The sequence below is a fragment of the Carassius carassius genome, chromosome 17, assembly GCF_963082965.1.
Source record: "Carassius carassius chromosome 17, fCarCar2.1, whole genome shotgun sequence".
Taxonomy (NCBI): Eukaryota; Metazoa; Chordata; class Actinopteri; order Cypriniformes; family Cyprinidae; genus Carassius; species Carassius carassius.
The window spans coordinates 11,946,480-12,018,568 of NC_081771.1; the positions used below are offsets into that span (position 1 = coordinate 11,946,480).

At 38.0% G+C, this 72,089-nt stretch overlaps 1 protein-coding gene across 1 annotated transcript; it reads left to right on the top strand.

The window, feature by feature from the left end:
- The first annotated feature begins 7,737 nt into the window (after positions 1 to 7,737).
- brinp3a.2 (bone morphogenetic protein/retinoic acid inducible neural-specific 3a, tandem duplicate 2) lies at positions 7,738 to 59,815 on the top strand. Its single transcript, XM_059570912.1, has 8 exons — positions 7,738 to 8,337; positions 22,773 to 23,075; positions 39,109 to 39,299; positions 41,945 to 42,135; positions 52,254 to 52,359; positions 54,103 to 54,339; positions 55,296 to 55,518; positions 57,270 to 59,815. Exons 2-8 carry the CDS (start codon positions 22,876 to 22,878, stop codon positions 58,384 to 58,386), a joined length of 2,265 nt encoding a protein of 754 aa, XP_059426895.1. The 5' UTR covers positions 7,738 to 8,337; positions 22,773 to 22,875; the 3' UTR covers positions 58,387 to 59,815.
- The last annotated feature ends 12,274 nt before the right edge of the window (positions 59,816 to 72,089 follow it).

A 72,089-nucleotide genomic window follows, 5' to 3' on the forward strand; every position in this document is an offset into this window, starting at 1 on the left:
TTGTTGATTATGAAAACATGTCTGGAATCTAAGTTTCTGCATTACAGTTCCCAAACAAAAATATATTTATGTTAAAAATGACGTTAAAAATCGTCTTTGTTTAAATTGATATATGATTGTGGGGCCCTACGATTTCCACGATGCAGAAAACGCGGACGGAATCGTGGTATCCAGTCATAAAAATGGAATTTACAGTTTAACGCGGAATGTCACAGAATTTGTCCAATTTTGAATGAATTAATCAAAAGTAGATCATTGCACTTACATCAAATCACGATATGGAATAGTACCTTTAAATAATAAGCTGTAAAAGTCTATTTAAATATGAATCCTGCATGTTCTGCATGTCTGTGTTAATGAATGGCACAGAAGCGCGACTTCGTTTATTACACACACTGTAGTGCACGTGACGCTCGCAGTGATTTCAGCGTCTGTCTTCTCACTAAATGAGGACGTGAACACATGAAAAACATCTCCAGAACTGCTCTGAGAGTCACTTCATGAGCTTTTGACCATTTGATTTGAGTAAAACTAGCGTCATATCACATACACAGACTGTAAAGCTATTCACAGTAACCCACCAAAATAAAAATCCGGTTTAAAGACAAGTATTTGCCAGAAATGTATTACTATTGTTCAGCAGAATGTACATAGCCTACTACTACTACTACTAAAATGACAAACATTATTCTTTTAAGGAATAATCACATAACATTTCTTCCATGTTTTATTTTTAATAGTAATTCCCGTTTACCAAAAAAAAAAGGTTAGCTTAATTTTCAATAATTAAAAGAAAAATTAAATGAATATTTTATGTCTTCATTTGCTAACCAGAAAAATGTAAATAGCCTACACAACAGAATTTCTGAGGGGGAAAAAAATTAATAAGGCTATTTTAAGAAAAAAAAAGAATAAATTAAGTTGTTTTATGCATTTAAATAATTAGACATGCTAAACCACAGAATTAGGTAACAATAAAACATATGGTGAAGAAAAAATAAAACATTACATAGGTCCCTAAACATGTAATTTTTGTTAAACTTTTAATACATTGTTGTGAAAATGTATAAGTGTTATGATTTTAATTAATTAGACATGCTGCTTGATTAATACAATTAAATCTAATAATTAAAAAGGAGTTGAGAAAAATTAAAACAGAAAAAAATGTATTCCAGAAAAATTTAAAACGGAAAAAACTGAATTTGGGAAAAAATAAAATGGATTTCATAGGGCCCTATGATTGACATGTTCAAGTGATTGGTGATTTTCTTCTGACGTGAGATGTTAGTGTAACATTAGATCAGAGCCAGCATGACTCATGTCTCATGAACTTATCACATTAACTCTTTAAAGCGTCTATTACATCATTTATTATTCAGTTTGCATATAAGAGCCACAAAGAGTTTGTGTGCAGTAAGACTCTAAAAAAGAAACATTCTGTGATATGTGGCCTTTTTACACTCAAATGATAATAACTGAAGTTGTGGCCTAGTGGTTAGAGAGTTTGACTCCTAAGGGTTGTGGGTTTGAGTCTCAGGCCGGCAATACCACGACTGAGGTGCCCTTCGAACCCCCAACTGCACCCCAGCACTGCAGCATAAATGGCTGCCCACTACTCTGGGTGTGTGTTCACTGCTGTGTGTGTGCAGTTTGGATGGGTTAAATGCAGAGCATGAATTCTGAGTATGGGTCACCATACTAGGCTGAATGTCATGTCACTTTAATCAAGTAAATAAAATACAGTGTACATGCCATGTTATATTTTATATACTGTTTGAGTATGGTACCAATTTTATTGTTTCCACCAAACATTTTACATACTCTTGAAGATTACTTTAGGTCTTGTCTCAGACCCAATCTCTCTGGTCTTGACTCGGACTCAACCCTCTCTGGACTCGGAATCAACCCTGTTTGGGCTCGATCTCAACTCGGACTCAACCCTCTCTGGACTCGATCTGGACTCGAACTCAAATGAGCTCGTCTCGACTATAACACTGAAAAAGAGTACTGTACTATAATCAGACAGTATGAAAATGCAAAAAAGAGATTCGTAAGAATTAGCCACCAATTCATCAAAATGTAAAATAGTTACAAATTGTCATGAAATTGAGTTGCAAATGACTTATGTGTAAATTCCAAAAGGAAAAGCTGCATCAGGACTACTAGCTCAAATGATGACAGGACATTAACCCATATAAAAACACAGTTTTACCATAAAAAAAAAAAAAAAAAATAACAGGATTTTTTTTTTAACCCAGGTTTTAGAATGACCTATCCTGGGCTTAACAATTTTAAAGGAGTAATTCGACTAAAAATGAAATTCTTCTGAAAATGTATTCAGCCTCAAGCCATCCAAGATGTAAAAGAGTTTGGTGCTTCATCAAAATTCAGCATTACTGTACATCACTTTCTCATCAATGGTTTCTTTCCAGTCAATGGGTGCCATCAAAAAAAAAAAAAAAAAAAACATCACAACAATCCACATGTAATCAAAACAATTCCAGTCCATCGGTTAATGTATTATGAAGAGAGAAAACATAATAATAATAATAATTCATCAAGACGTTTAAACTTTAAAAAAAGTTGAAAAAGCCCACCAGAGAAAAAGCCCTAAAGTCCCTAACCAGTCAAGAACATCTTGAACATTCAGATAATAACAATTAATAAATGTATTTAATCTTTTCAGCATGCTGCATTTCCTGATCTATTATTGCTGCTGCAAATACATACTTGACTAGTCCTGGCAGGTTTGCCTGTCAATGGCACATCTCAACGTTCCTTAGAGACATGCATACTTTTGAATTTGAAGATGCAGCCAAGCTATTTTCTAAGAATTTCACTTAAATTTCAGCAGCTGACAATGCTGACCAGGTCTTCACACAGGTAGGGCATTGTTAAGAAAGTTCAAGCAGTGATAAGGTTAATAAATAGCTCAACAGCACTGAAATGCCATGTCAATTTGCAATGTCTGCCACATCTTCAACTTGGAAGGTGAGCTGCCTTCATATTGCTTGAAAGTACAGGCAATGTCTGAAACTGGCTGTAAATTGAATTTTAATGGCACCATATAATATGCTGAGCCATGCACCTTTTTGCCAGCTCTCTTCTCAACATTGTCACAAAGCAGTCATTCTTATGACCCTGAATTATAACCGTCATCGCAGTCTTCAAAGATTTATCCAAACAACCTCTGAAGCACACAGCAGTCGATTTCCATTTGCAATATGTGGATTAAGTTTTAATTTAGCAAATAATTTTGTGTTTATTGTTTCCTGAGTAAAACCAATGCATTTTCGGGAGCCATTAGTTGGGGTGTGTTTTGACTGTATAAATCTAGAATAACATTTGTTTGTTCAGTTGTCAGGCTACCACTCAGACTATTGATTGTGTGTGTGTTTGAGAGAAGGCAGTGAACTGTGTGATGTTTTTTTTTCTCTCTCTCTCTAACTCAAAGACTATTCGCCTCCAGATTAGGAGTGCTGTACCCTGCCAGGTTTCAAAATTGAACAGAAAAATCCTTCTAACCAAGGTATTGTGCATCACTAGCCTATCAGATCATATTCTCAGCCTGTATATGCATCACACTTTTTTGTGCCCCTGAAGTATTTCCATGCTAGCCTTTTTTTCTTTTTCTTCACCTTTACCATTATATCTCCTGCATGTATTTTAGCAACTACATATAGGACAATTACAATCCTGTAATGTTAAACAAAGTTGGGGGAAGTCGTGGCCTAATGGTTAGAGATTCGGACTCGTAATCCAAAGGTTTGGGCCGGCAGGGATTGTAGGTGGGGGGAGTGAATGCACAGCGCTCTCTTCACTCTCAATACCATGACTGAGGTGCCCTTGAGCAAGGCACCGAACCCCCAACTGCAACCCAGTCACCACAGCATAAATGGAACACAATCATGAGGTACAGAAAAAGACAGTTTACCTTTTTCAAATACATTGAAATTAGTTGTGCTTTGCTGAAATCTTTCTCAGTTTATTTATTTTTTTTCTTCACATCTTAGTAAATTATTGAACAAACATCCATGGGGACATTTTACAGTAATAGGCAGGGGTCTAAAAGCACTAAGTCACTGTACAAGGAGATGAGTTTTATGAAGTTAAAGAATGAAAGAAAAAATCCTTTACAACTAATGTGTCTGCAGATTTTTCTCAGCAAGGGCAACTCAATGCCAAAATCAATAGGAGCATCTCCTTTAAGGTAATAATAAAAACAGTGTGGGTACATAAAAGTAGGGAGACGTATAATGCTAAAAAAATAAGTAATGAATACCAAAACCTTCTGAAATGATAGGAACCGATAAGATTGTGCTGTAATTCACCCTATGATATCATAATGACCAGAATGTGCTTTTCATTTCAATACACTACTCAGCAGAGCAGATGAGTCTATCATAAAAAAAATACCATGTGTTAATCAGTGGGAGTTATTGTGTGTTTCTCATCAGCTCAGAGGGTATGGAATAATTCCGCCTGTTTAAATGTAAAGTAGATAACAGCTCTGGATGGTGGTTTTCTGAAAAGCGATAAACCAGGATGAACAGACCTGGGGTGAAACAGCACTTAGTCCAACAGAGCTAAATTCATTTTGCTAGCTCACGAAATGGAGTTATCTGAATCAACTGTCCTCTATATTCACTACAGGATATTGAGGAAGGCCAAGGTCAAATTACATCAAAATCTGAGAGCATTAGACTCCAATGCCAGAGAAAGTTTTCCAACTCAGTCAGAGATAATCTCAATCTTCAACTGCGCTCAGCAGGGACTAAAAAGCTTAAGAACTGATAGGATCCTTAGACCACGTGAAAATGGTGCTGTAGGCAAGAAAACTGATGATTTGATCTACAATAGAAATCCAACGGGTTCAATCAGAGCTTTGAATAATTTGCTTTTATGATGCAATGCCACGGCTGTCTGTATTGTTTAGGGTTTATAAACACTGTAAATTAAACATCTACTGAACATCTGCTGTTTATCTAAGGAAGTTACTCCCACCTTATTGTGAGCTTGATTTAGTCATATTAAATAATAATTTTGACTTGAATAAAATCAGTTCATTCTGTTCACCACAAAATGTTTTTTTTTTTAGGTTAACTGACAAAACATTTTACACTGCATAAAATGACATGACTTATGCAATACTACCTTACCATGCTCTTAAAGGAATAATTTATCCAAAAATGAAAATTTGCTGAATACTCACCCGCAGGCCATGCAGGATTTAGAAGACAAAAAACATTACAATAATCTATAAGTAAACCACATGACTGTGGTCCATCAATTAACATCTTATGAAACAAAAAGCTATCTAAAGAAGTCCATCATTAATGTATGTTTAAACTTCAAATGAAATTGTTTCTGGCAAAAATATGAGTCCTTTATCCATAATATTGCTTTCGCCAGTGAAAAATGTGCCTCGTCTGAATCAGAACAGAAACAGCACAGATCAAGCAAGTGAAAACAGTTAAAAACAGTTCTAAACAAATATGTTGGTGGATTGTGATGTGAGAGGACAACAAGTTAGGGACTTTTTCCATTTTTAAAATGCCTTAATGATAGATATGTTACTCATAAACACAAAGCTTTAAACTTCACGAGACATTAACTGATGGATTACTTGTGATGTTTTTAGTAGCTGTTTGGACTCTTATTCTGATGGCACCCATTCACAGCAGAGAATCCAGTGATGCAATTCAAATTTGATGAAAAAACAACATAATTTACACATGGGTGGGCAAAGGTGAGTCAATTTTAAGTCAATTTTCATGGGCAAGATAGTTCATCCAAAAATAAAAATTATCATCATTTATTCACCCTCATGTTATTCCAAACATGTGTGCATTTCTTTCTTCAGAAAAAAAAAACACACACAAAAGTTGATTTTTAATACACCAACATACCCAACCAAGTTTTAAAATGCCAACAAACATAAGTGCATGTCCACTAGTTTGACTGAGACTCAGCCAAGAAGAAATATTTCAGCCACTTTTGACACGACTTTCATTAATTTGCACATTAGTTGGTACTATAGTTCAAACATTCTTGAGAAGCTATTTGCACTTGATTATGTTTGAAAATGTAAGAACACCCCTAAGAGTTTGGCCTTCGAATGATGGTTTGGCAGACATACTACAGGCCATCTGTTACATGCCTTCCCAAGAGCTAATCCTTGAAGTCTGAACATATCTTTATGTACTGTAGATGCATAATCAATGATTGGGACAGCAGCAATATTACTTCTGATTAATTATATAGGCTAATTACCTATTATCAAATGCACCTATACACAATAAAATTAATGATTATGGCAAAAGTTACAGTGTACAGTCAGATGGCTCTGTTGCAGTTCAGCACTATGGACAGTTCCAGTGTAGCATTGCGTTCAGAGAATGTCCATTCTGGACATTGCCCATGTATCTAATCCATCACATCAGTTCCCCGATAACACACACAGGACTGATGCGTGTTCCAGCAGATTGCCAGAAGACAAACAATTCCACTTTGCCAACCTCTGTAATGGATTTGTGCTGAATTTGTCCATGGTCGGAGAGCCATTTTGATTGTAGTCAGAATTGGGTTTAACCAATACTTTAACACCAATGAAAAATAAGTTATTCCTGGTCTGAAATCCTATCGGCTACACATCAAAGCATGGCTATAGTGAACTCCTGCTGCTTAAATGTCTCTTGTCTTTTTCTGATTTATACTGATAGTAAAATCTGGACATTGATGCAACGGACTGAAATCAGAGGTATGATTTTTATTAGCTGCCATTGCTGTCTGAATCACTCATACTGCATAGATGTACAGAGGCTTAGTGCCAGGGATTGAGACTTCAGCACCCACACATGCTGCTTGCATTTCGAGAATAACCTCAAATGAATCAGGTGATAAATTTAAATGCAACACTGTAAAAATGTTGAAAAAATAATGCAATGTAAATGTTACCGCAAAAAAACAGTTAACTGGTTGAATGCTACCTTACCATATATGGTAAATAATGATATTATGTTATAAAGACAATATATTTGATTTAATATAGATTAACCTAAAATATATGATGTAATTCCAGAAATCCCAATGCAACACATCAGAGATATTATTTAAACTTTTTATTGTTTTGTATAAATACATCGACTACAGTATGTACACTAGAATGTTTCATAATGCTGTGTTATAAAAGTACATTTTACAATAACAAACACATTTAATAGCTTATTTTAATGTTATATGATTTAGTGGCTAATAGCAATGAAATAGACAGTTACCAAAATATCATCCCATAATGCTTGTGACATTGTCACTTTATTTTTTTATGGCAGTGGCAACCACAGGTGGCCGTTTTTAACTGTTAAATTAAAAACAAAATTTTACAGTACACTCAAGTTTCTGTTTGCAGAACAACTCTTATAATAATAATTCCATACTATTATTAATTCGGAAAAGGTGAAACGGTAGAAACACACCAACACTGCTTGCACAAATAGATAAAATTGGGTTCTGACCTGCTGAAAATTAGAACTAGCGTACAGTATTCTAAAAGTATTCGGGGAAAAGGAGGAAATAATTTTATTTAAGCCCTTTACACGGATCTCTAGATTTGGTAACATAGCCTGCTTATCATTCTTCCCTCGTATCGGGTTTTATGCATATCCTCCGAAAAGCCATTACAGAGGGCTACTTGTGTTTTAAACATGTGACTTGGGTGAGAGAGGGCGCGTGCCCGCGTCTGCCAGCGTCTATCCATTGAAATTAGGCTCTGTCTCTCTCACACACATACACACGGACAGCGATGCAGAGTAGGAGGGTCAAGCAGAGTTGTGTGATGAGACTGACTTTATAGAGGAATATCTACAGGCACTTTCAATAGAGACCGAAAAGCCTCGGTGTCGCAGTCCGTTGGCGGATGTTAAACTGAGCCACGCGCTTTAACTGGTATCTGCGGTCTGTTTCTAACTGTTTGTACTGCTAGTGGATTTATCTATTCGACATTGTTTGGCTAAATGCGGTTATTTCTTCTTCAAGGAGCAATTCAGAGCACTACACGGATAACCTTACCTTCTCATTATAATGGGAGCGCTTTGTTTCCGAAGTTGGACTATAATGAAGTAGCACCAATTTAAATATGTAGGTGCTGCCTGCGCGACCTTTCGTCCATTTTGTCTTTACGCCAAACAGTTTTCTTTAACGTTACTTCCGTAGGTTTTAAGCTTGTGCCCGTTAAATACTCTTGTGAAGAAGAGGAAGAAGAAGAAGAAGAAAAAAAAAACTGATTCAGCTAAGATTGGGACCTTATCGGATGAAGTTTCAACATAGTTCTACGTTTAGGTAAGTTGTATTTTTTCAGTCGTGTTCATTTTGACATGTTTTAAGTTGTTGTCAGTTGACTGTGCACTGCAAACATCGCCGTTGCCTCTTGCTGCAGCGGGACACCTTTGAACAAATGCTACCTGATCCTCACATCGTTCTCATGAATGATGAGCACACAGCAGCCCATCAAGACTACACAGCTTCTTACACGAGTTACAACTGTGATCCCTTAAGACCATTCATGTATTTATGCCATGTGGTGTTTGATACAGAGACTCTCTCTCTCTCTCTCTCTCTCTCTCTCTCTCTCTCTCTCTCTCTCTCTCTCTCTCTCTCTCTCTCTCCCAGATACACACACAAATCAAGTTGCCATACTGCTAAAAACATTATCTAAGCGTGTTTTTCTAAGCATCTTATATATATATATATATATATATATATATATATATATATATATATATATATATATATATATATATATATGCATTTGACCTGTGATGAAGGTTACATGTTATAAGGGTTATGCTAACTTCACAATTAATCTTGTTCACTTGAATGAGTCTTTATGTGATTTTGTAACTACCAGTGATGCATAAAATATCCATGCACCATTTTTTTTTCCAAACAGTTAACAATTGCAGTGTGGGATTCTAATGCCAATGTGTGAAAGCCAGCCAAGCATAATATATGCTACACAGCTGTATGCTTACAGAAAATCTATAAAATGAGGCATCAGAGTTTGCTGCCCAGTGAATCAGCTGCTAATATATTTTGCTATAATTGGTGTCACTATATCAGCTGTACAATCTGTTAGTAAAACAGCTTACAGCTTACTTGGAATTGCTTTAAAACTAAATGACATTAAATTATAGGAAAATATAGTATAGTAAGATTCAGCTCCTTACACAACACCAGTGAGAGAGCAAAATACTAAAGAAATACTGTAAATGTCTTTGGCCAATGGAGAGAGCGCAGAAAAAGCCAATGATTTTAGCAGAATAGTGTTACATGACTCTTCATTATCCACAACAGACGTGCTGTGAATCACATTTCTGATACAGCATGCTTAGCAATCATTCAGTGCCCTGCTCTTAAATTGATAGTTTTCATCCTTTACTCACTGTTATTAATTCTAATGACTTTCTTATGTGGAACATAGAATATGTGTATATATATATATATATATATATATATATATATATATATATATATATATATATATATATATATATAAATATAATAAAAATACAAAATACAGGTTTGGAACGTCATTAGTGTAAGTAAATGATGGCATAACATATTTTTTTTGCTGAACTTAAAGATATTTATGCATACCAAAAATAAGCATATGTATGTAAGATTATAAAATTATTTTGATTATTATTGTTACTTAACTGTCTAATTGCAGTGCCAAAGGGAATTGCATTCTTTTCAGTCTTTTTGTATTTATTTGAGTCAGGTAGTAGACCTGGTAACAACCGTACCTTTGGAAACTAGGTTTCTTATTGTCTTGTATCTGTAACTTACTGCAGAGTTTATTCTCTGTATGTGAGTGCTATTACCTCTGCACAGTGGATGTCTTTGCAAAAGAGTCACTGGAACCACAACACTGATAATCTATATGCTGCATTCACATTTCCTTGTGTAAAGGGTCTAAGTAAGTGTGTGTGTGTGCCTTTGTATCCAAGCTGTCTCTCATCATTGCTATCTGTTGGCACAGTTATTTATTTATTTATTTTTTGCCATTTTCCAAAAACACCATTTAGAGCTTTTGGCGGCCACATAAAAGACAAAAAGACCTTTTAGCGCAAGCACACACAGACAATTACACAAATACATGCAAACATCAACATCCAGTAGTGTTCTAGCTCAATGGCTCATTCATCCTATACTGATGTGCGATATTGTCATGGATGAGAGCTCGAGAGAGCCAGTGAAATACCTTTCCTAGTCTTGTGAATTTGCCTCAGTGGGGCCATTTTTCTTCAAATGGCTGTCTGCAGGTGAAGTGGCTCCCTAACAAGTCCTCAAATTAATGAATGACTCATGCGTGAAGGCCCTTCTGCAGCAATTCCAGCACATCAGAAATTTCACAGCGACGACTGATTGGTTGAACATGCAGCAAGCAGACAGGCCCGAGCAGGAGTGAAGCTTTATGATGGTAAGCCGTAGCCCATTATTTTATGATAATGAGCTGGATCACCGAATCCATCCTGATGCCTAGATTTCTGAAAGACAAACGTGTGAAAAGACAGGCGCAAGAACATTGGCTCCTTGATTAGAGCTTGAAAACAAAGAGACCCTCGGGAGTACACAGTTGAAAAGAAGGTAAAGATGTGACATGACACCTTTCAACTAGGCAAACAAAAACCTTGATATGTGTAAGGAATGACAAGTATGCCTGAAATGCACAATATGAAGATATGCATGAAAGCGATTGTGCTAAAATGTGTCATTGGGGTGTCATTGTGAATTCCTTGACATGCAGAATTTGTTTGATTTTTACAAAACTATGTGCCTTTTAAACCTCAATGTCACATTGTGTCCTAACCAAAAGTGACACAATAAAGAAACAAGAAGACTCCTCCATGGAAATCTATGTTTTTGTTCTAAGCAGAGACAGGACATTTCGTTGATCGGTTTCTATTTCTGCATCATCCATAGTGAGATTTCTTTGGCCCAAAATCCTCAGGGCGATTCAGTTATTCAATGTGGACAGATAATCATGTAGTTTTACAGTTAGGACTTTGGTTTATCATAACTCAGAAGATGGTAATACAACTTCATACTATATCTGAAGCAACATTCAGATCATTTCAATCCTACAGATTCCCATAAATGTTTTAGTTAAGTTATGGCTTTAAGTTTAAATGTAAAGTATTTGGAAGGAATTTGTTAGATATATTTACAAAATGTCAGGGCCAAACCATAATGGCCTTTGTTTGAAGAGGAGACTCTATGTCTGGCTGAATTTAGAAAAGAAGACCATGGGTTGTTTTCTGAGATTAATTGCTGCTTTTCCCATCCCTGTATTGCGCTGAGCCTTTCACTGATATGTGGCCAAATAAAAATGTAAAAGTGAGAACTTTACGATCAAAAAGGCAATAAGTAAAGCAGCAATTAAATCAGCATCTTGTACATTACCACTGGCTCTGTACGCTATTACCGTGACTTTTATTTCTAACCTGTAATCAATTCTTTGTTGGGTTTTATCCGTACCAACAGAAATTTTAATGGAATTCAGCTCACTATTTATTAGTCATGGTTAACTGATTTACTATAAAACTTTACTCTGTGCATACATGTCCTGACCTGAATATCACTTAACTGGATGACTCATCAAATATATAAGCTATAGCCTTTAAATCATGGATCAACCAAACAAATGATTATATCCATGATCAAAAGAATGGCTACCTTGTTGTTCATGCTTCTTCAGAGATCAAAGGCTTTATTAATATAGATTTGTAATACAATTAGTCTTTTTATATAAAAAGAGCAATTATTGCACCCTAGAGACATGAACTGAGCATTTTCAGAACCTCATATTAAAATGTGTGCCATGTCCATGGAGACATTATGCTCTTAGAAACATGTGATATTAAATGTGACTTCCAGAGTGTTGGGGAACAAACAACTAGGGCTGTAGCTATCGAATATTTTAGTAATCGAGTATTCTACCAAAAATCCCATCGATTAACCAAGTAATCGGATAAAATGTGTTTTTGATTAATTAAAGTGCAATATTAATTATGCAAGAGAAAATAAGACTCCCGGGTCTCTTAAAATGAACTACTAAGTTTCCTTTTTTAGAATTTTCTTTATTTTTTTAAATGCATAGAATGTAATGCATACATCAAAAATAAACATTTAATTATTACCCATTGTTTCTCTGTCTGTACTTGTACTGTGAACAATGACAATAAAGTTGACAGATGAATTAAGTGCATTAAAGTGCCATTCAGTTGGGGTTTTAAATAAAGCATTTTCTGAGATGCACATTAAATATAAAACACATAAAACATTAATTTATTTTATCTTTTAATTATTGAAAATAAAGCAAACTTAACTTTTTGGTAAACAAAGGGGATTTACTATTAAAAATAAAACATGGAAGAAATGTGTGATTAAACCATAAAAAAAGAAGGTTTGATTTTTTTTTTAGTAGTAGGCTATGTACATTCTGCTGAACAATAGTAATACATCTCTGGCAAATACTTGTCTTTAAACAGGACTTTTATTTTGATGGGTTGACGTACCTTTACAGTTCTGTGTATGTGATGTGATGCTAGTTTTACTCAAATGGTCAAATGCTCATGAAGTGACTGTCAGAGCAGTTCTGGAGATGTTGTTCATGTGTTCACGTCCTTATTTAGTGAGACAGCAGACGCTGAAATCACCGGAGCGTCACGCGCGCTTCAGTGTGTGTGATAAAGGAAGACGCGCTTCTGCTCCATTCATAACACAAGACACGCAGAACATGCAGGATTCATATTTAAATAGACCGTTTCGGCTTAATATTTACAGATATTAGTCCATATCATGATTTGATGCAAGTGCAATGACCTATTTTTGATTAATTAATTCAAAAATTGGCAAATTCAGTGCCATTCCGCGTTAAAATTTAAATTCCGTTTTTTTGACTGGATGTCGCGATTCCCTCCGCATTTTCTGCATCACGGAAATCATAGGGCCTTAGTTGTTGTTACAGATCACTCGGGAGGCTGAGGAGTAACAGACAGAATGGTTTATTGAACAGACACAAGCAGAGGAGCAGGTAGTGTAGGGTGGAGTGAGGGATGGATGGATCTGTGTAGGCTGGGTGAAGACGTCAGAGGAGGAAGGTGAACCACACACACGCACACTGGGGATCTGGATTTTCGGAGAATCGCTGGAGAGAGGTAAGTAGAAGAAGGGTTAGTCCTTAGAGTTAGCATACAGGTAAGACCTTGTCGCGAACGAGACCGGACATCGATTGAGTGCGTGTGTGTGGTTTTTATGGTGCTGAGGTGATTGGGTGGTGATGAGGATCAGGTGGATGTGCTTAGTATTCCGGTGAGGGCGTGCGTAGTGATTGCGTGGAGGTGGAACCTGGCGTGTTTGTAACAGTACCCCCCTCCCCACGGCCCGCTCCTGAGGGCCGAAGACCCCGACGATGTGGTGGACATCCTCTTCCCCTGGGAGCTGGTCGGTCAGGATGATTGGAGTGGAAGGTGTCGAGTAAGTTAGGATCCAGGATGTCATTGCGTGGGACCCAGGAACGTTCCTCTTGACCGTATCCTTCCCAGTCCACTAGATATTCCAGTTGTCCACCACGCCGCCGGGAGTCCAGGATGTCACTCACTGCATAGGCTGCGCCGTTGTCTAGGAGGAGTGGAGGGGGGGCTTCCGTTTCGCCAGGTTCTGTGGAGGGAGAGACAGAAGGATTGTGAGGTTTAAGGAGAGACACATGGAATGTGGGGTGAATCCGGTATTCAGGGGGTAACTGGGGTTTTACGTGACCGGATTGATCTGCTGGATGATGGTGAATGGGCCAATGAATCTGGGACTTAGCTTGCGGCAGGGCAGACGCAGGCGGATGTCCCGGGTGGACAACCAGACCTTCTGACCGGGTTGGTACGTTGGGGCCTCTGATCGGCGAAGGTCGGCTGTCGTTCTACGTCTGCGTAAAGCCCACTGGAGTTGGTGGTGTGCCGCGTCCCAGACCCTCTCGCTCTCCCGGAACCAGTAGTCGATGGCAGGGACATCCGAGGGTTCACCTGACCAGGGGAAGAGAGGTGGTTGGTAGAACTGGTTCCAGGAGTTCTGGTGGCCGTGACAGAAGGTATGGAGGAAGCCTCCAATCTCCTGAACCTTCCTCTCTGTCTGCCCGTTTGACTGGGGATGGTACCCGGAGGACAGGCTAATGGCCACACCTAGGAGTGAGTGGAAAGCCTTCCATACCAGGGAGATGAACTGGGGGCCTCGGTCCGAGTACCTGAAGACATGATTAAATAACAGTTCAGCCGTTTCCATGGCCGTGGGCAGACCCTTCAAAGGAAAAAGACGACAGGATTTAGAAAATCTATCCACTATGACAAGAATGCAGGTATTGTTATCTGAAGGAGGAAGATCGGTTATGAAGTCCACCCCTAGGTGTGACCACGGGCGATTGGGAACGGGCAGAGGATGGAGCTTGTCTGATGGAAGATGGCGAGGGCTTTTGGATATGGCGCAGCTTGTACATCCATTCACGTACCTCCTGACATCCGAGGCCATGTTGGGCCACCAGACGCGTTTCTTCAGCAACGAGAGGGTTTCATTGACCCCCGGGTGACCAGTGCCAAGTGATGTGTGAGCGGAGTGTATGAGTGGAGTCCGCCGTGTCCTGGGAATATACTGAAGTTTTTCTCCACAAAGAAGAAACTCGAAGCAGCAGGGGAGGTCGATGGACGAATATAACCCTGAGCCAGCGCCTCCTTGATGTATTCCTCCATGGCCTTCTGCTCAGGAATGGATAGGGGGTATATCCTTCCTTTAGGCACTGGTTCACCCGGCAGCAGATCGATTGCACAGTCCCACGGCCGGTGTGAAGGCAGCTTGGAGGCCCGTTTGGGGCAGAAGACGTCACTGAAGGGGGCGTAGCAGTGAGGGATGGTGATGGATTGGTTTTCCACTGGGCTCTCTATTGATGTGGAACAGACTGGAAGAGGTTCAGGGGAAGGTGTGGCTGGAACTGGACAACCTGAGATGCAGCTCTTGAAACAGGCGTCGCCCCACTTCAGGACTTCGCCCGTCTTCCAGGAGATTACAGGGTTGTGCTGCTCTAACCACGGGCGCCCTAGAATCCCACGGCCGGTGTGGAGGCAGCTTGGAGGCCCGTTTGGGGCAGAAGACGTCACTGAAGGGGGCGTACCAGTGAGGGATGGTGATGGATTGGTTTTCCACTGGGCTCTCTATTGATGTGGAACAGACTGGAAGAGGTTCAGGGGAAGATGTGGCTGGAACTGGACAACCTGAGATGCAGCTCTTGAAACAGGCCTCGACCCACTTCAGGACTTCGCCCGTCTTCCAGGAGATTACAGGGTTGTGCTGCTCTAACCACGGGCGCCCTAGAATCACGTTAGCGGTGGATTCCTCCAGAACCAGCAGATGGATTTCCTCGTGATGGAGTGTTCCGGTTTGGAGGGGTATGGGACCCACACTATGACGCACACATCTCCTGCTTAACGGCTTGCCGGTGAGAGTGTGGACTTGGTAGGTTGATGGCGTTGCCGTGATAGTGAGCTTGAGCTGACGGCAGAGGGCGCCGGAGATGAAGTTGCCGGCTGACCCAGAATCGAGGAGGGCGGAAACTGGAAGAGATATGTCAGCGGCAGTAAGTGTCACAACAGTGGTGAGTGGTTTCATTTGGTATCTTGAAGGGAGAATGGCACTCACCATGGGACGAGGAGGACGGACGGGGCATACAGTGATGGCATGCCCCGGGGCTGCACAGTAGAGGCACAGATTCTGGGCCAGCCGTCTTTGTCGTTCAGCCATAGAGAGACGATAGGAGTCTAGTAGCATGGGTTCACTGGCTGGTTCTGGGGAGCTGACGGCCTCTGGTAGGCATGCGTAGTGATTGCGTGGAGGTGGAACCTGGCGTGTTTGTAACAGTTGTGGTATGATAGCTCTATCTTGCAATGGACACACGCCACAACGTTCTCTTTACGTTTGCCTGTGCCCTCAAAACAAAACGCTGCTGACTCCGTGCAGTATGCGATTTCGGACGCAGCGCTTGTGTCTCCTTCCACTTTGTGGGGGATGTAAACGCGTTGTGTCACATTTAAAACTAATTGCGAAAGAACCTGACATGAGATTTAAAATAAATTAAAAGAAGCTTCGAGGCAGAGGAATTTGCCTCGATAATTTTTTTTAATCGAGTTACTTGAGTTACTCGAGGAATCGTTTCAGCCCAACAACATTACATTTATTCTTTTATTTGCATTCTTTGTGTTCTTTATCTCTTTGATTGTTTTTTTCCACAAGACTTTGCATCCTCCATTGTCATTTTGAGTAATGCTCTGACTAATGTGCAAAGACATGCGTATTTATAAGATTGCCATTTATGGATCTGGATGATGCAACAAAGATAACATATGAAATAAACACTTGCTGTAGTATATTATTATTATTTTTTTTTTTTTGCATATGGACACACAAGGTCGTCAGTTGTATCTGCAGTATGCTAAAATGTACCTGAACATTGAATTGATATTAGTTTGTCTGATGCTCAGTGGTTCATCTAGAATCTGACAATTATTTTAGTTTCATGGCTTGTCTGTTCCTAGAGGTCCATTTCTCAAAGTGACAGCAAGATTAGAAGGAATATTTGATTTGCATTTAACACTTAACACAATGGCTGTCATTCCTTTTCCTCCTTTTGGTTCCATGCACTGATATAAGCTAGTATTTCATATTTATTTTATTGCCCATCTGCTGGGATATTCTCTTTGATACATTACACACTGCAAATCTCTTTGTACACATCCTTATGTTCTCAAACGAAACACGGATAAATAATTATGACTTCAAGACACATTATTTCGCTAAGAAACCTTATTACCCTCAGGCACACAATGAAAGACACTGTTGATTGTCATGGGTAAGAGAATAGCATTGCTAATTAAGAGTAAAATCTCATTAGTCAGCGGAGAGAGGAGGATGTAAGGTTCATCGGTTCCTGCTAAGACTTTGAAGGTGGTTTCATGGATGACTTGTAGTCAAGCCTGAAAGAACCAGAATTACAAATAGTGGGATCCTACTGAAGAAATTGTAATCCAACTGTAATCAACTCTCACCTAAGATACACACTTTTCTTTCAAACAGTCAGACAACCCTCCATCCACCCTGCGGACACAAATTTAGAGCAGGAAATATCTCAGAGAACGTATCTTCTTCATTTGCATGCTTCCAGCAGAGACAGCCAAAACTCATTGCAATTTCACAGGTTGTAAATGAAAGAACTGAACAGATGCCCTGAGTCCAAAGTGCACCCTTGAGTCTATCCTCTGAACATGGTTGACTCAAATGCCATTGAGAACTCAAGTTTGAGAGATCCCAGGTCTCATCATCTCAACATTTTAAAAGTACTTTGATAACACTTCACTTTGAGCTTGGTTTTACTTTAGTTATTGCTCTTAGTTGTAATTTAAGGTTACATGCCCAGAGTTGTACAGTAGGTGTAACATTAATGGAATATATTTCTTATTAAAGGAATATTCAGGGTTCAGTAATACAACCCGAATTCCGGAAAAGTTGGGACGTTTTTTAAATTTTAATAAAATGAGAAACTAAAGGAATTTCAAATCACATGAGCCAATATTTTATTCACAATAGAACATGGATAACGTAGCAAATGTTTAAACTGAGAAATTTTACACTTTTATCCACTTAATTAGCTCATTTAAAATTTAATGCCTGCTACAGGTCTCAAAAAAGTTGGCACGGGGGCAACAAATGGCTAAAAAAGCAAGCAGTTTTGAAAAGATTCAGCTGGGAGAACATCTAGTGATTAATTAAGTTAATTGATATCAGGTCTGTAACATGATTAGCTATAAAAGCTTTGTCTTAGAGAAGCAGAGTCTCTCAGAAGTAAAGATGGGCAGAGGCTCTCCAATCTGTGAAAGACTGCGTAAAAAAATTGTGGAAAACTTTAAAAACAATGTTCCTCAACGTCAAATTGCAAAGGCTTTGCAAATCTCATCATCTACAGTGCATAACATCATCAAAAGATTCAGAGAAACTGGAGAAATCTCTGTGCGTAAGGGACAAGGCCGGAGACCTTTATTGGATGCCCGTGGTCTTCGGGCTCTCAGACGACACTGCACCACTCATCGGCATGATTGTGTCAATGACATTACTAAATGGGCCCAGGAATACTTTCAGAAACCACTGTCGGTAAACACAATCCGCCGTGCCATCAGCAGATGCCAACTAAAGCTCTATCATACAAAAAGGAAGCCATATGTGAACATGGTCCAGAAGCGCCGTCGTGTCCTGTGGGCCAAGGCTCATTTAAAATGGACTATTTCAAAGTGGAATAGTGTTTTATGGTCAGACGAGTCCAAATTTGACATTCTTGTTGGAAATCACGGACGCCGTGTCCTCCGGGCTAAAGAGGAGGGAGACCTTCCAGCATGTTATCAGGGTTCAGTTCAAAAGCCAGCATCTCTGATGGTATGGGGGTGCATAAGTGCATACGGTATGGGCAGCTTGCATGTTTTGGAAGGCTCTGTGAATGCTGAAAGGTATATAAAGTTTTTAGAGCAACATATGCTTCCCTCCAAACAACGTCTATTTCAGGGAAGGCCTTGTTTATTTCAGCAGGACAATGCAAAACCACATACTGCAGCTATAACAACAGCATGGCTTCGTCGTAGAAGAGTCCGGGTGCTAACCTGGCATGCCTGCAGTCCAGATCTTTCACCTATAGAGAACATTTGGCGCATCATTAAACGAAAAATACGTCAAAGATGACCACGAACTCTTCAGCAGCTGGAAATCTATATAAGGCAAGAATGGGACCAAATTCCAACAGCAAAACTCCAGCAACTCATAGCCTCAATGCCCAGACGTCTTCAATCTGTTTTGAAAAGAAAAGGAGATGCTACACCATGGTAAACATGCCCCGTCCCAACTATTTTGAGACCTGTAGCAGAAATCAGAATTGAAATGAGCTTATTTTGTGCATAAAATTGTAAACTTTCTCAGTTTAAACATTGGCTATGTTATCTATGTTCTATTGTGAATAAAATATTGGCTCATGTGATTTGAAAGTCTTTTAGTTTTCATTTTATTAAAATTTAAAAAACGTCCCAACTTTTCCGGAATTCGGGTTGTAGCTTCAGAAGCTTAGTTAGTCAACAGCATGTGTGGCGTAATGTTGAAAAAAAAAAAAAAAAGTTAAAAGGTCACTTCCATTGTATGTGAATGCATTTAACACAAGTAAGTAAATACAGATTTCTATTTATTTTATATTCAGTTAAATGCACCTGCAGAATTTCATAAGTACCTCATCGTTATATAGATTTTCCAACAAATCGTGAAAGATGTTTGTTCAGTTAGTTTTTTGAACTCCTGTAGTCATTTCATTTTAAAGAATCCCATTTCAGCGTCCTTGCAGAGAAGTTCATCTCCACCGTAGACAACAAAGGAAAGAATATAGCCTTTTCAATACCTGAAAAGAATAATTTCTCTATTTCTTGCTAAATGGATATTATTTGTATTATCAGTTTGGTTTTAGTCAGTTATTTATTTATAATCTGTCCACAATCACATTATGAGCATAATTTTAAATGATCGAGTCGCAATGCTGCTTAATGACTATAACTCAATGTGCTTGAGAAAAATGGTATACAGTACAGTTTAAAACTGATTGGCTTTTTGTCATTCAGACAGCTATTTGTCTAGTCTGCTTCTCTCTTATTACCAGGCATGGCTGTAGTTTTAAAATGATTCGTCCCTCTAGGTGAATACACAGGACCTTGTCATAGTCACCATTTACATGACAAATTACAATACGAGTGTTTGTATTGCTATTACAGACCCTGCAGTTTATGATACAAATACTCTTGCAATATCTAGTTTAAATGAAAAATTGCATGTCATGTAGCAAGACTAAGATGATCGTGCAAAACTGTATACATAATTTTCTCCCCATAAAGAGCTTTAAACACCTCTTTATGAGTTCTACGCTGGTATAACACAAATTTTAATCCAACATAACTCTGAATAATTATTTTCTCCTTGTTTCCCAGAAAACTAGCTAATGTTTGGATCTTCTCTCTCACCAGACCTTTGCTTAATTTGGCTCATGCAGATATGTATTTCATTTCTTAATTATCCTCATTTATGTGTTTACACTTTCTCCCCCATCAATTATTTCTCTGTTCATCCCACACAACTTTTATACACCAATTATATATTAGTTCTCCACATATCACACTTCTCAAGTCAGTTGTGTTGGTGAAAGCACTTTTCCCAGTACGTATTGTTTCAGAGACTTTTTCTAGAAAGTCGTGGTTTAATCAACATGAGGTTGTGTAGGAACCAACAGAATTGTCACTTGTATGTCATTTCAGACCAGCCTGAGAATATTTCAAGCCCGTTTGGTGTTCAATTATATTTAAGTGGCACCATTGGTGCTTTTCATGTGTCCGCCGTTGATGATAAAAAATACATTTGTCTCTCAGGCTAGATGTTTTATTTGTGGTCTAAAAGTACACATCGGCTCCTCTTTCAGGGTGGGTCGGTTCAACAGCATTTGATGAAGTGTATTGTTTTTGTAACCACAGATATCGCCTGATGATGCCCCTGTAAACAGGGAATGACACATACCTGATATTATTCCTGCAGATAATAACCAAAATCCTGTTACTGCACTGGTTGGGGGAGATAATGTGATTACAGCAGCAGATTGCTTTGAAATGAACTGTGCTCTCAATGAATACATGTTTACACATTTGGCGTATGGAGATAGGATGCAGGTACAGTTCTGAGCTGTTGACTCAGGGTTGCAGGTTTTATCTCAAAGGACTGGAGAGTTACAGAGATCACAACCCTGCTCTCATTGGCATTCTACTCTTGAATAAAGTACTTAACTACAAGTTGCTGACTAAAATGAGAGTATTTTGCTTTTTTTTTTATAAAGAGCTAAGCTGAAATAACTTAACAGTAAGTTCAGAAGAGAACACAAGCCAGAAGCACCATCTATCTCAAAGCTTCTCTCTGCCCTTGTGACTTACATTACACGTCTTTTAATCGTCTCTCTTTTTTTTCACATTGCCACCTGCCAAGCAGAGCTACCATCCCCCCCAAAAAAGAGGAGGAAAAAAGAACTGGAACACATATAACAATGCTTTGCTCTTGGGAGAAATGTAAACAGTGATTTTACACAAAGGCAAAGCGCTTGTTACTCAAGGCAGAAAAATAGCAAGTCAAAAGAATTGCTGATGGAAATGTTGAGATTGCGGCATTTGAAAAGGCCTTTTTTGTGGTGCACTGTGGCGCTGAAGTGCAGCGCATTGTAGGATCCCTACTGAGTGGTTACTGTGTTCCACCGAGACTTCATCAATATGCATGGAGAAGCACGGATGTCTGCGTTGAAGAATTAGATGTCATGCAGCAAAAGCCGTGCTTTTAAATCTGCTGTAATCACAGCAGAAAGCATTGTAGCCCAGATCAGGGCTGTATTCACACCATTATGAATGTGCTTATCTGCATGGTACATACATTATAGATCTGTGTGAGACGAGGGTGTAGATACATCATCCAAGAAAGGCCTCTCATAGGAATAAATGCCAACTGGACAACTTATGATTGTGATTTGAAACATTAAGCTTAAAGATATTTAATGAACTGATATGGTGACCAACAGCTATGTAATTTTTATCCCACTGCAATAAATGTACTGAAGTGTAGGCATTGTAGTGCTTCTGTTTTGATATGCACGTCTTTGTAATTAGAGGTTGTACTAAGCAATGATGCACAAGTCCGTGTGGTGTATTTATTTTGCAAGGTCTGTATTTTAATCTGTATTTGCATCTCCTTTCACACTGTTCCACAAAAGTATGATGATTTTTGAAAGTCGCCCACACATATGGTCACATGGCAAACATGACATGACAGACTGTCATCATAATACAGTAATGAGACTCTATTCCAACATCTGGTTTGGTCACGGCCATGAAGAATGATTGACAGCACTTGGTAGAAATATGGAAATAATGACAGGGTTAGAACAAGGGGCGGGACTGCGGGAGACGCTGAGAACTAACTACCGAAAGAGATGTCTAAAATGTTCTCATGACATCTGTTTACCATGGGACTGAATTACAGTGCTTGAATTTAAACCGTATGTGGCACGATTACCTTTTTATACAGTTTGCACTTGAAGCAAAAAAAAAAAAAAAAACTTGTTAAAAGAGTTAGAAATAATTTGGATTAATATAAGCAGTTGTAGGGAGAACTTCTCCATTTCATGTACCTGCAGTTGCAGTTGCACAGCGGATGCTAAAATTGGAAGCATGTGCACAGGAGGTTCTTATTATTTCACTTACATTCTTTTATTGTTAATTTGGTGATACTTTGTTCCTCTGAAGTACTAAAACACTCATTACCATGCAGAGAACATTTTTATGTGAATACATTACACTTCTCACTTACAGACAATTAGTAGATTATTCCCACAAAGAATCATCGTACTTTTCTCCCCTCTCTATGTTGACAAGATCTCTCCGGAGTCCTAAATAGTTTTCATGGCCTCAAGGAAACAGAATTTCCTGTTAATTGCCTGTCTTTGTGTCTGCGTGTGTGTGCACTTTTCATTTAAAGGAACAGTTGTTTTGGTGAATGTGTTTGAGTGGAGTTGAAGGTGACCGAGTGTTTACTAATGCATCTTTGTTCTGAATCTGTGTGCTGTGGGTGTTTAGGTGAATGTTTGTGGTGCCGAAGCCATGCTGATCTTCAGTTCCGGGTGGTGGAGTGTGGTCTTGCACCAGAGCCTGTGCTGCTGAAGCTTTGTGCTGCTCCCCCATGGCTCTATGGGAGCTGCTGTTGCTGACTTTCAGCCTCCGCTGCTGGCTGACAAGCTCTGCCAGTTTAGCCGAAGAAGGCCCTGCAGGCCCCCTGGACTGGCTTCTTTCTGACAAGGGCCCATTTCACCACTCACAAGAGTACACTGAATTCGTGGAGAGGAACCGTCAGGGATTTTCCACGAGATACAAGATCTACAGGTTAGTTGTAATTGAACTGAGGCTTGCATTCTTTTCATGCAAGGCAGGCTTGCCATGGTTTTTAATGGTACCAGTGACTGACAGAAATGTATCTTTTGAAATCAACACAGAATTATCTATATCAAGTAATTAGACATAACCATGTCTAAATACATACAAATATGTATATTATAACCAGGAGTGTGACAAATTTTGCTATGTAATATAACTGAAGTTATATTGTGTAACTGAAGTTCAGTGTACTGTTTGTTGCTATTTAACTGATCAGTCAACATATTAAATATTTCTTTGTATCAACTGAGTTTATGAGTAATAGATTAATAGATGAACAGGCTTGCAGTAATAATTAGTGAATACATACTGTTCAAAAGTTTGGGGTCATTAAGATTTGAGAAAGAAAGAAAGAAAGAAAGAAAGAAAGAAAGAAAGATTTAATTAATCAAAAGTGACAGTTAAGATATTTTCATTGCAAAATAAATGCTTCTCTTTTAAATATTAACTAAGCAGCACAAATATTTTCAACATTGAAAAAAAAAAAATAATAATAATAAAAAACCTGAGCACCAAATCAGCATGTTAGAATGATTCCTGAAGGATCATTGAAGTAAAGTAAAGGCTGCTGAAAATTAAAATTGCAAAAAATAGCATTTTAAAATGTATTAAAATAGGAAACAGTTATTAATTGTAATCATATTTAAAAATATATACATTTTAACTGTATTTTTGACTGAATGCAGCTGAATGCAGAATGCAACAACTTTTTAAAACTCTTACCTGTTCCAAACTTTTGAAAAGTAGTATTTTCTAAAGGCCATTTTCTTTTTTTTTTCTTTTTCTTTTTTGAATTGCAGTTAGTAGAATTTAGCCTGTTAGAAGGTAAGCAGAATTTCCAGCTCTTATTTTTTTGGTGATTTCTCATACATCATTTCCATCATTGCAGGGACAGTTATCGAATGTTCATGTGTTCTCAGAGGCCACAGTTAACATCTTCTAATTTGTAGGAGCTGCCTCATGGCTGCCCTGATTGGCCCTTCATCAAAACATTGGACATTTTTTTTAAAATCTGTTGGCTAAACCTGGTGAAACAGTGGCTCAGCACTCCCTCTGCGAGATTAATAGTCTTATCATGTGGCCAACTGATTAGTGGGCTCTTAATTCTTATTACTCGGCATTATCACCTGTTCCCTTGAGATGGCAACTGTCGGCAGCAAGGCTGTGTTAGGGGAAGATTACAACCACTCCATGATTAAATAAGTGTGTTATATCAAAATACTAATTGAAAATGTGCAGATTTCTCAGGGATGCCTGAGTTTAGGTAAAACATTTAAATAAAGCAGTTTCTCATTAAATAGACAGACTGATTAAGCTTCAGTCATTTATTATTATATTATATTATATTATATTATATTATATTATATTATATTATATTATATTATATTATATTATATTATATTATATTATATTATATTATTGTTACAACTTACATGGGGACATAGGTTAAATGTAGTTATTTGTTATCTTGTGATGTTGAGATTAGTTTGTTCATTTGTTAAAATAGATTGCTTTGTTGATAATTACTCTTGTTGTGTTTTATGTACCAAGATTTTTATGAGAGCTTCAATGTTCATTTAATCTTGTCGTGTGATTTAGAAGAAAAAGCATTTTCTCTATATTTCTTACAGAATATATTAGATTAACATTATGGAGTGATTTAAAACTCTATAAAGAAAAGGAAAAGTGTGCATCGAATCTTAATAATGCTTAATCGCAATATGATTTATATATAAAAAAGGCAAAGGTTACAACATTTTCAGTACAACAGACACATACAAACTTCATATTGTTAGTAATATTTTAATATGAACATTTGATACATAATTTGTATAACAGTTGGGTAAAATATGAAATACCAGGCTTGTGTTATTGCATCCTTATACATTGCTTGTTGTATTGCTCAATTGTAAGCTGATTTGGTTAAAAACATCTAAATAAATGTGAAAATACTAAGACATTATAGGGAGAAATAGAGTGACAACTGATATACATATGTATTTTATAAACTTTCCCGGAATAATCCACCAAATTGCATATATTTTTTCTTTCTCTCTCTCTCTCTCTCTCTCTCGCTCTCTCTCGCTCTCTCTCTCTCTCTGTTTGGGCTTCTTAATATATATATATTAGGGCTGGACGATTAATCGAAAAATAATCAAAACCGAAATTCATAACCTCTTACCGACGTAATTTTCCCATGTCGGTTATTTCTGTTTTTTAATCCTGTTAACTAAGGCTGTAGTACTCGAGTCCAGTCTTGGACTCGAGTCCGGACTCGAGACATTTTTCTGTCGTCTCGGACTTGTCTCGGACCCGTTGCGTTTGCACTCGGACTTGTCTCGGACTTGGCCATTGGACTCGCTAAGTGCTCTAGTTGGTCTCGACCGAGTCCAGCAAAAAAAATTAATAAAAAATTTCTCCTTCAAAACAAAACCAGATTTGCATGATGTCGCGACTGAAAACGTGTGGAAAACGCTAGGCACGCTGCTCTCCTTTTTTCCAAAGCACTCTGTAGCCTGCGATTGCGCTCCAGTGGCGTCTGCTGTTGCTAGGCAACCATGACCCGCTCTCCATGAAGACGCAGAAGTTTCAGCAAAAAATAAATGGATTTCCAGCACTTAAAATCCCTTGCAGTAGCTTTGCTAATAGATTCGTTTAAAAAATGGCTATCCTTGTACAGCTATGATCATCTGTTTCTCCATTTTGGCTTAGCTTTCAGTATTGTTCTGGGAAAGGATGTGCATGACCAGCGGCGCACTTGCTGCGACCTGAAAAGTTTAGATGTTTCTAATTAAATTTTCTAACGTTACCTGTTAGATTGTGTTTTATTTACGTCTACACCTAGATAGCCTTAAACGTACCCTTTACAATAATGAAATACTAATTAATGTTGTACAGTACTATAGAGGTTGCATGACTACTGATTTCTACTAGTTTATTTTTTTAATAAAAAAATGCTTGAGTTACTCGACTATTCGTGTTTCATGCTATTGTAAATGAAAACATTAAAAAAAATTTTTATCAATAAACGCTTATTAATGTATAGCCTTATGCAACAATTACATATGTAAATTTTAAAAACGTTATAATTATGACATTACATATTTAAATTTTCATGTAACAGCCAGTATTTGTATCTGTAACAATCACAACATTTTTCGTATCTGCATTCGGATACAACGTCGTACAGTTACTTGATAAGACCCATTATGACTTATCTTTTTTTTCGTAGTTATCACTGAACAAGTATGTCATGTTAAACTAAAATAATTATTAATTTCTAAAATAATATTTATCATGCAAGCAGAGAGATGTCATGACAAACGTTTAGTGATCATCTGAACACGACTGAATCCATTCAATGCGCACATTTTCATTACGCAGAACACTTTAAGCAAGTCTTAAAGGGTTAGTTCACCCAGATAGCAAAATTATGTAATTAATAACTTACCCTCATGTTGTTTCAAACCCGTAAGACCTCCGTTTATCTTTGGAACACAGTCCCTCCATTGACGCTGTGTGTACGGTATACTGTCCATGTCCAGAAAGATAAGAAAAACATCATCAAAGTAGTCCATGTGACATCAGAGGGTCAGTTAGAATTTTTTGAAGCATCGAAAATACATTTTGGTCCAAAAATAGCAAAAAACGACGACTTTATTCAGCATTGTCTTCTCTTCTGTGTCTGTTGTGTGAGAGAGTTCAAAACAAAGCAGTCTGGCTATCCGGTTCGCGAACGAATCATTGAGTTCACCAAATCAAACTTTTAATCGTTTTAAACGGTTCGCATCTCTAATACGCATTAATCCACAAATGACTTAAGCTGTTAACTTTTTTAATGTGGCTGACACTCCCTCTGAGTTAAAACAAACCAATATCCCGGAGTAATGCATGCACTCAGTACACTGACTGAACTGCTGTGAAGAGAGAACTGAAAATGAACACCGAGCCGAGCCAGATAAGAAGAATCGAGGAGCTGATGATACTGCGCATGTGTGATTCAGCGTGAAGCAGACTGACACACAGAGCGCATGAACCGAACTGATTCTTTTGGTGATTGATTCGGAACTGATTTTGTGCTAGTGTTATGAGCGCGGGTAAACCGAAGGCTTGAATCAAGGGCAATCATGCAAATGACGCCATTACGTCGAGCGCAAAAGAACCGGTGAACCGTTTTCTTCAACCGGTTTATTGAATCGAACTGTCCGAAAGAACTACTGGTGATCCGAAAACCGATGCAACCAGTTCTTGACTCGTGAATGAGTCAGTCTTTTGTTCGTTATCTGCGTGAGTGGTGAGCGTCTTCACTAAACTTTGTCAGTTGTATTTGTTTTATGGTTTGGACATTCAAGCGATTAGAAGAATCAGTCGAGCTACAGAGAAGGACAGCAGCTTGTGAGTGTTTTGCCTTGTTTTCTCATCAGACTAGTGTGTGATCGTCATTGCTAGGAAAGTTTTTGGTTTAAATTGTGTGTGTGTTACCCTGGTTAATACGTGCTGAAAGTGGCGCTTGGTTTTGCGTTTGCCTATCGCGGGACTGCCTGGTTTCGATCTACTAAATAGTGAGGCGTGGCCAGCTGACTTCAATCGCAGGTAATTAGGCTAATACAAAAGCGTTAGGTTTCACCGCGGCAGCGGTCGCGGCAGCCCTCGTGTGACTCCTCCTCGTGTGAAGACAGACGAGTGTAAAAACAATCGACTCTACCTGCGCGACTCCACCGAGCAAGGACACCGACAGGGCACTTGAGTATTGCTTTTTTTCCCCTCTTTCTTCACTTTTTGTATACCTTGTTCTCAAATATCTTACACTAGTCACTATGTGCTTTCAGATCTCTACTATCACTACTAATACTCGGAGAGCACGCTATGTACGTCGCAGGAAGGCCTGTCTGACAAACCTACGGCCTGTCCCTCTGACCTCTACTACTACGCTCTCTATTCCAGTTGGTCTCTGGAACTGCCAGTCTGCAGTTAACAAAGCAGACTTCATTTCTTCTCTTGCTACTCATTCCGGTCTCAACCTCATGGCACTGATAGAGACTTGGATCAAACCTGAAGATACTGCCACCCCTGCAGCCCTCTCCACTAATCTCACTTGTTCCCACACTCCTCGTACCACTGGGAGGGGTGGAGGGACAGTTCTCCTTATATCAAAAGAATGGAAATTTAATCTTCAGCCATCACCTACAGGTACTGGTTCATTTGAATCACATGCCATTACTGTAACCCACCCTGTTAAAATCCACTTTGTGGTCATTTATCGTCCCCCAGGTCCATTGGGAAACTTCTTGGAAGAGTTGGATGTGCTGCTATCAAACTTTCCTGAAGATGGTACTCCTCTGGTACTGCTTGGTGACTTCAACATCCACCTAGATAAACCCCAGGCTGCTGATTTCAAAACTCTGCTCACCTCATTTGATCTCAAGCTAGTGTCTACTACAGCGACTCACAAATCAGGCAACCAACTGGACCTCATCTACACGCGCTGTTGCTCTGTGGACAACTCTTCAGTTGCTCCACTGCACACCTCAGACCACTTCCTCATTACTGCTAACCTAGCACTTATTCCTGAAGTGCCTCACACTCCAACGCAGGTCACCTTTCGACGGAACCTACGCTCACTCTCTCCGTCTCGCCTATCTTCTGTGGTTTCATCCTCGCTTCCTGCACTCTCTCAGTTCTCTGCTCTGGACACGAACAGCGCTACGGACACTCTTTGCTCCACTTTAACATCTTGCTTGGACAACTTTTGCCCACTGTTGTCTAGACCAGCACGCACTGCCCCTTCTGCCCCCTGGCTGTCTGAGGTTCTCCGTGAACATCGCTCTAAACTCAGGGCTGCAGAGAGGAAATGACAGAAATCAAGAAACTCTACAGACCTCAGTGTGTATCAGTCTCTCCTCTCTTCCTTCTCTGCAAATGTCTTCACGGCTAAAACATCCTACTACCACAACAAAATTAACAGCTGTTGTGACGCTCGGACACTCTTCAAGACTTTCTCTTCTCTTCTTAATCCGCCGCCACCACCTCCTCCATCGACTCTTACAGCGGACGACTTTGCAGTTTTCTTCACCAATAAGACAAGATCCATCAGTGACCAATTCTCCACACCGCAGACTGAGGACAACTTCACAATGACCGACGCACACTCTTTCTCCTCCTTCTCCCCACTCTCAGAGATGGACTTCTCCAAACTTCTCCTGTCCAATCATCCTACTACTTGTCCACTTGATCCGATCCCCACTCACCTCTTTCAAGCGATCTCTTCTTCAGTCATATCTTCGCTTACTCACGTTATCAACTCCTCTCTTCACTCTGGAACATTTCCCTCAGCATTCAAGCAGGCTCGGGTAAGCCCACTGCTCAAGAAACCATCTCTGAATCCAGCGCTTCTTGAAAACTACAGACCGGTATCCCTTCTTCCATTCATTGCAAAGACACTTGAGCGAGCTGTGTTCAACCAGTTTTCTATGTTCCTTGTACAGAACAACCTCCTGGACAGCAACCAATCTGGCTTCAAAAGTGGCCACTCAACTGAGACTGCTCTGCTCTCGGTTACTGAAGCCCTGCGACTAGCAAGAGCAGCTTCAAAATCCTTGGTACTCATCTTACTGAACCTTTCTGCTGCTTTTGACACTGTTAATCACCAGATTCTCCTGTCCACCCTCAGAAAGATGGGCATCTCTGGAACGGCCCTCCTGTGGGTTAAGTCCTACCTCTCTGACAGATCCTTCAGTGTGTCTTGGAGGGGTGATGTTTCAAAGTCACACCACCTTGCTACTGGGGTTCCTCAAGGCTCAGTACTTGGACCACTTCTCTTCTCAATCTGCATGAAATCATTAGGAGCTGTCATTCAGAAGCATGGCTTTTCTTATCACTGCTATGCTGATGACACCCAACTCTACCTCTCATTCCAACCAGATGACCCGACGGTAGCTGCTCGCATTTTGGCCTGTCTGAGTGACATCTCTAGCTGGATGAATGACCATCACCTTCAGCTTAACCTTACGAAGACAGAACTCCTGGTGATTCCAGCTAACCCATTGCTTCATCACAACTTCTCTATACAGCTGGGCTCATCAACCATTACTCCTTCGAGGACAGTTAGAAACCTAGGAGTTGTGATGGATCATCAGTTAAGCTTCACAGACAACATTGCTACAACTACCCGGTCCTGCAGGTTTGCCTTATACAACATTAGGAAGATTAGACCCTTCCTGTCAGAGCAAGCAACCCAACTTCTTGTCCAAGCTCTTGTTCTCTCCAGACTGGACTATTGTAATGCTCTCCTGGCGGGCCTTCCTGCATGTACTGTCAAGCCTCTGCAATTGATCCAGAATGCAGCAGCGAGGGTTGTCTTCAATGAGCCAAAAAAAAGCTCACGTTACTCCTCTCCTCATCAGGTTACACTGGCTACCAGTAGTTGCTCGCATCAAATTCAAGGTACTGATGCTAGCCTACAAGATGACCACTGGCAAGGCACCAACTTACCTAAACTCATTGGTTAAATCTTATGTGCCCTCCAGAAGTTTGCGCTCTGCAAGTGATCGACGCCTTGTGGTACCATCCCAAAGAAGTTCAAAATCACTCTCACGGACCTTTTCCTGGACTGTGCCCAGCTGGTGGAATGACCTCCCAATCTCAATTCGTACAGCTGAGTCTTTACTCATTTTCAAGAAACAGCTAAAGACTCATCTTTTTCGCCTGCACTTAACCAACTAACACTAGCACTTTTCCTTATCTTGTCTTTTAATTTATAATAAAAAAAAAAAAAAAAAAAAAAACCTACCTATGCGTTCTATACTAGACTGACTGAGACTTGTCATGGCACTTGTATACTGTTGTTGTTCTCTTGTTGACCTGACTGCTTCTATTGTTCTCTTTTGTAAGTCGCTTTGGATAAATATGATATAATATGCTTATATCAAGCTACCATGTTAGCGCAGCTGCATTGTGGCACGAATACTCATATAAACAGTAGCTATGAAGATCGCGCGCACAGAGGAACACAGAAACTAGTTGTCAGCGCTGTCCTGTGATTTATCACTAAAGTAGCTTAGAATCTCAAAACTTATTATAGCATGTTTGTGTGCAGCGCACATGAAGCACAAGCGCGTGCATAGATAGCAGTGGTCGGCGGTCGCGCTGCGGGTTCCTGGTTTGTGTCCATTCTAGGACTGTTCTGTGTATTTTAACTGTAGAAAAGGTTGTCCCGAGTCGAAACTACGATACAGAAAACTACATCAGTATATCATCATAAACACAGCAGTTTTTGTCTTACGTGAACGTAAACAGATGAGAAAGAAAACACACATATACAGTATATTTGCTTAAAGAGACAACAGCCTAATAAACGTGCTGCCTGTCATTAATGTTAATCAAAGAACAAAAGAAAATCATTCACTGATCTTGACTGAATATATTTAATAACTTTACTTGATTAATCTTTATTTTATTTATAAAAAGAATACTATGCAGTGTTTTTAAATTACAGTTTCTGTACCTGAAATTTAGTTTAGTTGTATTTATGTATGATATTGCTAATTGACTTGTTTGTTCCTTTCTTATTACTGACCTATCTTATTACTTGTCTTTAACACTTTAATATTTGAAATTTATATTAATCTAGTTGTTTTTGCTATGGTATTTTTTTATCACAGGTAAAATTCCTCTTGCAGTGTTTTGTAGGCTGCTTATTTTTGCTCATGTTATTCAGCTGCAACAGAATGTTTTGTAAAAATGTTAGACATCTAAATGTTTGACTTAATTGTTTTTATATTGGATTTTTTGTCTTATTGGAATCGATACTAGGAATCAATAAGAATCGGAATCGATAAAATTCAAACAATACCAATATAGTAAGAAATGTTACGAACATAGATAAAATAACTGCTGATAGTCAATCATATTTACAGTACAAACCTTGTCAGTGAACTATGAGGGCAAAAAAAAAAAAAAAAACCGAAACAAAATAATCGTTCATTAATCGTAATCGAGGTAAAATGTTCAATTAATCGAGGTTTTTTAGGCCATAATCGTCCAGGCCTAATATATATATATATATATATATATTAGTGGTGGGTCGTTATCGGCGTTAACGTGCTGAGTTAACGAGAGACTCTTATCGGGCGATAAAAAAAATATCGCAGTTAATCTATTCTCAAAGTTGGGTTGGGAGCTGGGTATACAAGGCGAGCTATGATGACTTTCACCTTGATATTTTAGCACGGATGTATACCTAGCCGAATCTGTAGGGGGCGAGAACGAGTCTTCGAACCTGTGTGTATGCCTACTGTGAAATTACCACATCAAACGTGACGTGCTAACATGGACGCAGCTGAAGCAGCCGGGTTTTTTTTAAAGAAGCTTCCCAATGGAAACCTCAACAAGACTCACACCTGTTTCACACATAATCCATATCCAGTACGTATGCAGTCCGTGTGTGTTTTGTATGTGGTGCAGAAGTGTTTGCAGTCCGCTACTCGGTACGTGAACGATCGCTGCAAAAAAAAAAACGAAACGCATACGCATACGCACTTAAATTTGTGATGCATTTTGGAAACAGGAGATGAGCCCCTGGTCTAATGCACCACATGTCTTGAGAAACCCGTTCTCAAAGACTTAACGTTACTTTTAGTCATTATTTTATTTGGGAAGCACACATATTCTGAATGCCTTCGGCAGAATTCAAATGAGCCATTTTAATCTAGATTAATCTAGATTAATTCCAAGATTACAGTGAGATTAATCTAGATTAAAAAAATTTATCTATGCCCACCACTAATATATATATATATATATATATATATATATATATATATACCAAATATACTTAAAAGTAAACAAACATAATACAAACACAGATATTTTATATATAATAGTTGTTTTTGATATAATTTGATTGTTCTTTTGAGTGCAATATATGTGTACAGATAATGCATGGAAAAGATGATAAATTCATCTTGGTGTCTCATATTTTGTTTGTGACATTCTTAGATCAGATCGCATCTTTTAATGCTAATGCAGATTCTCTGTAATATGTTGCACAGCCTGAAGCCTTTTATTTGAGCAATCTCTTTTTCAGTGTATTTCCTTGCCGATAACAATGCATGCATGTAGCAGACCTAGAAAGATTAAAAGTGGCAATATTATACTGGGGATAGCTTTTTCTCCTTGTAGCACAGCTTTGTTACATTGCTCAATTCAAATAATCTGCAATGACAGGTAGAAGATGAATTACAAGAATTGGTTCTCCTACATACAGTGGTGTGTAACACTGTCGTCTGGGTAATGAAAGTGCAGCGTCTCATCCCTCCTTCAATTCTCCACGTTCTTCTTGATTGAATTTGAAAGAATTTTAATGAGCTCTTTGTTGGAAATAGTTCTTTTTTTATTTGGGAGATTTCACTTTGTAGAATATTGAGAAAATGCCATGTCATAACATTCAAAGACGGGGTCCAAATATACCACCTGCTTTACTGAATCACTGCCACAGGATAGTTTCCAGAGAGGCTGATGTGCGCAAAGACTAAGGCAATTCTCTCTCATGATCTTAATAATGTAAGTCAGAAAATCAGTTTGAAATTGCTTGTAAAAGGTCATTTCATGAAATGCTATTTCCTTTCATGATGACAGCTGCCCTTATTTAAAGTTTTCTCCCTTTAGGACCACTTCCTTCTATATGATATTCAAATCATCTTTTTATACGTATCTTAAAGGCAGATATAAAAGCTTGTGACATAAGCCTTGAGGACCTTTTGTTCTGCAACAAAAAGCTGAGAAACAAAGCACAGAAAGCAGAATCTGTTTCAGTGCTGTTGTGAAGACTGATGATGACTTCGGTCGTAATGAGCATTTCATATAGCACAGCAGAAGTCCCATAGAGTGCTTCCTAGAGAAGCCTTTAAACTGCTCTCACACAAAGCCTTACCTGATAAGACAATCCAAGCTTATCGTGCTCAGCTGTGACGGGAAAGAGAATGACAGGGAGGATTTTCCGTCTTTACTTTCGTCTTTGTGGGAACCTTTGAACTCCTGAAGGCTAGCTCATCACGGCTCCCAAAGAACTGTCCAGTCTAAAAAGTGGCTTTTCATGGTGCCATGTGAATTTGAGATAGATCATCTAAATTCAAGCAAGCAGTCATCATCCCAATTGTTGGTATAGCACATGCCAAATGCAATATAACCGTTATTTACAGCAGCTGAAGGCGTATCTTATGAAATTACAAAAAATTATATTCTGACATAAATCCAACAACAGCTTCGACCATACTTTAATAATGAGTGTTTTTGTGACATAATTTTGCCATAATTCTATCACTTTTGCCCCTTGTGAATTGCAAAACAGCAGATGGAATTAAGGGCATTCGCTGGAATGAATCAATCAAACATCTGGGTCGGGAGGCCTCTGTCATTACTCCTGATTTAATGTGATAGATCCCCTTTCAGAAGGCCACCCCAGCTCCATCCATCACCTGTGCATGAGTTTACTTACTATTTCTTGGCTAACTGAGAGGACAGGCTCTTATAGAAGAGAGGTCCACTGCGATTGGAGGGTGTTTTGAGATGTATCGAGTGTGAGATTGTGCCAATGCCTTTTGTAGAGGCATGTGCCTATTTTAGTGTATGCATAATTGCATAACGCATGGGCTTAAAATTAGGGCCGGTGGATGAAAGAATTACAGAGAGAAAAGGCTTGAATACTTAATTGCCTGTAACTGCATAAATTAAATTTGTTATTTTTTAATGCATTGTGAGTTGCTGCTGGTGAGACAAAGAGAAGCATTAGTCTTGACCTTCGCATAAGAAACAAAATAGTTTCTGTCAGGGCTAATTAAAAACAAGTTTTTAAATAGCTTCATCAGCTACTCATCCTGCAATAAGTCGGTACAAATGCTTTTAGTATTTTGCTCTAAGGATGATCTATTGGTCTACTAGGATGTGTTTATGTCAACTACCCATTTCCAGTTTATTAGTCCACGTGCTATTTTTCATGTCTACCTTAAAAAGTGACTCAGTGCTCTAATGTACATGTTTTTGCATTAAAAATACCCAACTAAAGGCATGTTTCTTTTCATTGTAAGCAGTTTGGATTGCATCAATCAGCTTAAATAAAACGTACTCGGTTACTAAACGTAACCTCGGTTCTCTCTAGTAGAGCTCTCTCGTACTGCGTCTTAGCTAAGACGCTACGGGAACCCAATGTAAAACGCCGTGCGCGCAGGGATCACACACCAATAAACCTGAAGCAACGCCCAGGATTTACAGTGCACAGTCACCTGAGGGACTCACAGAGAGTCCAGGACAGAAAAGGGAAAAAGCCCTCCGTCCTATATCTAGCAGCATCCGTAGATGCGGCAATATGACATCACACAGCCGAGGCAAGGCTTGACCAATGTGGCAATGCGGGTCTTACGCAATACTGCCCATATAACAGTCGGCAGCGCATAGCGCTCGTTAACTCAGAATTCCCCTCAGGGCCCTGATTCGACTATACCGACAACAGCCTTGCTTGCAAGGCGGGGACCTCCAGGTTATAGAACCTGATAAATGTAGACGGCGAGGCCCAACCTGCCGCCATACATATATCCTGCAAGGAGATCCCAGTAGACCACGCCCACGACGAGGCGACGCCTCTTGTGGAGTGTGCTCTGACGCCCAACGGGCACTGAAGGCCCCTGGAAGCGTAAGCTAACGCTATGGCGTCAACTATCCATCTGGATAGAGTCTGTCTCGAAACAGTTATTCCCTTGGAACGTCCACCGAACGAGACAAACAGCTGCTCCGTCTGCCGAAAGGCAGCAGAGCGAGACACATAAGCTCTTAAAACCCTGACAGGGCAAAGAAGACTCGAGTATCCATCCTCCCCTGACACCGGCAGGGCAGACAGGGCAATAACCTGAGCCCGAAACGGTGTGTTGAGGGATTTCGGCACATAACCGTGCCTAGGTTTGAGTATGACCCTTGAGTCATTGGGCCCAAACTCCAAGCACGACTGGCTCATCGAGAGCGCGTGCAAATCACCCACACGCTTCACAGAAGCGAGATCCAACAAGAATACTGTCTTGAACGACAGATGCTGAAGGCTAACCGATTGGATAGGCTCAAAAGGGGGACCCTTCAAGGCCTCCAAAACCGCCGCGAGGTCCCACATAGGGACTGACGGAGGTCTGGGAGGATTCAGCCTCCTAGCTCCTCTGAGGAACCGGATGACTAAATCGTTCCTTCCTATTGACTGACCGGATGCCATTTCAGAAAACGCCGCGATGGCCGCCACATAAACTTTGAGCGTGGATGGGGCTCTGCCCTTATCCAACAGCTCCTGTAGGAAGGAGAGGACCTCCATCACCTGACAACTAAGGGGTGAATAACCTCGAGCTGTGCACCAGCTGGAGAACACCGACCACTTCGAGGCATACAGACGTCGTGTCGACGGAGCTCTAGCCTGAGTGATGGTATTTAGCACTCCCACTGCGAGATCAGTGGGTAACCGTTGAGCGCCCACACATGGAGGGCCCACAACTCCGGTTGAGGGTGCCAAATCGAGCCCCTGGCCTGCGAGAGGAGGTCCCTCCTCAACGGTACCGGCCACGGGGCGACATCTGCTAACCGCATCAAATCTGGGAACCATGGTTGGTTCTTCCAAAGAGGTGCTAAAAGCAGTATTGAACATCTCGTTTCTCTCACCCGTTCTATCACCTGCGGAAGGAGGGAGACGGGAGGGAACGCATAAAGCGGGCAGCACGGCCATCTCTCGCTCCTCCTCGACCCCGTCCCGGCGCTTAACCGACTGGGGGAAGGCTGAGCAGGTCCCGTGGGACTCGATATGTCTGCGAGTAACTGTGGGCAGCATATGTGCACATTTACCACATTCAACTTTCAAAGCATTCGCCCCGGCTCCTTCTCGATGTCAGCTCGTCTGCTGGGCTTCTGAGCAGAAGGCGCGAGATCCTCAGAGCTCGCCCAGCCCTCACTGCCCGAAGCTAGCAGAGAGCGCGTGTCCTCTTCCCCCAACGCGGCCCTGAGATGGACTTCCTCGGACGACGCGCCGGCAAACAGCGGGCGCTGCCCACCGGGAAGCGATGCAGGGGGGGCCGGTGAAGCAGGGCGAACCAGCGAGCTCGGTTGAGCTGAAGACGGTTCCGGAATCCGCTGGAAGCGATGCTTTTACGGCGCCTCAACGCAGCGGAGAATGCAGGCTCAGAGAAAAAGGCCAGGCGAGTCCTCAGAGTCACCATGGCAACAGCTCGCAGTGGGGGCATCCACCGTCAGCGAGCGCGAGCGCTGCATGATCTTCACCCAGGCAGGAGACACAGATGACGTACCGGTCTCCCTCGCTGAGTGGGGCTCTGACGAGCCGCAGGAAGGCATCTTAAAAAAGATGCGAGCTCTTTTACGAGTGTGTGTCGCAGGGCGAACAAACACACACACATAAGAACAGCTTGGATATAACAGAATAGAAAGGATATAGGCGCCGGATAGCGCAGCAGGAACGGCAGTGGAAGGCGGCGAAACCAGCAGCTTCAGAATGGCTCGTCCTGCTGATGTGCTTTCTCAGACGGCACTTGCTTCCTCCGTGATCCAGCAATGCGTGAGCTTCGCTGAAGAGATGAAAAATCAGGTGAGTCTTTTCGAGCTCCTTTTATAGGTTGGGCCACACCCGTTTCGGCGGGAAGTGGCAAGAAGGGCGCGAAATTAAGGATAATTTTTTGCTTCAGTATTTCGTGAAAAGAAACTTTTCCCGTAGCATCTTAGCTAAGACGCAGTACGAGAGAGCTCTCGTAAGAGAACTGTTAAGAACCAATTTAGCATCTGAAATGGTGTTTTTTGGTAAACAGAACAAGTTAAAATGCTTAAAAAACAAGCCAAGCTTGCTGTAGTTTTTCATACTTTCTTTTAAAAGACATTTTAATCATATAAACCATTTCATAGACTTTGAATAAATGTGACTTAATTGGATTTATACACTCAAAACAAAGGTACAAAGATTTGGCTCTTTTGCAATTGCTTTGTTAGTGCAGTTCATTCGAACACTGCCATCCAATCTTTGGTGCTGAACAAACAATTGGGTAGGCACTGCTGTCTCATCATAGCAGATAGGATTTCTGGCACTGTTTTGACACCCTTACACATTTTATAAGCTCTTTGTGAGTTATCAGCTTGTAAAAATACCACATTATGCATTTACATATAACAAGCACATTTAAGCATCAGTTTCAGATGTTCGGTAAGTTGGAAAAAAGTATGTGTCATAAAGGCTCTCCAACACGGATTGGACCCTATTTTAATGTCTTTTGTTTTGTATTGTTAGGTTACTTTAAGTGTACATATTATTATGGAACCGGCCCAGTAAGTTTTGTACTTTTTTTTCTGAAAGTGCATTTAGACTTCCATACACAACATCAGCCGTTAATGTTTCGCATTGAATCAATATCATTCCTACAGATTTAGAAACATTTCGTTTTTGTTCATGTGTGTGATATATTGTCAACTATGTGTCATGTGGTGCTATGGACTAAGCCTGGGAGTGGGAAAAAAAAATTCAAAAAATGCATGAGTCACCAAAGCCTGGAGCATTGTTTCTCTGTTTTTTGCCTAGAAGGATTTCAGAGCTTTGTGGTGTTTTTGTTTTTTCAATTTTTTTTCATTTAGCTTTTCTTTCTCCTCTTCACTTTTATGAAAGTTATTGGTTGTCACTACAGGGCAGACTTCTATGAGTCTTCCTGTCGGGGCATATTTCTGTCACAAAGTGTTTATTGAGCATAGCACCTGTCAGCTGCACATTTGGAGGCGGCGCCTTACGCATGGTATACATCCCCCAAATACAACATGCTCTGAGAACCTGAGGCTATAGATGCAGCTTGGCAGGAGTGCTGGTTGCCCTGCAGGCCTCCTTCTATCATGTCCAAAACAGTCGAGAAATGTTAATGAAAACAGATCATTAGGGACAGGCCTGTTTACTGTCTATGTTTTTCTCATGCAGGGAATTTGGCCGGTGGAAAGTGAATAACTTGGCTGTAGAGCGACGGGATTTCCTGAACTCCCCTTTGCCTCTCACCCCGGAGTTTCTAAGAAACATCCAACTCCTGGGACGCAGACCCACTGCCCAGCTAATTACTGACAACCTGATCAAGAAATATGGGACCCATTTTCTACTCTCAGCTACACTAGGAGGTACTGTAGAAAAACATACTCCTGTGAAACATCCTCATGGTGGTTTTGCACAAAGGTCATAATTCCTACTGTGAGCGAACTTGAAAACCAACTAGTGTTTTTCATGCAGAAGAAACACAGATAGATCTCATGCATATTTACATCTCAATTTCCACTCTATCAAGCCAAGCAAAATCACTTGTGACATGCTTTGCTGCATAATGTATTACTTCTTCAACTGTGTGGTTGGAAGGGGGAGGCAGGTGTGAACAGATGGCATCATGTCCAGAATGGGTTAGATTTCAGAAATCCGCACACATTATTTAGCTCAGTTCTCAAACTCAGAGCAGTCTGTGCTTACAAGTTACTTCACGTAATGCAAAAGTATTGGCTGTACACAGCTGATGTGGCCTTCGCTGCTCTAGAAAACAAGCAATATTGTGTAAGGTTAGAGCATGAAAATGGAGATGCAAGTCTTGGCTTTGCAGCAGATCTGCTTGGAATACAAACTGCCAGAGTGTTACAGAGCATATACAGTATAAGCATTAACTGTAAAGTCACACTGATCTGCTTTATCTTATAGGGCTGGATACGGATTTCCTGATTAAATTCAGCTTGACAATTGAATCTCTTGGTTCGATTGCAGTCTATTCAATAATAATAATAATAATAATAATAAAAAAAAATAAAAAAACATATTAGAGTTTTAATTTTGATTCTGCTAACACTATCTCCCAATGCTGTAAATTATGAAGGTCAGTATTTTATTTTAACTTGTCTTTTTGAACTATTTATTAAAATAACCAGCTGATTAAAGTAATTGTTTTGAGAATAAAGCTACACAAGATAAACTGAATGTTTTTGATTCACTAAGAGTCATTTGTTTGTTTAAATTTTTCATTACATTTAGCACAGACTGCAAACTCACATTTCTATCTCAGATAAAATATAATTTCTTATGCTGAAGATTTAATTCCTGAAAACTGGTTCAGGAAACACTGATACTTGATATGACAAAACACTGATAATTGATATGACATTACACAGCCACCAACAATAGTTAGGGTAAAAAATTTATCTTGGGATTTGGTCACACTATTCTCACTATTACCGAAACATTAACTATGACTTTTGCTATTGTCTGCTTATTAATAGTGTTTTAAAGGTCCCATGACATGATAATTTAACTTTATGAGGTTTTTTAACATTAATATGAGTTCCCCTAGCCTGTCTATGGTCCCCCAGTGGCTAGAAATTTCGATAGGTGTAAACCGAGCCCTGGGTGTCCTGCTCTGCCTTTGAGAAAACGAGAGCTCATACGTGCCGATCTGGAATCTTCCCCATATGTCATCATACGGGGGAAGGTTACCTCCCCTTCTCTGCTTTGCCCGCCCAGAGAATTTGGAGAAAATGGATTCAGTTTATTTTTTACATTTAATTTAGTCGCAATGTCAGCACAGGCTTTACAAAGAGACTTTTACGATATGGATTCGACAGCACCGGCACAAACAGTGAGTAACAGTGTTCATTAATGCCTGATCTGTGATCAGTGATTTCTGATGTGTAGCTAATTATTCAAGATCACACAGACTTCTTTCTAAATCGTTTAATATCGAATCAAGCCAGTGACTAAACGAACAACTTCACATTGTTTCTCTTAGTAGCATAGCATGTAACAAATCTGTTATGTAAATTGTGATTAAACTACAGAGAGCGATTAAAGAAGCTCCCTTTATTTTGTTCGGAGCTGTCAATCACACATCGCGAGTATATCTGCACACTTGCCCAAACTGCCGTTATCATGAATGATGCTGTAATGCTGCACAACGAAGCTCTTACTGTATTCATGTCGATATTGTGTATGCTGTTAGTTGTGGTGAAAGCATTTTGTGAGAGAAAACACGTTGCAATGGCGAGATCACTGCATTCACGCGATAAACAGACTCTGTGTACTCAATGCTCATCACTGCAGCCTTTCATGTGATGGGAAAAGATATAAAAAATAATGATATAGTCAACACTTCCACAATACGTTAATCTCGACAGCTGTAATAGTAAAAAAATAATAAATAAAAAAATAAAAAACACCTAGTAAAAGTATTTTTAGAGGGGTTCCACATGTAATACACATTTCGAATGCAAAGATGTCAGCCAATCACAACAGCTGGCGTTTACTCTGAATCTCACAGCAGACACGCCCCTTCAAACAGAGCATTCAAGCCAGAGGGCTAAAATCAGGATATAAAAATGCCTTTAATTTCTAAATTTTAAATGTAAAAATCATACCAACAATGTAAGTATACCTCAGGAAACATTAAAAACATAAAAAAAGAAAATAATCCACATCATGGGACCTTTAAGGTAGTTTTTAAATTTAGGTATTGGGTAGGATTAGGGATGTAGAATATGGTCATGCAGAATATGTGCTTTATAAGTACTAATAAAGATAATAAACAGCCAATCTGTTAATAATAGACAAAATTGGTCCCTATACTAAAGTGTTGCCCAGTATTTTTACTTGGCCTTGTAGTAGTTATAAATCAGCTTATATAAAACTACAGCTTCCATCAGAATCCTTAATACATTCTGCAGGAGCATAGAATAGATCAATTCTTACTGTAAAACATTTCTACATCAATAAGCTTGGTCTGTTCTGTTTCTGCTAGGAGAGGAGGCTCTGACCATATTTGTGGACAAGAGGAAGTTGAGTAAGAAAGCAGAGGCGAGCGACTACACCAGTAACAGCACGGCTGTGACTCTGGAGGCCCTGCACCAGCTGGCTGCCTCCTATTTCATAGACAGGGAGAGTACTCTGCGAAAACTGCATCACATTCAGATTGCTTCCACTGCCATCAAGGTATGTCATTAGTTAAGTCAGAGCCCACAGCTTCCTTTCATTCAACTCCTCGAGAATAATCATGTTCAGTATAACAAAGTGCACAAAAAACAACGTTTTTTTTTTTTCACCATCCCTGTTGCCATGATCCTGCTATGAAAAGTGTCGTATAAGTGGGTGTCATATTCACCGCTGAATATGACAAGTTCTTCATTGTGAGAAATGAAAAGTATCTCTGTTTGTACGTGATGTTCAAAAATGAGATTTATGAATGGCCTTTGATGCTGTGTAATTATAATATGGGGCTGTTTATTGATATAAAAGCTTAATTTGGGGAAGTATCAAAAATCAGGCAGCAACAAAAACAGTGTATCTTCACAACCTGGATGTTTTGCATTTTCACAGCCTAATGCCTTTTGTACAGCCCAACAAATGAAAAATGCAGTATGGCAACACTAAAGCTTAGAATGGCCTCTGTTTATCTCTCTCTCTCTCTCTCTCTCTCTCTCTCTCTCTCTCTATATATATATATATATATATATATATATATATATATATATATACACACAAACCCGATTCCAGAACAGTTGGGACATTGTACAAATTGTGTATAAAAACAGAATGCAATGATGTGGAAGTTTCAAATTTCAAATTTTACTCAGAATACAACATAGATGACATATCAAATGTTTAAACTGAGAAAATGAATAATTTTAAGGGAAAAATAAGTTGATTTTAAATTTCATGGCATCAACACATCTCAAAAAAGTTGGGACAAGGCCATGTTTACCACTGTGTGGCATCCCCTCTTCTTTTTATAACAATCTGCAAATGTCTGGGGAATGATGAGACAAGTTGCTCAAGTTTAGGAATAGGAAAGTTGTCCCATTCTTGTCTAATACAGGCTTCTAGTTGCTCAACTGTCTTAGGTCTTCTTTGTCGCATCTTCCTCTTTATGATGTGCCAAATGTTTTCTATGGGTGAAAGATCTGGACTGCAGGCTGGCCATTTCAGTACCCGGATCCTTCTACGCAGCCATGATGTTGTAACTGATGCAGTATGTGGTCTGGCATTGTCATGTTGGAAAATGCAAGGTCTTCCCTGAAAGAGACGACATCTGGATGGGAGCATATGTTGTTCTAGAACTTGGATATACCTTTCAGCATTGATGGTGCCTTTCCAGATGTGTAAGCTGCACATGCCATACGCACTCATGCAACCCCATACCATCAGAGATGCAGGCTTCTGAACTGAGCGCTGATAACAACTTGGGTTGTCCTTGTCCTCTTTAGTCTGGATGACACGACGTCCCAGTCTGACCACAGAACAGTTTTCACTTTGACACAGTCCATTTTAAATGAGCCTTGGCCCAGAGAAAATGCCTGCGCTTCTGGATCATGTTTAGTTTTAGCCGGCAATGGAGAATGGCACAGTAGACTGTGTTCACCTACAATGTTTTCTGGAAGTATTCCTGAGCCCGTGTTGTGATTTCCATTACAGTAGCATTCCTGTACAGTATGTGATGCAGTGCCGTCTATGGGCCCGAAGATCCAGTATAGATGGGAATCCAGTATAGTTTTCTGGCCTTGACCCTTACGCACAAAGATTGTTCCAGATTCTCTGAATCTTTGGATGATATTATGCACTGTAGAAGTAGGGGTGTGACGGTTAGTATATAACCGTGAGACCGGCGGTTATTGTTGAACACCGTCATTAGAACTCTATAACCGCCAAAACCGTGTCATTAAAATACTTTTTACAAACATTTTTTATCAAAAATTATTTTCATTTTTTAGATATGATCATAAGATGCGAAATATTTTGGGAGACATGGTTTTTACCACTTAATGAAGTTTTGTAAATCGTCAGACATGATATTTACCACTTCATTAAATTTTGCTTTGTAGAAAACCTTTCTTAAAAACGAATTTCGTTTTGTACACATTTTATCTTAATTTTAATAAATGTTTCATCAACCAATTGCATGTATTTTAATAAATAAAAAGCAAATATAGCAGACAATGATAACCGTGACATGGAAGCGCCAGCGCACCGCGTTCACTTGCACTGCACTGAGAACTAGAGCGCATCTCATCGTATGAAACTCAGCGTAGGCCTATGCCTCATACATTAGCATTAAATATCTTTGCTGCATCCTTTCTAGAACAGACTAGGGCTTTTTTGCGGCTCGCATCAGCAAAGCATTGCATCGTCCATAGACCGCAAAACAATCAGCGGATGGCGGGCGGGAGCCACTCAGGAGCTTTTGGCAAAGTCATCTTTCCTTGACCCACGATACAGAGGCAATGGGGGGGGGGGGGGGGGGGGTGGATTGGAGGAGACAAAAGATGCACTCCGGGGGGAAATTGTATCAGCTGACGAGGGAAACGGAGGCGGAGTTAGTGGTGCTTCGGAGGCTGCTGCTGCTGGAGATGATTCGGGAGAGGTCTGTGCACCACCCCCTCCCAAGAAGAGAAATCTTGGAGATCTCCTTAATAAACGGGGGTCTGAAATCTCTGCCCCTTTACCGATCAGAGCGCGCGCTGACACGGAGTTAACCCGCTATCTCCAAGAACAACCAATTGACTCTACGGCAGATCCACTAGCATGGTGGCGAGACAATGAAACACGCTATCTGCTCTTAGCAAAATTGGCACGTAAATACATGTCTATTTGTACTACAAGCACAGCATCAGAGCGAGTTTTTAGCACTGCGGGGAACATAGCTACCCCTGTCAGATCGTCACTAAAACCGAGTAAAGTGAACATGTTGGTGTTCCTGTCACGGAACTTGGAAGTCGAAAAAGATTAGGAAATTAAAATGTCATTGCACTTTTTTTTTGTTTCCTTTATTTAGTTAGGTTAATTAAGGTATTACAACAGTCGTTGTTCGACTTTTTTTCTTTAATAAAGGTATGTAGATTTTATCATTTTAATTTAGGCCTAGGCTACTCATTCATTTTTATGCTCTTATAGAATTTAAGTAGCCTACTTTTTTAAAAGGTTTTGTTTAGGGATGCACCGAATATTCGGCCACCGAAAATTTTCGGCCGAAAATGGCCAAAAAGTGCATTTTCGGTTTTCGGCCGAAACACTTTTATAACCGAAACAACACGGCCGAAATGTTATGATGACGCAAACAGAAACCGCGACCTGCACGTGCACCTGCATAGCGCAGACCACGAGCTCCCCGCGTCATTCACTTCACACCAGTGGGTCTTAATAGAGAACATTCTCTCTATTCTTATTCCTTTATTCGCAGCACTAAAGCGTCTCCTAACAAAGAGATTGAGACGGACCACGAAGTGAAAACAAAGAAAAGTACAGTCTTATAGAGTCTGTTAGCACACGTCTCACTGAGATCTTTTCGGATCCTCCGCACTTCATCGCGAATGTGCTTGATCCGCGTTATAAAGACCATTACTTGGACGCGGAAATATGGCAGAGCACACGAGAAATGCTCCAGGCCGCGCTGGATGCGGAGAACCCGCGTGGAGACGCAAAAAAAAAAAGACTCGTCTCTGCATATATAATACACACACATATACATATACATGCATAATATCAGATTGTAGCCATATTTCTGCTAGATTTTTTGCTAGATTTCTGCTTTAATTTGATAAAAATGTTTATTTATGCCCTGGCCCTATTTAAATACACTCTCTCAAATATTTCTCAAATGTCAGGCAGATGACAAGCTCAACTGCTCAACAGCTAGATGGTTATCTGTCTGAAGTCCCCATCCCCAGAAGTGATAACAGTCTTGCCTACTGGAGAAGTAATGCACTTTCTAGTACTACAGAGAAAAATTTCAAATGCTCTTCACCTAAATGCACTTTTTATGAGAGAACAGTTAATTTTAAAACCTTTCTGCAGGCCAGTAGGCCTGTACATTATTATTTAATATACAGATGAGTGGGATTAAATTTTAGTTTGAATTTTATTTTATACTGTGCATTGTTGCAATGTGCTTAATAAATATTTGCATAATTTGTAATTATGCATTTTTATGTTTTTTTATAATTTATGTAATTGTAATTATCTTTGAAACTTTAATATTAATTTATGCAATTGCAATGTTTTAATTTTAGTAAAGTTAGTACACGGTCATAGCAATAAATGCAATGGTACTAATAATTGGGATAATTTCTTTCGGTGTTTCGGTTTTCGGCCTTGGTTTTCTCTTTTTCGGTTTTCGGTTTCGGCCAAGAATTTTCATTTCGGTGCATCCCTAGTTTTATTTACTGTGTGTGATTTATTTAAAACAAAGCACGTTCATTGCAAAGTTTTTTTTTGTTGTTAAGGATTTGTTCACTGTGTGTGATTCATTTAATGGCAAGCACATTCACTGCTAGTTGTCTTGCTGTTAATTTTAAATAAACGTAGAGCAAGTAGCTAATCAGTGTCTGCTCGTTTATTCAAACTAATACCTAATGACGTACTAATACTAGTACGTCATCACCAATTCTGAAACCGGCACACCCCTATGTAGAAGATGATAACTTACTTTTTTATACTTTTTTTAAATTTTCTCTGAAAAACTCCTTTCTGATATTGCTTCACTATTTTTCGCCGCAGCATTGGGGGAATTGGTGATCCTCCCATCTTGACTTCTGAGAGACCCTTTTTATACACAATCATGTTGCCAATTGACCTAATAAGTTGCAAATTGGTCCTCTGTTCCTTATATGTACATTTAACTTTTCTGGCCTCTTATTGCTACCTGTCCCAACTTTTTTGGAATGTGTAGCTCTCATGAAATCCAAAATGAGCCAATATTTGGCATGACATTTCAAAATGTCTCACTTTCAACATTTGATATGTTATCTATATTTTATTGTGAATAAAATATAAGTTATTTATATAAGAAGTAAAAATATAAGATTTGTAAATTATTCCATTCCTTTTTTACTCACAATTTGTACAGTGTCCCAACTTTTTTGGAATCGGGTTTGTATATATACAGTATGGTGAACGTGATTTCACCAAGTGCAACATGTTCCTGTATAGGGATAGGATTAGGTCTATAATTTTGAACAATAATATTGATCCAGGAACATGTTACACTTGGCAAACTGTTTGATTTCAGTCATTCTGTTTTGACAAAATATTTACGGAGCTTGTAATATGACAATATGATTTAAATTTGAATTGTTTAAATTTTAATTATCGACATGTCATTTAACAAAACTGAATTTTTTGTGACATTTAACATAATTTTGAATTTGATTTTTTCAACTTGATTATTTAACATTTGAAATTTAACAACTGATTTTTTGTGGCATTTTTTATAGGCATGTATTTTCAAACAGCAAGTTTTTTTTCACTTTTTGTTCTGAATTGTTAGACTGCAAATATCCAGTTTACAGCTTAGTTTTCAATATAAAAAAGAAATTCGGAACATCAAATTCAAAATTCAATCCGCAGAAATTCAGTTCGGAAAATTCAGAAATTCAAAACTATGTTAAATGTCACATAAAATTCAGTTTTGTTAAATGACACTTCAAATTCAAATAGTATTGTCATATCATAAGCTCCATTAAATCTAGTTACTGCATTTTGTGTATGCGTGTATTTTTGCCTATGTAATGAATGAAATTCTGTATCTGCAATGACCAACTCTAGATGGAAGAAAACTACCTAAATAAAAAAAAATAAAACAAGGAAAAAAAATCTCTCCTATAACAGGAAAGGGCTAATCAAAAAGTAAACACAGAACAAAATAACTTTAATAATTAGCCCATTTTTAATATATATTTTTTTCTTTATAATGTCTTAATATCACGTTTTCCATATGCCATGCCTTACTTTCCTTGAAAATTCTCTTTAATCCTCACAGATCAACACAAACTAATTTAAATAGCCAAAGAAAGCTTTGTGCTTCATATTTGTCACAATTAGGAATTCAGTCAATGCGCTATTTGAAGTAGCTGTTACACTTTTGCTGACAGCCATTAAAACTGGTCACACAAAGCTGTACAAATCCCCCAAACAGACATTTACTCTGTCACAGCAACGCACAGTTTGACACATATATTCCAGTCCACACTTTGATGATCCCTCCCCATCCCATTATATACAACAGCCCTTTCCCTCGGCACACAACTGCTGCAGTGCTTAGACGGTTTTATTACAGCTGGGAGGGCAGATCTCAGGTGTCAAGGCTGTGTTTGTCTATTGCTGGTGAGAAAAGCAAAAGAGCCTGTGAGTGACAGAAGAAGCCTGCCAGGCAGGACGGTACATCTCCAGCAGCGCAAGAGAATGAATCGCGGAAGCAGCAGGGGCCTCTGACACACGCATCATTTCCACAGGGCGTTGACCCATGTCTACATTTCACGGGACAGACAGAGGCAAACGTTCCTCCATATGAATTTCAGATTAAACAGAGCTGGAGTACAGAATGAGGTTTCTAGCTCCCCCCACTGGGCACCGTGGAGGGGAAATTTTGCTATTTCCTTTCATAGGAAAAGCCTATTAGTGTGCCGGTGTGCTGGGACTGTGAGAGGAAAACACTGGAGCGAAGCTCTTTACAAAGTCAAGCTTTATCCCACCTTTGTGGTTCTGCTCAGGTTGTTTGTCTAATGCGTGAAAGCTCGAGCCATTCTGCAATCGGCAGGGATCATTTGGCTCATGATTTGACAATTTCTTCATACCAGATCAGCTCTAAGCCAAGCCAGAATTGAATTTACATCCACAATGCCCTCGGAAATACACACCATGTCAGAATTGTATCCGCAGGCAGACAACCCTTACCAAAAAGTAGTATACTTCAAGTTTATTTTATTAAGTACACTTAAGTAAAGTTCAAGTATATTTTTAAGTATACTTTATGTAGCAAGTATACAAATATCCGTGTTTTAGTAGTATACTTGACTAAATTAAGTAGTATACTAAGACTAAATTGGCCAACTTTCTAGTATATGAAAGTATACTTTTAAGTATACTTTAAGTTCAATAGTAGCAAACTGAGTACACAACTAGTTTACCTCTTATGTTTGTAGTTCGAACTGCAATTATACTAAAAGTGAACTTATAGGTATATTGATAGTTTACTAATTAAATACTTTGTACACTTTGAAGTATAGTTTTAGTAAACTACTAGTTTAGTAGTTTTATACTGCAAGTATACTCATAAGCTTTCTTTAAGTGAACTTTATATCATAATTTAAGTATATTACTATGTCCCTATTTAGGTTTTAATTTGTATATATTTTGTTATATGAATATCTGAACATACAAAACATCCAAAGAAAGAACAGGGTATCTGCTTGTAAACATTTTTTTTTATTCTAGCTTCATGCATTCTTGTTTAAAATACTTTAATGTGGGTTTCAGGGAAAAAAAAAAGAAAGAAATAACATTTTGAACAAAAAGCTGAAAAATGACTATGAATTGGATTCAGAATGATAAACAAAATGTAGATTGAGTCGATCAATACCCCAAAGCATGGCAGTCATTATTACCTCTTCATCTGTTTACATTTTATTCTGTAAAGTTAAAGTGTTTATGCTGTTTCATGTCAGATGATTGAGTTGCATGTGTTAGTATCTGTTGTTTGTTTTTCTTCTTCATTTGTGTGTGTTTTTTTTTTGGGAAGTTCTGTACAGAAGATGTGTACTAGTGCCCTCTACCATATAACAATGAAAACACAGATTCTAGGAGCACAAGTATAGTTCAAACATATTTAGACTTTTTGTAAGTATGAGTCAAGTATACTTAAATATAATTTTAAGTATATTTCTGAGGAGTACATAAAGCCCATTTCTGAGAAGTACATAAAAAGTAAACTAAAAGTATACTTTCCTATTTTAGTTTAAAAGAAGTATACTAATAACACACTTGAATACAATTATTTTTCGTAAGGGAATGCCAACTCTTTTGCAGAGAATTGACTGTTGTGTTCTGTTAAAGGTAGTATTTTTCATGATGGTCTCAGATGACATGCCCTATTCTGTTCAGTTCGTTGAGACTCCGCACCACTATTTTGATTCATTTTTCTGGTCTGTTTCTGTTTGGGTGAATCACATATTGTTCATTCATTTAGGTGGTCTATTTCTGTTTTAGTGAGCTGTTCATAACCAAAATAAGCCGCACTGTGGACCAAAATTTTACCACAGGTGAAAACACTGGCTGTGTGAGACAATCCATGGGAAATCTGGATATTTAGTTTTGTCTAGTGGTGCTTTCAAAAGGAAATGCTGAAGCTGTGGTATTTGTCCAGCTGTGAAATTGGAGAAAAGCTTTCTATCAGCCAAACTTGGTGGCTAATATCTCCACACAGAATATTATTTTCTGGCAATAATTGAGATATTGGACTGATCCATAATAGCTGCTCACTATGCAGAGTGGGAATCAACAGCAGACTGTTGATGGTTCACATTAAGCCTGAACAGCAGAGGATCACGCAAGTCCAGGTGGCCTATAATTTGCCATTACAAGGTATTTTGTGACATGCAAATATTTGCTTTGAATAACAGCTGTTTTCTGTAAAGGAAATCTAATATCATGCTCCATTTGTTCATCAATCATTAGCCCCTTACCATATGGCACATCATATGGTGCATTAAATAATAAAGCATATAGATGTATCATCTGATTACATCAGATATAGTCGTTATAAAAAAATCAGTTGCTGCTGAGCTAAGCTTTGTGTGTTATTGCAGTTCAAGCTTTTGCTCAAGCCAGGGATTCAGGCCATATGTTCTGTAGTAACTACGGATGGGTCAGGATGGAAGACTAGTTGTCTATATATTTCTTTCCTCACACTTGCTTGCTTGCTTATTTATTTATTTTCTTGCTTAAAACTGCATCTTATGGAGAAAAACAAAACAAAACAATGCTGTTCAAAAGTTGTAGGTTTGTAAAATTACGATGCTCACCAAGACTGCATTTATTTGATCCAAAAATATAATTAAAAACAGTAATATTATGAAATATTAGTACAATTTAAAATAACACTTTACTACGTTTCGAAATGTTATTTATTCCTGTGAATGCAAAGCTGAATTTTCAGCAGCCAATATTCCAGTCTTTAGTTTCACCTGATCCTTCTAATATGCAGATCTAGTGCTCAAGAAACATTTCTTATTATTATCACAGTTAAAAAAACAGCTACATTATTTAATAATTTTGTGGAAACCATGATGCCTTCTTAAAAGCTTAAAAGAACAGCGTTTATTTCAAATTAAATTAACCAATTTAATAATGTGTCCCTACTGAATAAAATGATTTTATCCAGCATAAAAAAAAAACTAGTGTATATTTGTAGAAATATGTAAAATGGTAACTCTATGCAAAATTAAAAGTCAAGATTGTAAAAAAAAAAAAAAACACCCATATAGTGCAAACCTACATGCTGCAGAGTTCCCTGTTACCAACACTGGACTCTTCTTCAGTGGGTTTGTGATGGAGTGGCAGAAGACAACCTTGTCTTAACTTATCTAACTGTCAGCATGGAAAAGATATTGTGTGACAGGCCGAATCGAAAGAGATCACTGAATTGATGAATGTTCACTGGCACCATAAGAGAGAAAAGTGTGAATCAATTATGCGTGCTTCTCCATGTCATGAGGAGAGAAGGATGACTAGAAAAGAGAGGAAAAAATCGAGTGTGATCTCTTATTGCAAATGCAGATAGTGGTGCTAACTTGCATTAAAGGTCAATTGAGATGCCTAAATCATTACGGCTACACAGTCTGACCATCATTAAGTACCATCCGCTAAGATTAGATAACATTTTGCATTGTAGAGAGAAATGGACTTCTGTTTTCCTTGTGGGTGTGAAAGAATCTCTGAATAAGGAAGCTAATCAATTAAATACATTTCATAATGTAGCGGGGGAATAAAACATTGTGCAACAGCCTGCTCAGCTCTCTAAATAAGATGAGAAGAACAGTAAGTGATTATCTGTGAGAGGACCACCACTGCATGCACATTGGCACCATGTCTGGGACAAGTGACTCACCAAGCACAGGAAGTTCTTATAATGCATCTGTTCACAGCCAGGCTGCTTATTATCCCTTTTAACAAGCAAAACAATAGAAAGGAGTTCATTACACACTGTTTTTCATGTAAAATACCATGGTACAGTAACCGTACAGTGAAACTGATAATTGTGTGGTCTGAATTTTGTTTCCCAGGTAACTGAAACAAGGACTGGCCCTCTCGGCTGCAGTAACTATGACAATCTTGATTCTGTCAGTTCTGTGCTAGTTCAGAGTCCCGAGAACAAAGTCCATTTGCAAGGTATAACATTTTGTTGAAATCTAATATGTCAAGTTTTGATAATGTGATGGTCTTTTTTTTTTTTTTTAAGGCTCTTTTCCAAAAGCTAGAGAGCTCTGCTTGAAAGAGCATTTTAGGGCACCGTAGTCACTACGTGACATAAAGGTTGTGCCGAAAGGTTGGCAGCTTAATTATGTGACTTCTAAAGATGACTGGAGAAGTGAAAACTTCAAATCTTAGATGGCAGATGATTTAAGTAAAATGCAGATTATAAACAGATGTGCACATAATTTTTTTAGCCTGGTTCTCATAAGAGAACCTGGAGATTTGATTTGGTCCTCACACTGCATATAGCGTGACCCTTTAAATTATTTTATTGTAAAATTAAAAATAAAATGCTAATATTTACTACTACTTTCTTTGATTGCCTCTTTAAGAAGAATCACTTTATGTATTCCCCAATGGTAAGTCGCTTTGGATAAAAGTGTCTAAAAAAAGTAAATAAAAGCGTTTTCATAATTTTCTAACTTAAAATCATTAGGCTTTTTATTTATAAGAGAACCTGGATAATTGGTTTGGTCCTTACACTGCATATAGCGTGACCTATTAAATATAACAATAAAAAAAAAAAATTTATAATATTATTGCATTGTGTGATAATACTATTTAATATTAAAAGGTAGTCCAAGTATTAAATACAAATACAATTATTTTATAGTAAACTTAAAAATAAAATGCTAATATTTACTACTACTTTCTTTGTTTGCCTTTTTAAGAAAAATCACTTTATGTATTCCCCAATGGTAAATCGCCTTGGATAAAAGCGTCTTTACAAAAGTAAATAAAAGCATTTTCATCATTTTCTAACTTGAAATCACCAGGCTTTTTATTTTGGCAGGTTGCCGCCAAGTATACGTGCTTCTGGATTTAGTGCTAAAGAGCTAAAGAGTTAAGAGTTAAAGAGCTACAGTCAATGAATGTCAAAGTTTTGCATTGTGCTTTGAAAACGGCATGAGATAGCCTAGATTTATATTTTCAGATTGAATAGTTATATTAATACAGTTATGTATAATAATTGAAATCTTATACAGTGCAGTTTGTCGATGTAAAATGGTAGTTGTGAATTAACAGCTGTCAACCATGTCGGTACTCAATTGTCAAAACTTATTTCATTTTTTATTTCGGTCACACATATGGACCTGTGGACCACTTATGTGCACCCCTGATTATAAAATTATCTATCCAATACTGAAATGTAAGCTTTGCTTGAGATTTTTTTTTTCATATTATTATTAATTTATATGTATTTATTAAAAAAATATCTTAAAAACAGTAATATTGTGAAATATTATTAAATAACTGTTTTCTAATCTAATATATTTATACCTTTGATGGCAAAGCTAAATTTTCAGAAGCCATTACACTAGTCTTCAGTGTCAGATGATGCTTCAGGAATCATTCTAATATGCTGATTTGTATATATATATATATCATAATTTGATCATAATTTGTTTTGATTATCGTGCAGAGTATTCATACTCACTAGGTTTTGAAAAAGGGTCATAATCATTGTAACGGCAAAAGCACTTAAGAAGTTTTAGCATGCGCTACGTTTTCAATTACTGAACAAAAAATATGATAACTGCAGGCACCGCATATCTACCAGGTATGTGCATGCTTTGTGACATGACTCTCTTTATCACATCACTTGATTACAAGGACCCAGTATTCTTATAACAATCTTTCTTTTCTCTGTAACTGAAGGCTTGCAGGTCATTTTGCCAGATTATCTCAGAGACACTTTCGTCCAAGCAGCTCTTAGTTACATTGCCTGCAATGGAGAGGGAACTTTTGTCTGTCGAGACAATGACTGCTGGTGCAAATGTGACCCCAAGTTCCCAGAGTGCAACTGCCCCTACATGGATATTCAGGCCATGGAGGAAAGCCTTTTGCGAATCTCTGAATCATGGGCTCTTACATACAAGGAATTTGAAGATTCAGGTAGGAGACTGAATTCAATATATCATTCACGTTATTTATAAACATTGTATTCCTATAAACACAGTGAAAATGTAGTGATAAATAAGGATATCCAAAATCCCCTGTGTAGGAACCTTTAATAATGTTAACAAAAAAATATTTTGAACATGGCTTTATCGGATTGTTCAGATTTGTGTGCATCATTTGCATATTTTAATGTAACATTTCTGAAAATGTGTAATACACAAAAATGTATATTAATGTACTGTGAATAATCAACTAGGGAACTATGGCAATAGCTATTAGTTAAACCTAGTTATCTGGTATAACTTCTTTATATTTCACACTGGTCACCGGTCTGAATAAATATAAACTTTCTGTGAATCCTGACATTCCCCACATAATGTCCTTCAGAGACAGTGTGGGATTAGAAAAAAGATCCTGCTCAGAATATTTCCTTACAGTATGTTGAGTAGAATTAATCACCCATAAAATGCTTTATTGCCCATCCAGCATCTTTCATCAAGCATATGAATGAGAACACTTAGCGTAATGTTTAGGTGCTGTATTACTGCCTGTCGAGGTCACCCCACAGTGACCATTAATGCTTGAGCAAAATGAAAACGCATGGATTTTTTTTTTCTTTCACACTGTCATCCTTTTCCCTTCTTCCCAAAATATCCCTGAGTTCAATTACTTTCAAAGTTTATGTTATTAGAGCTATCAGGAAGTGCAAGATATACATACTTCCAGGTATCGTAAATGTGTCCTTCTGATAGGAGCATCAAAGGCATTCAGTGTTCTGCCCCATCAGCTAAAATGAAATGCTTTGTAGGAACCGTTTGAAAAATGTCTCTTCACTGAAATGATTCCTTCTTATTGTCAAGAAGAGTGTAGTATAACGGCAATGCGTTCAATCAAGATTACATGACAACACTCCTATATCTGAGAGAACGAACGTACTCTTTCTTCAACAGATGAGTTCAAAACATTTCTGATGAGACTGCCGCAGAATTTCTTCCTCAACTCCTCTATGATCCAACATTTGTGGTCGCTGGATGGTGTATTTCAGCGGCGCTATGAGCAGCTGGAAAGCAGCATGAAAAGTCTCTTCAAGCGAGCCCAGCGAGTGGTTTACAAGCTCTTCAGCCTCAGCAAGAGGTGCCAAAAGCAGCCCCACATCAACTTACCGCGTGAAAGGTGAGCACAACAGACTCATTATCTCCTCGTTGTTGTGGTGATAAATACACTGATACTTAATTCCGAAATGGAATAATGTCCCCAATTACTGTATCCAGAGAGGAAACTCTTCACATAATGTTTATCATCATTATTACATGTGTTCATGAGTGGCCTGCATTTCAGACTCCACGGGCTGCCAAGAGGAATGTTTGTCAGCGTGCTTCAGAGTGAAAGGGAGCACTAGTGCTCTTGTCTCCTGGGAGACAACTTTGTGTTTACACACAATCAATAAGACTAAAGTCTGTGTAGTGCTTCTCAGCTGGTTTTGCTTCGGGCCCTTGATTTTACATTGGCTACCACGATAAAATATGTATTGCAATATTTAAACAAAAGAGACAAATTAAGAAGTTTTAAAGTTAAATTATTCTAGCTAATGCACTTAAGGAGTTAAAAATTAAGAGAAATCTCAAGTCAAAAAAAAGTCTGTGAATTGAATTGACTGGGAATCTAAATTACATTCACACTGGTGTTTTAGGAAGCCAAACTAATTAGAATAATAATAATAACAACAATGACAGCAGTAGCCATATATTGTAAAACAACTGCACTGTAAAATAAAAGAAAATGAAAAGAAATAGTTTTTTTTTTCTTTTTGTTTGTTTGTTTAACACTTCAGTGGGGAAATTACAATGCTTATTTTCAAATTTCTACACTTGAAAGAGATATTTTGAGTTTGATATTCTGCAGTAATATTACCCATTTAAACCGCTAGCTGTCAGCAATTCATAATGCACTTTTAAGCTTTTATTTTGACAGATATGGCAGTAGAGCTTTTATTTTGAAGGAAAAAGCCACTCCCAAGACTATACTTTTATTGTTTCATATCATCATGTGACCACGATAATAACGAGACAGTTTTGTTATCATGATATCGCAATATTGATAATATTGTTTCATCCCTAAAATGTATTGTACAAAAGTAAATAAAAATGCCCTTAATATTAAACATTTTTATACAGTGTGTAAGTACAATTTTATCTGGATCATATTTTCTTCTACAGTGCATAGTTTTCTTCATGGTATGGAAGTTTGAGAGCAGCCTGTCTATGTTGGCATCCTTTGTTATCCTAACTATAGACAATTATATGTTTAATAAAAAAAAAAAATATATATATAACCTTTATAAATTCAATAAAAATCTCACCTATCATTAAAATTAATTAATCATAAATGTCTGATTCACACACTGAATACCTAAATTAATGTAGAAGAAACATAAAGGATCATACATTTGTAAATGTGAGAACATTATGCATAGAAGTTAACATGTTACATAGTCCATATTAATCAGAAAAATTAGCATATTATTTTTGCAGCCCTAATTTCATAATTTGTCACAACAGACCTGCAACCCATTTTGGTGGCACAACCCACCAGTTGAGAACCAGCAGTTGAGAGAAGTGTTACTTTAAGTTTATAATTTAAAATCTCCCTCAATATCAGAATATTTATAGGTTTGCGAAAATAAATCATGAAGAAATAGCTGTTAGAGAGAGATGTTAAGTTACAGTTTTGCCATATTTTAAACAGAAGAAGGGAATAATATATGTCTGTAATTTTTTTAGAATACTTTTTGTGAAACAGAATTATGTTTATGCAAGTTTTAATCTTGCCATCTGCTGCTGTACCGGCTTTGGATACATGACAGTTTAATCTCAACAATCATTGTTTAGTCAGACTAACTGATATTGATGTTTGTCTTATCTTAGGCCACAGTCGTATTGGCTGAACTACTTCCAGTCTTTATTATACTGCTCAGAGAACAACCAGCTAGGATCCTTCTCAGAAGAACTTCACACTTGCATTTGTGCATATGACCACAGTTCCTGCCAGGTACCCACACCATGCTCTGTGGGTGAAGGGGCCGCCTGCACCGCTTGTGCTAGTGACAACCATACTCGCTGTGGCAGTTGCAATGTCGGCTACATGTTAAGTCAAGGGACCTGTCGACCGATGGTGGCAGATTCCACCGAGAACTACCTGGGCTTTGAGACTGATCTTCAAGATCTGGAGCTACGCTACCTCCTACAGAGAGCCGATCGACGTTTGGAGGTCCATGCTATCTTCATCAGCAACGACATGAGGCTGAATAGCTGGTTCGATCCTTCATGGAGGAAGAGGATGCTGCTTACGCTAAAGAGTAACAAATACAAATCCAACCTGGTCCATATGCTCTTAGGCATCTCCCTTCAAATTTGCCTTACGAAAAACAGCACTCTGGAACCAGCGCTGACACTCTTCATCAATCCCTTTGGAGGGAGCCACTCAGAAAGCTGGTTAATTCCTGTGAACGAGAACAATTTTCCAGACTGGAAGTCTGCTAAGCTGGACCTTCCACTAGAATGCTTTAACTGGACCTTGACTTTGGGCAACAAGTGGAAGACCTTCTTTGAGACCATCCACATTTACCTGAGGAGCCGCATCAAAACTCCAGGCACTGGGGCTAATGACACCGTTTACCTGGAACCTTTGGAAATGGCTGACCCTACTAGAAATCTGGGGTATATGAAGATCAACAGCATTCAAGTGTTTGGTTACAGTATGCATTTCGACCCGGAAGCAATCCGGGACTTGATCCTGCAGCTGGACTACCCATACACGCAGGGCTCACAGGACTCGGCCTTGCTCCAGCTGCTGGAGATCCGAGACCGGGTCAACCGACTCTCTCCACCGGGCCAGCAACCTCTGGATCTTTTCTCCTGCTTATTACGACACCGTCTCAAACTGATGGCTAATGAGGTGGTGCGCATTCATGCCTCGCTCCAGTCCTTCAATGCTCGTCTCCCCAATTCTCTGGATTATGAGACCACTAAACTCTGTAGCTAACGGCTAAAGCATCGCACCAGACAGAAATAGAACAACTGTAAAAATGCAGAGTAGACTGTTAAACTCAAAGCTGACTTTCTGTGATAGAAACACTTTTGGAAACTGATGACAGCTTTTTTTTGTGACTTTACTCTCACTAGTAGATCATCTTGCTCAAAAAAGACTCATTTTTATTGTATAGTACACTGAGTTCAAAGAAGAGATTTAAAAAATATATGGATTGTTTGTTTGTAATTTTATATGTTTTTTTTGTTTTTTTGTTTTTGCTTCAGTGACAGTGCACTTTCCTTGGAAAGAATACAGTGATGTCAGTCAATTTTGTAGATAAACTGTTATTAAAACATCATTGTTGTAATGGAGTAACGGTTGCATTATTTATTAGCATATTTTTCTTGCTATGTGACAGTTTAGTTTATTGGAAAATTAAACACATTTTATATTTGCAACTGAGTGCACTTAATGAAGAATTAAATAAATTGAACATAATACAAGACTTTGATAAAATAATAATGAAACAGATTTTTTGGCATAATTATATTATATGCTTGTTAGGTTCATGTTAATTTATTTTTATTCACATCTCATTGGAAGAGAGTGTTTTTGTATTTCTTTTAAATATTTTTTTATTACTAAAAGCATTACAAAGTCCCGTACATTATCAGTACATTGGATTGGAGTCTTATGATTTACTCATATTTCTATGCTGATATTACAGTACATGTGTCTCCTGTATGAATGATCATTCTGAACTACATTGACACCCCCACTCTCTCTCTCTCTCTCTCTCTCTCAATGTAAAGGCGTCTGTGAATATAATATAGAGAAATTTTGAATGGAGCCACATATATGCAATGTTTTGAGCTGATTATTTTCTATTGATATTCTGGATTAATCTGAACATTGTTTATTTTCAGTATTTGGAATTCAGGGTTTTACTTGTCTCGTCATGTTTTCATTTTTAATATTTTTTTGTATTTATTTTTTTTAATAAACATTGCTTTAATTTAACCACACACATTGCTACGTCAGAAAAAAGCTGTTTCTCTGAACCATAAAAAGTATATGATTACAAATGAGCCTTACACTGGAATGTAACAGTGATGCCAAAATGGGACAAAGATTGTGGAATCCAGTGTGCCTTTGTGAATACACATTATACAGTTTTTCTTTAATTATTTTGTGCACCCTGAGTATATAATGCGTATTCTTTTGCTGTTCATGCTTGTCAGAAATTATCTTTTTTCCTAGTTCAGTTATTTATCAATTTTTTCTTGCATTACAGTACATTCATTAAGATTAAAGATTAAGTGTGAATGCTAATTGTTTAGAATCAACACATGATGACAGATTGCGTTAATGCCAACAAAAAGTGTCAGTAGCTTCTTCATAATCTGTGTTTGCACCTTTTACCTAGAACTAGCACAATAAATAAAATGAGCCATACCTAACTCACTAACCTTATCTTTCAAAGCTTACAAATTGTATTTGTAGTATAATAAGCATTTCATGATTGAATATTAACTGTAAACAATATTTTTATCACATTCTAAGAAAAAGTTAAGATTTGAGCCAGCAATGACTAGGAGTGTTTTTGTGTAACACTTTAGTTTAGGGAACAATTCTCACTAGTATCCTGCATTTATTAGCCTGCTTATTATTAACATATTGGCTGTTTATTACTATTTATAAAGCACAAATTCTGCATGACCATATTCTACATCCTTAATCCTACCCTATACCTGAACTTAACAACTAACTTACTAACTATTAATGTGCAGCAAATTAGGAGTTTATCTAGGCAAAAGTCATAGTTAATGGTTTGGGAATGGCGAGAATTGTATCTTAAAATAAAGTGTGACTGTGTTTTCATCAGAGAGATTTTAACATTGAAACTGTGAATTGCAAGTTAAAGGACGATGCTTTTCCAGGCTGGTTTTCTCTTTCAAGGCATATTTTCAACAAGGCTGTTTTACATCAGGAGAAAATCTACCTGTGATTTACACAAATTGCATAATGTAAAGGTCAAAGGATTTTATGCTAAAGGAAATTGTACACATTTGAAGAAAAGTTGCACATAATAAGATATTAGAGACGCCTTTCAAATCCAAAATATCTCTCCATTTGTGCTTCCCTAGAAAAGAAGCTTCTTAGAGGGACGATTACTACTTTTAGTAATCTTGGAGTATCTACCCGCATTGCAGCTACTGCAACATTTTCACATGTGAAACACCCCACGCTGTAGCAATTACTCTGCGAACACAAATGACCAAGGGAGCAGTTACTGCCAGAATGCATACACAAATCACCTGCGCGCTGCACAGAGAGCCAGTAAAATGAGAGCTTGTCAGTTGTGCTGAAATGAGTTGACACGCTGTTGTAATGACAAATATGACAATAAGAAATGGCTAAACATTACATAGACAATCTGTCTTGCAGCCTGACAAACAATTTATCATTCTGCTGTAATTGTACAGAAAGAGCTGTGAAAAAAAGAAAAGAAAAAAAACCTTAGCATTGCATTTTATTTACTATGCAGCTCCTCCGATGGAAAACTCACCAGCACAGACAGAGATTAAAGAAAGAGCATAGCAGGTTAGCCCTTTATTCACTAAGCACTCCGAGGCAGTGCGCCAACGCTTGATCAATAGTGGCCGTGTTGCCTCTTTGATCTCCTCAATGTAAACATTGTAATGTTCTTGTGATTCACACAGAAGATGCATTGCTAACTTGACACTAACTTTATCTTGGGCTTCACTGTAGGTTTCTGGAGGGCCAGATACTGCAGTGAACAGGAGGCAGGCAAAAGGTAGCTGTGTGCTGCCAATAAATCAATGTGCAGCTTTATTACCTGAGAGAACAAAAGGATACGCAGGGAGATCAATGCCATCAAGAACCACTGACTCACAAACCAGTGGCATTTTGTTGTCCAGGGCCAGGACCGTATCAACATCAATTTATTACTCAGACTGTCCTTTCCACTTGATGTAGTTTGTATGAGCACAAATCAATCACGATTTTACATCCAATTTGAATTTACCATTGTACTCCCCTTGCTGTCAATGTTGCTCAACTTTATATGCACAACCTAAACTTGATGTTTAATTAGAAAAATAGTATTATAATTAAGCAATACCACAATTTATATGAAGTAAGTTGCATTTTAGAAACACTATACCAGTTACTTTTAAATTGAATAAACTCACAAAGACGTTTTTAACCAAAAAAAAAAAAAAAAAGTGATTTAAAAGTAACTTTTAAAGTTAAAACACCTCAATGATGGATTGTTTCCTTTGAACACAGATTTTCACTTTAGAGAACATAAATTGATGGACTGGAGTCATATTGTGGTGTTTGTATCAGCTGTTTGGACTCTCTGACAGCACCCATTCACTGCAGAGGATCCATTGGTGAACAAGTGATGCAATGCTAAATTTCTCCAAATCTGTTCTGACGAAGACACAAACATATCTACGTCTTGGATGGCCTGGATGAGCAAATATCTAGCAAATTTACATTTTTGGGTTAACTATTCTTTCTGAGCAAAACTAATGTTGTTTCAGTTCTGAATGAATTATCATTTGTGAATGAAATGGTTAAGAAGTTTACATTTTTTATTTTTAAATGTGTAAACTATTGTGAGTAGCAACAAACTCCAACTTACAGTAGATTTGAGATACCAAAATATTAGTATATGATATTGTCTAGTTACATCTCTGAAGCATGTTATCATAGCAATATTTACATTTTCACACACCAAAGATTTAAATAGGCATACATGACTAATTCAAATATCAAATGCAAAATACCTAACAGTGAATAAACAAGACATCCTCAATAGTCCAAGGACAGTGATAAACTAAGTATAAGCTTATTTTCCAAGGTTTAGGAAGTACATTATAAGGGTCACTGATCTTAGATACACCGCGGAAATGTATTGCTTCCAAAAACAGCCCTTTTGGGAATCCGGGGCATTCTGCTGGCTGACATAAACAAGTAAAAAAAAATAAATAAATAAAAAATAGAAGAGGACACTGCTGTGCTAAAAGCTGCATGTGGTCTGTTGGACTTGAGAAAATAAGTAACTTTGACAACCTTCCTGCTTTCAACATTAAAATCCTGCTACATACAGTACGTGGCACCCCTTCAGGTCCAAATAGAAATATAACTATTCCCAACTTGCACAATTTTCTCTTTAAACTACATCCTCACTAGTTTCTCTCCAGAAAGCTAAAATGTTCTTCTCCTGAAGGATTATGTAGTCCTACATTATCCCTCTTGATCACAACAAGTGGATGCAGTCCCTTAGGGGAGGGCCTACACCTGCTTCAAACTGAGCTGTTTGATGAGCTTTGCTGTAATGAAGAGTCGGAGGATTTCGAAAATTTGCATCCAGTTCCCAGAATGCATCCACTTCACAAATGAACTAAGCGTGACCTACAGAGCCAGGCAGACTACTTATACTTAACGTATATTAATATTATCAAAAACAAATTTCTTTATAACATTATTTAAAGCATTTTGCACTTCAACTTCAGGCAAGCATGTTCGTTGAATCGTTTATAGACATACTGTATGCCTATTTATTTACATTTTCATTTATTTGAGTTCTGGCACTATGGTAACGATATCTCATTTTCTCACCAGCAAAATTTGAGAGTGCAAAAGCACAGGAGATTGATGTCTGATCCATTGTGTTGATCTCAGTGAGCTTTGATCTCCTGGTTCTGGTATCCGAGAAGATGATTATAAGACAAGTTCAACCTGACAGAAACAAATAGGACCCAATCAGTCCCAGCTCACAAGAACCAATTTTAAATTGCCAACAAATTACTTTTGGGGATCCCTTAGCTTGGTTCTAAATGCATCTCTTATTAGATAATACCCTTGCACAGCAAATACTCATCCGGGATTTTTAGTAGTCAGAGAGGGAGACATTTATGACCTAACAGGACTAAAGGCATATTGTGCAGAAGTCTTTTTATCAGAGTGCCTGTGTCATTGTGCATGTGCATTAGTTTACGAAAATGTGATTCAATGAAGAACTTTGAAATAAAATCGACTTTAAAAAGGCAAAGCCTCACAGAGTGTATTATATATATATATTTTTTACATATTTTAATGGTAGGATGGAACAAGAAATGCATAAACACAATATATTAAAGGCTTTATAAATTCAGTAGAATATCTGCAGAGTCCATGAGTCTACTACAAATGAACAGACAAGTAAATACTAATACAGAACAAAACGTTCTTCTAGAATATCTGTGACTTACACTCACCACAGAAAGAAATACAAAAGGTCTAAATTGATAAGTGATTGTGTTCCAAATGTAACATCATTTGATGATGACACCACAGGCGCTCTGGCACAAAAGGTACATTTTTGTTAATTTCACTAATATTCAGGCTACAGGCTGAATGACATTTCAAAAAGACATTTGTTCATTTGTTGTTTTACTCAACAGGAAACAAGAAGCAAATTGTCTTACATTCAGCTTTTCATGGACTGCTTTCATGAACGGCATTTAAAATCAAGTTAAGGATAGTGTATCGTGAAAAGATAACCCTAGATTTAATGTGGTATAAACAGAATAAATCATAAAAGAAAACTATATACCAAAAGGCCTTTGAAAGAGTGTTCAAATTACTGATGTTATTTCAAAGATACCACCAATCACGTACATCTATTGCTGACAGATCAACCACGCTGACTCAACCGTGATGTCTGTGAATTATTCTGACATGCAATCTAAACAGATAATTAACACAGCATGTTTAACAGAGATATAAATCTAATATTAGCATTATGACTGTCAAAGGTGTTAAATGCGATTAAATGATTATCATTTTTGTAAACACCATCAATTAATTTGTTTAATTTAACATTGTTTTATTCTGTTCTGTGTGACTGATCCATGCTCCATGTTCACAAACACACACACACACAAAATTAGAGGAGAATACATTTATCAGTAAAGGGAGAATATGTTATTTCTGGACAACTTTCAAACTTTTGAATTGTGGACAATGTTTTCTCATGTTGGACATGACTGCTGCATGACTCTTTAAAATCTTTTAAACCATTGTTTCAAAGCATAAATGGAAATAGCCATGTCACGTGATTTCAGCAAACACCTGGGTTTTGAAATTCAGATAACTGTTCACCAAAGGACATGTGATCTGTTGAGACAATATGGTTTTATATGTTCGTAATTGTAAATGACATCACAAATTAATAAAGGAACACATGACATACAGACTTTTAATATTTAATGGTATTTGATGATTTCCTGATTGCTGAAAAGACTTTCTGGAATACACGTATAAATTGTTTTGTAAAAGTTTGTATATTTTGTTAGAGATTTTGTTACTTTACTGTTTTGACAAGCAGGTGTCGACAGCATGTGATGTTTCTATCACATTTTGTGAAGCAAGTGTTGCAGACTAAAGGATTCCAAAAGATATGTTCCTCCATTCGCTAAATATAAAATTTCTTAACCAGTTCACAGTTAGTTATAAGTGACACACACGTAAAATAATAAATAATGCATGCCATTGACAGAAAGCAAAAGAAAAAACTATCTTACTGCACATGTTGACAAACTAACACCTCATTGGGTAAAATAATTCAACCAAGGCACAACTGGCAATGTTTAGAAAGATGGCAACCTCCCAAATAGAACACTACCAGGTTTAAAATCGCACAGAACACCTAATTTTAACAATTCCTCATCCAGTTCTGTGCAAAGCATGCTGGGAACAATAAATCTCCTGCTCAGGTTCAGTTAATAACAACTAAAATGACCCAGTCCAAACTTCTGTTGAACAAACTTAACTGAATTGCACAAAGTAAATGTTCAAGAACTTTGCTGCATTGTGCATTCAATAAGTTGCCTGAAGGGTTGCCAAGAGTTTGATCCCAAGGTAGAAAACACTATAAATTTTAGTAAAATGCAGGTGTTCCTAGCACGCAACAGCGCATGAATGATAAATGAGGTTGCATTTTTAAAGTGCTATTTGCACTCTTGCCTCTGTTGAGTTTATTTTTTATTATTTTTATCAAGATTGGGAACTTGTTTTGTTTTCAGTTTTTTTTCCTCAGAATGATTCATTTAATGCAAAAAATATATATATAAAAAATATTATCATGCTTGAATGATAGCCTACTATTATTTCCTGAACATGCATTTTAAACAAGAAACTTCAGATACAAAAGCCGCTAAACGCCACCCCTGTCAAAAATGAGACAATGACATTGAAACTCTAAATGCCACTTTCTTTTGCCAGTAAGAGCCTCTAAGTCCACAGAATCAATCAGAAGATTTTTTCTCAACATGGCAACACGAGAACTTGTCAGTCAAGATGGTGAGCGTGATTTCACCAAGTACAACATTTTCCTGGATCACATCATTGTTGATCCTGGAACAACATTCCAATCAACCAATTAGAATTTAGATATAACTTTTCAGAAAATATCTGTTTTAGGTTTACAATCAGGGTTAATGCTACTACACCTTTGTTAATGAGCTATCATTTCCCACTGATTTTAGGAATAAATTATGGGTAGGGATAGGTTTAGGGTTAAGGATTGGGTTAAGTCTATATTTTTGGACAATAATGTTGATCCAGCATCAACAGAAGATGTTGATCCAGGAACATGTCTTACCTGGCAAACTCACGGCAACCCAGTCAAGACATAAGAAACAAAGTAACTGGCATTACTTATTTGAAAAAGTAACTGAGATATGTCTTTCTAAATTAAAAAGTATGGGCTGCTTAATTAGTAACTGAAAAAAAAAAAAAAAAAAAAAAACAACCTTGTAATCTGATTACCTAACTTGTGTTACTTTTTTGCTAAAAACTATTCCTAAGTCCTAAACATAGGAGCCTGTTTTTTTTTTTTTAGGTAAATTTAAAGGAGAAAAAAAGAAGAAAAGATGTCAGATGGACTTAGAGTTTTTAGGTAGATAGATAAATACAGGTATATAGAAAGTTAACCTTATTCTTAATAGTTAAAAAATAAAAATACATAATGAAATTTATCATAATTAAATCATTTGACATCTCTACTAAGAACACTGTTTGTGTTGCAATGTATAAAGTTATCATTAAATTTATAAGTCATGCTGTAAAGTGGTGCCAGCAGTCTTGTGAATGGTGTTAAAATGTTCCCATGTGGTGAGTCATCAGCAACTCTCACTCTGGACCTGCACGTATGTGTATATTTAGGGAATGTCAACATTAAATCTACAGGTTTGCTGGGTGGCAAGAGAGAGTTCATTCTCCTGACATTATCTTGACGTTGATGTTTCTCATTATCCTTCCTACCTAAACAAACCAAAATGTCTTAACCATTTGAGAAAATGTTCTTTTTCTAATCTGATGCATTTTCTCCATTGCAAATTATGCTAACAGCGTAGCAAATTGAGTGATAACTTGAAGTAAAAAATGAACATGCCTTTCTTTTGCTTTAATGACAGCAGCACTCAAGCTGCATGAACTCTTTGTACAGTATAAACCCAATGATCATGTTATCAATCATGATTTGAGTATCTGCAGAGCATCTTGAGCTACAGTGGAAGCGAGAACATCTCACATCTGTACAAAGAAGTTAACAAGCTCTGTGTCACAAATATGCTTATTTGGTTAGTGACCTAGAAATAGTGCAGCATCAAAAACACTTATTTATAACATTTGTTTGTTTTCAGTATTTCAAAATTCTCAAACCTAACGGTTTACAGTATGATCTTAGCAGTTGGCTCACTTTGATTAATTAACACAATTATCTCTGCATGAGATTGATTACATGAGAAAAGTGTTCTATTTCGTGTAGAGAACAAAAAATCTTGAGGCTTTACAGGCTTTTTAGATTGTTCTAAATATACCTTCATTTTGTAAATGGAAGTGTGACAATTAGAATGTATACTGTACATTCACAATTATGACTTGAGACGGTTTCATAAATTGTCAAATTTTAATGGCTTTGTTTTTGTTCTTGCTGTCAAAGCCCACATTTCTCGTTGATGTTCTACTGCCTGTGCTGAATATGGAAATGGAGCATTTTAATTTATTTTTTTGGAAGAGACAGACTATGATTCAGTTTTTCCTTGAATGCAATGCGCAAGCATTCATCATCTGAGTTCTGATTTAACATTCTCTTTGTATGTCTCTATGTGTGTGTGACATATTTAGTCTCTCTTGAGAGCACTGCAATAGCTGCTATGTTGAGTCCAAATGGAAGAGATGGCATGATAGACCCTGGTGGGTTCAGCAATATGACATCTCAAGATGTAGGAGAATATAGTAAGGACTTTACATAATAAATTAAAGCAGTGAAACTCAGTAATATATGCAGAGTCTTGCACTAAATTATGCCAAAGAGAATACTTTTTATAGGTGTATCCCATATTTTTCTCTCTTTAATAGTCAACAAGAACAAATTATCAAAAGAACCTGTCAAAAGTGTTAAAATGTGTTATGTTGCGTTTGTAGAAATGACAAATCTCGTTTCAATGGGAAAATGGGCTGATATAAATCTGCTAAAAGGCACAAGACAAGCATTCATTACAACAACCGCCAAAGATATAACCATAATGACAGGGATTTAAAGCTTGTGAAAACCAAATAGAATTTTTGCTAGACTCTGCTATATTGACTAAAAGCATAACATTTTAGTTCTGCTGGTAACTGCACCATGTAGTATTAAGAACTGCATATTTTTCTTTGAAAGGACATTCAAAATTTGCTGTGTATTTTGATGGAATTGTATATATATATATATATATATATATATATATATATATATATATATATATATATATATATATAATACTATAATGATGAACAACGAACTCAAAATATAAACTGTATGGGCAGCTATATACACTGTACAAAATTTTTTTACCCCCATTTTTCACAAGCTTAACTCAGAGATCTAATACTTTTTCTATTGTTCAAAAATCTGTCTAAATCTGTGTTCGTGAGCACTTCTTCTTTCCGAGATGATCCATCCACCTCACAGGTGTGGCATATTAAGATGCTGATTAGACAAGTTCACACTTATATATAATTAGCTGAAGTATGGTAATGCATAATTGGTGTATAATGGCTTTGAGCTCGGGATGCCCTGAACCTAGAGTACCCCACTCCCTGTATAAGTGTAAAATGAACTTGAAGTGAGGAGATGGGGTGGAGGAGGGATGCTGATAAACGTCAGTGGATAGACGTAAGTCAGCTGTATTTATAATATGGTGTTGATTAACTTGAGTGCGCTCCACCGGTGTTAATTAGGCTAAGTATCTGAGGCGCTCCTCCCGAACCTTAATAAAACATAATTTATTGCACAGGTGTGCCTTAGGCTGGCCACAATAAAAGCCCACTCTAAGATGTGAAGTTTTATCATACAGCACAATGCCACAGATGCCACAACTTTTGATGGAGCATATGCAATTGGCATGCTGACTGCAGGAATGTCCACCATAACTCTTGCCCGTGAATTGAATGTTCATTTTTCTACCATAAGCCGTATCCAAAGGCGTTTCAGAGAATTTGGCATTTTCATCCAACCGGCCTCACAACCGCAGACCATGAGTAACCACACCAGCCCAGGACCCCCACATCCAGCATCTTCACCTCCAAGATCGTCTGAGACCAGCCACCCAGACAGCTGCTGCAACAATCAGTTTGCATAACCAAAGACAATGACAATGTTTGTTATGGACAACGAACACAGGTGCATTTTATTGATGGCATTTTGAATGCACAGAGATACCATGATGAGATCATGAGACCTCTTGTTGTGCCATTCATCCACGACAATCACCTTATGTTGCAGAATGATAATGCATGGCCCCATGTGGCAAGGATCTGTACACAATTCCTGGTAGATAAAAACATCACAGTTCTTGCATGGTCAGCATACTCTACGGACATGTCACCCATTGAGCATGTTTGGGATGCTCTGGATCGGTGTATATGACAGCGTATTCCAGTTCTTGCCAATATCCAGGACTTCGCACAAGCATTTCAGAGGAGTTGACCAACATTCTACATGCCACAATCAACAACCTGATCAACTCTATGCGAAGGACATGTGTTGCACTGCGTGAGTCAAATGGTGGTCATACCACATACCAACAGAGAGAAATAGGCCTTTTGTGTACATAGAAAGTCTTATAATCTTTGAGTTCAGCTCATGAAAAATGGGGGCAAAAACAAAAGTGTTGCATTTATAATTTTGTTCAGTGTTTGTTCTTGTATAAAGTGCCATTTATAGTGTGTCAGAAAAATACTGTGATAAAGTGTGATATTACAAATTTTTACAGTTAAAAGTACAACAGTTAAAAGGTCCACCTTTACCCCTAAATTGTACATATTAGTATCATATTAACACTTAAAAATACATATTAGTGCTTTAAAAGACTAGTACATATTAGTACCTTAAGTATAATAGTAAAATAAATAGTAAAAAGTAAATTTTTTGCCCCAGTGACAGTTTTGTACTTTATTTGTTTTTATTCCTAAAAGAGTGAAAACCACTTTAGCTTCCATTGTTTTTTTCTTTAGGCCAAAAAATAGCCTACATGGACAACCACACCAGTTCATATTACTCTCTGACGAGACCATGTCTTGAAATGTGCTGTATTTGGGTTTCACAAAAAACATGGAGATGCTTTTAAGAGGACACAAAAGAGAGCCTTGAAAATAATCAAGAGGAACTCTGTACAGCTCCCTGATTTGCCGGCTCAGAGAGAGCAAACCATTGTGATGTCGATTACAACATGTTCCAGACAGGTCATCCATTTCACAGGCTCCCACTAACCAAATGTGAAAGAAACAATGTGACTTTAACTAAGACAAGCACACATTTTTTAAACAGCTCCATCATTCAAATATACTTTTAAATAATATAATTATCTTAATCATTGTGGCAGTTAGATTTTATATATAAACACTGTATCTGTGTGGTTTAGCATTTTGGTGTTTTCTGTGTCGATTCAGTCACACAGCAGAAAAATATCTTCAGTGGTTAATTCAGCCTTCGAATGGTTTAGCTGTCTCTCCAAATTAAGCTAAACCCGAAGAAAATACTTTACCATTGGTAAAATTACAGACATCAACTTTAATCTGAATGAAAATAAATGCATCTTAACAAAATAGTGAAGCTGCAGGTGTACGGCAACAAAGCAATGTCCAGCTAAATCATCCAGTATGATGATTGATTGTCAAGTGGAATACTTCAGACTTGGTGCCCAAAAGAAAAAAAAAGTTCTTTGAAGTGCTTACCTGGGTGATCAACGTCTTTGTGCTATAAGAAACTGCTTGACTTTCATCACTGGAGGATAGATACTTCCTGTGAGCATGATCTGGGTCCAGAGTCAGGTTTCACAAAGTCATCTAAAGGGACTTTAAATATATACTGACTCTAAAGGACTGAAAGGGGGTTATTCAGTGCGAGAGAGGGTTAAGCAGTGCTTTTGCTTAAATAGATTTATTGCCAGAGTCAATTTAAAAACAAAATATGAATGATGCAACAAGATTTATTTGTAATTTTGTGTCTTTGTCCCTGATGCAATTTAGCAGTGGGATTGTGTGTGACACATTCGAAAAAGTGCACAAATGCCTTTTTAGACAGCCAATTAATTTTTGATTTCAGTAGGGCAAACTTTTGGCTTAGGCCCAAGCATTACTTTGTCCATAATTAACTCAGCCCTAAGCATGAACAAGGTTGTTTTGAATGTGAAATTTAAGCAGGCTTGCTTTTCCAGGCTTCGTTGGATTGGTGTGGCAAAGCGTTTTTTTGACTAAATACATTTTGTATTGTTAAAGTGGGGTTTTCTTGAAGTTGAGCTTAGTGCACAATGCTTAACACTTCACACTGAAGAGCTGTTAGAGTCATCGTTTAAAGTTACTGAATGTTTTTTTTCTCTTTTTTTTTTCAAGGACAAATCTATTTTAGTTGCTATTAACACATCACCTTTGATGAAAGTTTTTGAATTGTAAGCAGTAAGTCAAATATAAGCCCCTTGACCTTTAAGACATTTAACATTGCTTTTAAATGAATAATCTATGTACATAAGATTTATTCTTTTTCATGCACTGATCCTTTTTTTGGTACAAGAGACCAAAGGGATTAAAGGTATAAAGACCCTGATGCTATCAGGCATTTATCACTGCCAAAGGCCTCGGTGTCGGTTTTTCTGAACACATTCAAAGGCTTACACAAAAACCCTGCTCTCAGAATATAATTAAAGAAATGAATGTGCATTTTTTTTTTACTTAAATCCTTGAATTTATGTGACATGTCACATCATATGTTGCATTTGATTAAAGAATCACCCGAAGGGCAGAAGCCCTGATGTTTTCTTATATGTTATACCTCATTTATCTTTAGCTTTTGATACTGTGATTCTGTATGCAATGAAACATATGAGTTAATGTTGCAAGCCTAGTGAGTCACTTCATGTTGTTCTTTGACAGAAATCTGACACAAAATAAAAAGGAAAAAGACACATGGAGTCTTACTTTTGCTTAATAAAGGGAACAGCAGGTGATTTTCAAACAATGCATAGAATCCAGCAGGGTTTATCATTACAGCACCTCTCTGTGGCAAAGCTCTTGTATAACAAGTTTGTGGAGCTGTTTTTTTTCCGACATTTCTGACTCATTTCACAATAAATCACCCTCCCCCATCCCTCTTTTCA

Bases quoted from the DNA above. Each gene is read 5' to 3' on its own strand.
- brinp3a.2 (XM_059570912.1), top strand. From the start codon at position 22,876: ATGGCTCTATGGGAGCTGCTGTTGCTGACTTTCAGCCTCCGCTGCTGG. The intron at 54,340-55,295 runs GTAGGAGACTGA...TTTCTTCAACAG, and splicing joins CAAGGAATTTGAAGATTCAG to ATGAGTTCAAAACATTTCTG. The intron at 55,519-57,269 runs GTGAGCACAACA...GTCTTATCTTAG, and splicing joins ATCAACTTACCGCGTGAAAG to GCCACAGTCGTATTGGCTGA.